General features: G+C 49.4%; 1 protein-coding gene across 1 annotated transcript; it reads left to right on the forward strand.

The window, feature by feature from the left end:
• The first annotated feature begins 17,217 nt into the window (after positions 1-17,217).
• LOC147736980 (uncharacterized) lies at positions 17,218-53,265 on the forward strand. Its single transcript, XM_086954870.1, has 4 exons — positions 17,218-17,413; positions 42,094-42,158; positions 43,176-43,229; positions 46,296-53,265. Exon 4 carries the CDS (start codon positions 47,493-47,495, stop codon positions 49,266-49,268), a length of 1,776 nt encoding a protein of 591 aa, XP_086810996.1. The 5' UTR covers positions 17,218-17,413; positions 42,094-42,158; positions 43,176-43,229; positions 46,296-47,492; the 3' UTR covers positions 49,269-53,265.
• The last annotated feature ends 18,103 nt before the right edge of the window (positions 53,266-71,368 follow it).

Here is a 71,368-nt window from a genome sequence, read left to right on the forward strand (position 1 = left end):
GAGGGGGGTCCGGGGAGCAGTGGGCCTTGGGAGGGGTGAAGTATTGTTAAACAGAAGGGGCGGTGAGATGCTGCTGCTCCAGAGTGTGATATGAGGGGGGTCCGGGGAGCAGTGGGCCTTGGGAGGGGTGAAGTATTGTTAAACAGAAGGGGAGGTGAGATGCTGCTGCTCAAGAGTGTGAGGTGAGGGGTTGGGGGGGGGTCCAGGGAGCCGTGGGCCGTGGGAGGGTGAAGTATTGTTAAACAGAAGGGGCGTTGAGATGCTGCTGCTCCAGAGTGTGAGGTGGGGGGGGGTCCGGGGAGCAGTGGGCCTTGGGAGGGGTGAAGTATTGTCAAACAGAAGGGGCGGTGAGATGCTGCTGCTCCAGAGTGTGGGGTGAGGGGGGGTCCGGGGAGCAGTGGGCCTTGGGAGGGGTGGAGTATTGTTAAACAGAAGGGGAGGTGAGATGCTGCTGCTCCAGAGTGTGAGGTGAGGGGGGTCTTGGGAGCAGTGGGCCTTGGGAGGGGTGAAGTATTGTTAAACAGAAGGGGCGGTGAGATGCTGCTGCTCCAGAGTGTGAGGTGAGGGGGGTCTTGGGAGCAGTGGGCCTTGGGAGGGGTGAAGTATTGTTAAACAGTAGGGGCGGTGAGATGCTGCTGCTCCAGAGTGTGACGTGAGGGGGGGTCCTGTGAGCAGTGGGCCTTGGGAGGGTGAAGTATTGTTAAACAGAAGGGGCAGTGAGATGCTGCTGCTCCAGAGTGTGAGGTGAGGGGGGTCCGGGGAGCAGTGGGCCTTGGGAGGGTGAAGTATTGTTAAACAGAAGGGGCGGTGAGATGCTGCTGCTCCAGAGTGTGAGGTGAGGAGGGTCCGGGGAGCAGTGGGCCTTGGGAGGGTGAAGTATTGTTAAACAGAAGGGGCGGTGAGATGCTGCTGCTCCAGAGTGTGAGGTGAGGAGGGTCCGGGGAGCAGTGGGCCTTGGGAGGGTGAAGTATTGTTAAACAGAAGGGGCGGTGAGATGCTGCTGCTCCAGAGTGTGAGGTGAGGGGGGTCCGGGGAGCCGTGGGCCATGGGAGGGTGAAGTATTGTTAAACAGAAGGGGAGGTGAGATGCTGCTGCTCAAGAGTGTGAGGTGAGGGGTTGGGGGGGGGGTCCAGGGAGCCGTGGGCCGTGGGAGGGTGAAGTATTGTTAAACAGAAGGGGCGGTGAGATGCTGCTGCTCCAGAGTGTGAGGTGAGGGGGGTCCGGGGAGCAGTGGGCCTTGGGAGGGGTGAAGTATTGTTAAACAGAAGGGGCGGTGAGATGCTGCTGCTCCAGAGTGTGACGTGAGGGGGGGTCCTGTGAGCAGTGGGCCTTGGGAGGGTGAAGTACCGTCAAACAGAAGGGGCGGTGAGATGCTGCTGCTCCAGAGTGTGAGGTGAGGGGGGTCCGGGGAGCAGTGGGCCTTGGGAGGGTTAAGTATTGTTAAACAGAAGGGGCGGTGAGATGCTGCTGCTCCAGAGTGTGAGGTGAGGAGGGGTCCGGGGAGCAGTGGGCCTTGGGAGGGTGAAGTATTGTTAAACAGAAGGGGCGGTGAGATGCTGCTGCTACAGAGTGTGAGGTGAGGGGGGGTCCTGTGAGCAGTGGGCCTTGGGAGGGTGAAGTACCGTCAAACAGAAGGGGCGGTGAGATGCTGCTGCTACAGAGTGTGAGGTGAGGGGGGGTCCGGGGAGCAGTGGGCCTTGGGAGGGTGAAGTATTGTTAAACAGAAGGGGCGGTGAGATGCTGCTGCTCCAGAGTGTGACGTGAGGGGGGGTCCTGTGAGCAGTGGGCCGTGGGAGGGTGAAGTATTGTTAAACAGAAGGGGCGGTGAGATGCTGCTGCTCCAGCGTGTGAGGTGAGGGGGGTCCGGGGAGCAGCGGGCCGTGGGAGGGTGAAGTATTGTTAAACAGAAGGGGCGGTGAGATGCTGCTGCTCCAGAGTGTGAGGTGAGGAGGGGTCCGGGGAGCAGTGGGCCTTGGGAGGGTGAAGTATTGTTAAACAGAAGGGGCGGTGAGATGCTGCTGCTCCAGAGTGTGAGGTTAGGGGGGGTCCGGGGAGCAGTGGGCCTCGGGAGGGTGAAGTATTGTTAAACAGAAGGGGCGGTGAGATGCTGCTGCTCCAGAGTGTGAGGTGAGGAGGGGTCCGGGGAGCAGTGGGCCTTGGGAGGGGTGAAGTATTGTTAAACAGAAGGGGCGGTGAGATGCTGCTGCTCCAGAGTGTGTCGTGAGGGGGGGTCCTGGGAGCAGGGGGCCTTGGGAGGGTGAAGTATTGTTAAACAGGAGGGGCGGTGAGATGCTGCTGCTCCAGAGTGTGAGGTGAGGGGAGGGTCCGGGGGCAGTGGGCCTTGGGAGGGGCGGTGAGACGCTGCTGCTCCAGAGTGTGAGGTGAGGGGGGTCCGGGGAGCAGTGGGCCTTGGGAGGGGAGGTGAGATGCTGCTGCTCCAGAGTGTGAGGTGAGGGGGGTCCGGGGAGCAGTGGGCCTTGGGAGGGGTGAAGTATTGTTAAACAGAAGGGGCGGTGAGATGCTGCTGATACAGAGTGTGAGGTGAGGGGGGGTCCGGGGAGCAGCGGGCCTTGGGAGGGTGAAGTATTGTTAAACAGAAGGGGCGGTGAGATGCTGTTGCTCCAGAGTGTGAGGTGAGGGGGGTACGGGGAGCAGTGGGCCTTGGGAGGGTGAAGTATTGTTAAACAGAAGGGGCGGTGAGATGCTGCTGCTCCAGAGTGTGACGTGAGGGGGGGTCCTGTGAGCAGTGGGCCTTGGGAGGGTGAAGTACCGTCAAACAGAAGGGGCGGTGAGATGCTGCTGCTCCAGAGTGTGAGGTGAGGGGGGTCCGGGGAGCAGTGGGCCTTGGGAGGGGTGAAGTATTGTTAAACAGAAGGGGCGGTGAGATGCTGCTGCTCCAGAGTGTGAGGTGAGGGGGGTCCGGGGAGCAGTGGGCCTTGGGAGGGTGAAGTATTGTTAAACAGAAGGGGAGGTGAGATGCTGCTGCTCCAGAGTGTGAGGTGAGGGGGGTCCGGGGAGCAGTGGGCCTTGGGAGGGTGAAGTATTGTCAAACAGAAGGGGAGGTGAGATGCTGCTGCTCCAGAGTGTGATATGAGGGGGGTCCGGGGAGCAGTGGGCCTTGGGAGGGTGAAGTATTGTTAAACAGAAGGGGAGGTGAGATGCTGCTGCTCAAGAGTGTGAGGTGAGGGGTTGGGGGGGGGGGTCCAGGGAGCCGTGGGCCGTGGGAGGGTGAAGTATTGTTAAACAGAAGGGGCGGTGAGATGCTGCTGCTCCAGAGTGTGGGGTGAGGGGGGTCCGGGGAGCAGTGGGCCTTGGGAGGGTTGGTGAGTGTTGGACTTGGCCCTTCTGGCAGGTTCACCCCTAAAACTTTTTGCTTTAAATGGTGAATTGGTGATGACGATTTTTGGGTTCAGCGCACTTTCACTATGTCGGAGTGAAAAGTGCGTGCGCACCCTGAGTGCGTGGAGTGAGGTTGGCCTGCCCTCCCATCGGAATGCATGGGGAATGCCTGTGTCCCTGGTAGTTCCTGATGCGTGAGGCGTGCATGCTCAAGTTTGGTATGTGCGAACTCGTGAGAGTGAATGCTGCGCAATGGTATGTGCGGTGTGTATGTGTCTAGTGGGGAAGTGCCACTTCTAGCCATGGCTGTACGTGTGGTGTGAGGGTGCTGGAGTATGACTGGCTGGAGCTGGCTGGGATGCCAGGCTCCAGGATGTCTGGATGGGTCTGCCCAGTGGTGAGTGCTGAGATTAGCATGCTGATGTGAGGGGAGGGTTGCACCTGGTTCCTGAATGAGGCTGGGTTTTCCCAACACAAAGCTGGCTCCGCCCCCTGTGGTGCGTCTAATGACCCTAGCCCTGCCAGTGAATGAAAGGGGTGGTTGAGCCATCAAGGGTGCTCCAAAACCAGCTGCAACTGGTTTCTCCCCTACCCTGCACCTACAGACAAAGGAATTTGAAGTATAAGAAGGGGCTGTGTCCCCTAACAAAATGTTCTCTTCCAGGATCCTGAGAGGGCAGCTGCTTTTGCTGGGCAGGAGGACCGCCACTTGGATTACCTTCCTGTCTGTAGGCCCAGTGAGATCGCTCTGGGCCCAGCCTTGCCCCCTGCCCACCTGAAGTACTGTGCTGGAACCTTGATGGGCTTATAGCGCCTGGGAGGGCAGTGCCTTCACCCCAGTGCTGGTAGCGCTTTACTTTCTCTTTTAGCGCTGCCCACGCTGATTTTAACATCCCCTGGCAGGTGCCCACCCTGCCAGGTACCTTGCGCTGTTTTTGGCCAGATCGAGTGCCCACCTCGATTTATTGTTTATTTTCATTAAAGCCGGTGCCCACCCGGCATTGCCCCGTGTTTTCACCACCGCCGGCCCGGAGAGAGATTAGGAGGCGCCGTCCCACCTCCCTAACCCAGGGCCACGCTGCGATTGGCCGCAGCCACGACCCAGAAGTCAGGCAGGCCGGGGGCGGGACATCGAGCCAACCGGAAGCGGACGGTAGCCCACCCCACGCTCCGGTGAGAGGAGAAGCCGGCGTCTTTTCTCTCCCCCCCCCGGGCCCCCAAAGAGAGGGAGAGCCCAGGAGAGAGAGGGGGAGGAGTGTGCAGAGAGAGCCCTGAGGAGCGGGAGCTCTTGTGAAGCCGACCGCAGACCGGAGCAGGGGCAGAGGAGCCCGGTACTGGCTGGTGAGTGCAGCTGAGTCCGGTACTGTACTTGCGAGCCCCCGAAGGCTCAGGGGGCATTTGTTTAGAGCCGGAGAGGCTCTACCTTGTCGGGGCACATTGCCGGTGCGCGCGCCCCCCCTCCAGTGTGCAGAGCCTGTTGAGGCTCGAGGGGCAATCTGTTTCTAAGCCCTGAGAGGGCTCCGGGGGTCATTGTCTGTTGAGTCCCCCGTGAGGGACTCCAACGTCGGGGGCAGTTCCGTTTTAGTCCAAGCGACCCCGGTTGACAGCGGGCCGTTCCCGCCTTGCCCCTGAGTTGTTTGTGAGCCCAGAGAAGCTCACAGAGCCCGAGTGTTCCTTGTTTTGCGAGCCCAGAGGGGCTGTAGGGGGCACTTATTTGTCTTGAGTCCAGGAGGGACTCCAACAAGGGGCACATCATTATTTGTACAGAGCCCAGAGAGGCTCAGCAGTGCCACAGTTGTGTTCAGAGCCTGCGAGGCTCCAGCATTGCCCCCATCTTTGTCATACAGCTGCCCAGCACTTCGTGGGCAGCTGCTACGTTTAGGCCTTGACACTGGGACACAGGGTGTCCTAGCCCTAGAGAGGCCAGTTGGCCTAGGGACCGTCACAGGTGGTGACTAATGTGTTTTATGCATCATGTGCCTTGTTCCTTACACCTCTGAATGTATGTTATGCATCATGTGTTATGTGCTTATACCCCTACAGGAATTGTGATACTTAGGTGGTTGTTCTTGCTAGTACAGGTGGTGCTAGTGAGGTCCTAGTTCCCTGCGTGACCTGTTCTAAGGTTGTTAGGATTGCTCAGGGGTTAGAGGCGGCAGACCCGGAAGCTGAGATCGGCCCTGGACCAGGGTTCAATTCCCCGCCTCGGCGGGTCTTGGGCTAAAAATTCCACGGACTCGATAATTCTCGCTCCGGTGCCTTCTCGACTCACGGGTTCACACTCTGCGACTCTGGGCAATAGCTTGCTTAATCTCCACAACGGCCCCTCGCGGCGGGATGCCTGGCTTTCACCTTGTGGATACCCTGCCGGGGTATCTTACAGGGGAATACCAGGACGGGTTCCCTAAGCAAGCGCCGGGACACCCACTGCGGGTAGCTGTGCGCTATATAAGCTCAAAAACAAACAAAAACAAACAACTTAACCTTTACTTTTTCCTATTAAGGAGGAGCTGCATCCCATGGACCTAAGACCGGTCACGTACACCGGACAGAAAATACCTATGTTGGGATACTGCCCTCTACTCTTCGAGTTCAGAGGACGCAAGGCGGAGTGCAAGCTGTACATTGCAGAGAAAGGACCATCAGTGCTCAGTTGGAAGGACCAAGGAGCGTTAGGAATACTACTGAACCCAGGTGGTGTGGAAAAGGTGATGCTGATGAACATGGATGGCGGAGAGGAGGTAGAGGCCTGGCGCAGGGTATACCCCAAAGTGTTCAACGGACTGATTGGTGAATTAACCAAGTACACACACTTAATCAAGCTAAAAGAGGGAGCTAAACCGGTCATCCACAAAGTAAGGAACATCCCCTTCCGATGCAGGGAGGCGGTGCAGGCGGAACTCGACAGACTGGAGAAAAGCGAGGTGATACAGGCCATCGAGAGTGCAGAATGGCTCTCACCGTTGGTGGTGGCCCAAAAGCCAAATGGGAAGGTGAGGCTGTGCGTCAACCTCAGAGAGCTAAACAAAAACATCCTGATCGACAAGTTTCCCCTTCCTCGCATCAATGAAATGTTGGCCAAGACCAAGGGCATAAAATGGTTCTCGACTGTGGACCTGTCGTCCGCCTACCACCAAATAAAACTCCACCCGTCGTGCAGCCACCTCACATCATTCATCACACCCTTCGGGTGCTAGAAGTTCATCAGGATGCCCTTCGGGCTGGCATCAGCAGCCGCTGTATTTCAAAAACTGATGCACAGACTCTTTCGCAAGGTAGAAGGCGTTCAGTTTTTCCAGGACGACATCCTGGTCATGGGTGCGTCCAAACAAGAAACACAACGAAAAGCTACACACAGTGCTACGCACGCTGCAGTAGAATGGGTTGACGGCAGAGTGGTCCAAGTGCAAATTTGGGGTACCGTCGGTTGCATATCTCGGCCATGAAGTCAGCGAAAGGGGCATAGAACCCAAGAAATCCAACATGCAAGCTATATTAGACGCACCAGCCCCAGAAAAAAAGGAGGACGTCAGGTCATTCCAGGGAATGGCCGAATACTACAGCAAATTCATACCCCACTTTGCCACCAAAACATACTGTTTACGCCAATTACTCAAAGAATAGAATGGTTTCAAATGGAACAAAGAGGAGCAGGAGGAATTTGTCAAATTGAAACAGGAAATGAGCGAAACGATACCCCTAAAAGGGTTTGACCCGGACGCTGAATCCATCCTTACTACAGATGCAAGTGATCGAGGCCTGGGGGCGGTGCTCATGCAGAGGTCAGGCCAGGGAGAAGAATCAACGATCAGCTTCGCCTCGAGATCTCTGGCACCCAATGAGGAAAAATTCAGCGTCATCGAAAAGGAGATGCTGGTGGTCGTGTGGGCGATGGAAAGGTTCAGACAGTATCTGTGGGGCGCCAAGTTTTTGGTCAAAACCGACCTCAAACCTCTGGTAAAGGTCTTAACACCAAATGGCCATGCCCATGCAACACCAAGGATAGCCAAGATGACACTTCGATTGCTCAATTTTGTATATGAAGTGGAACACATACCGGGCCCACAAAACAAGGTAGCAGACTTCCTGAGCCGAGCGGCAGCGAAGGAAGATGTGGATAGACAAGAATCCTCACAGTGGGACAGTTATGTGGTGGCCACAGGACAAGACATGGAGACGGTGATTGGAGCTCCAGAATGGGAGGAGGCCTACAAAACAGAGGAGGACCTGCAGGCGATAAGAGGGTACGTGGTCCACGGGTGGCCCGAGAAGAGACACCTTAAGGAGACATTAAGGAGATACTGGGAAGTGAGGGACAAGTTATCTCTGGGGACAAAGTGATTCCTCCCCATTGAGTCATCGAACATCTAATGACCTTGTTACATGAAGGACACCAGGGGATCACCAAGACTAAAGCGTTGGCTCGGCAAGCCTACTGGTGGCCTGCTATCGACGCACAAGTGGAACGTTTTGTGCGACAATGTGAGTCGTGTGCCAAGGCGGACAAATCCCAGTCCATGTTGAGACCTCCTTTAGGAAAGTTCCCGGTGCCCGAAGGACCATGGGAGATGGTATCGGTCGACATCATGGGACCGATTCTGAACGTCGAGGACATTCAAAAGTACGCCATGGTATTGATCGACAAATACTCCAAATGGCCCGAAGTGGTCATAAAGGAGGCAGTTGACACTGATACGGTGATAGCCTTCCTTAGGGACATATTCGTCAAGGAAGGAATTCCAAAAACGATCATATGTGACAACGGGCCGCAGTTCACATCAGGGAAATGGGAAGCCGTTGTAGCCAGAAACGGAATAGAGGTCAAACATACCCCCATATATCACCCAGCCGGCAACGGACAAGTAGAACGTTTCAACAGGGTGATCATGGGCACCATTCAAGCAGCCATAAATGAGGGATTAGACTGGGAGAGGGAAGTGCCTAAAATGTTGTGGGCATACCGAATCACACCAGGGAGCACAGGGTACAGCCCCTTCTAAGTACTTAGAGGGATAGAACCATTTACCAAAGTGTAGCATCCTCTCTGATTCACACTGTATGAGGTCATGTATTCTATTTGGTTACCATAGCTACTAGAATGTATCTTTACAAGCTGTGGGCTGTTTTACTTTGAGCTTGGATGAGATTTGGATGTGTCTCCTTTATCTCCAATAAAAACTGAGCTTCTTCTCAATCCAATCCTGTGTCAGCTGCATCTTTATCAACAACCAGGATCTTACATTGGCGTAGTCGGCAGCTGAAGAAAAGGGAGACTCAACTATCTCAACAAAGTTTTCATTATTCTTCAATTTCAAGGTACCATTTTTCTTCTTTTATTCTGTGCTTATGATTGCACCAGCGGCTGTTTTCAAGATTAATTAATTAACTTTATTACTGAACTTTATGTCTTTTGGCATTCTTCAATACTCAGCGGCTGTTGATATTAATAGTGCTTTGATTGCACCAGCGGCTGCACTCAAGATTAATTTAATAATTTTTTTAATTGAATTTTGTGTCCTTTAGACACCAACTTCTGCTTGGATTAGTTTTTAAATGGCTTTATTCTTATAAATATCAACCTTCATACTGACTTGGCCTTTCTATTAAACTGTCTTATTGCCAAGTAAATAGCTTAATTCCCACAAAATAACAATTAAGCCTGTCAATTTCAAGTGAAATGACCAGTATGAAGCTCCGTTTTTTTTTTAAGCCCAACGTTAATAGTAAAACGCTGTTGTGACTTGTTCTGACTCCAGTGCCAGCGTTAAGAGGCTAGCGTTAAAATAAACAATCTAAATTTTTGGTAATCCAAGCATTTTCCATCCTCGTTTATGTGAAACTGATGTCAAAAGTCAAACCCTGCATCAAAACTCGGCTGTTACACTTTCAAACATAATCATTCTTGCCAGGCCGCGCTGCACGATCATTATTCACTCGCGCCTCTGCACAGTTTTAAAGATAAACATTTCTCGTGAGGCCGCTTGTCATTGCGCTGCACAACTTCAAAGATAAACATACCTCGTGAGGCCGCTTGTCATCTTTGAGAATCTTCGGCATTCCCGACTCTTGAAGGTCTTCGCGTGTTTCTGCGCATCGTTGACTCTGACGAGCGACGCTCTCTCACGCAGCTTCTGACAGCGTCTGACATCATTTACAGCAAGGCAGCGTCTAACAGCGTCTGACATCATTTACAGCCATTTTACTCAAGTTTCCTCCGTATTTTGGGTTTCCCATTACAACTTGACTTCAACGATCTCCACGTTTATTTATATTGCATATTTTGTTTATTTTGTGCATTTTCTCTATATTACCACAGCGCATTTTCTTCAATTTGGCTACATTTGAAAACACCTTTTTGAAACGACTTTCAGAACTTTATTCATCTGAAGGATCCTGTTGAACTGCTTCCTGATTGCATCTCACCGCAAGTTATTATATACTGTACTACTCCACTTTATTTATTATTAATTTACATTTACAAATAGTGTTATTATCTCTTTAAGCTGTTCTTCCTTTTCAGGTGACTAGGGTGATTGTTTTTTTTTTATATACTGCTTAGACTACCATGCAAAATGTTACTGCCGCACCATTCTTTCTATCGTCTCCTGGGGATCCTCCTATTAAGTGGCAAAAATGGAAAAAGGTATTCGAACGTTATGCTAAAGTTTGTGGGGTTAGTCTGAGCGCTGAACGCAAGACTTCTCTCCTACTTCATTGTCTTGGGTCAGAGGGCCAAGATGTATTTGACCATTTAGCTGAACTTACTGCTGAGGAGGAAAGAAATCTGAACGAATTTGAAATTTGCATGAAGAAGTTAGATAATCACTACTTACCCAAGGTTAGTACAATCTTGGAAAGATATCAATTTGCTAAAAGGTTACAAAATGAAGGGGAAACTATTGAGGGGTATGTCACGCAGTTAAGAAAATTAGCTTCCTCTTGTAAATTTGACACTTCAATTGAGGAAAGAATTAGAGATCAGTTCATGGTTGGTTGTAATATTGAAAAGGTTCGAGATGAACTTTGGTTAAAAGATGAACCATCTTTAGATGAGGTTCTACAACTAGCCAAAAGAGTTGAACATTCTCTAAAGTGTGTTGACACCTTGAATAAAGACAAACAACCCTCTGTTCACGTTATTAAGAAAACTGTACCTGACTCACAAAAACCTTCTGGTTCTACCATCCCTTCAAATTCTAAAAAGAAACCTTTTGTACCCAAATGTTTCAGGTGCGACAAAATTGGTCATTATGCGAATGACACGAAATGTCCTGCTTTTAATGCTGTTTGTTCAAAATGCAAAAAGAAGGGTCATTTTTCAATGTTATGCAAAAGTAAAACCCCTTCCACTTCTGTAAAATTTGTTGAAGATGAATGTCTAGAAGAAGATTTTGTCTGTGGACAAGTTATTGTTCAAGTCACATCCACAGCTGATCAAAGAAACTGTCCTATTGACACCATTGAAATTGAGGGTGAGTCAACGGATGTTCTTTTTGACTCTGGTGCCAAAATAACTATTATTTCTAGAAGTTTTTATTTGGGTAAGTTATCCAAAAAGACTCAATTAGCTAGAGCTGACATTCGCCCGTTAGCTTATGGAGGTAAACTTATTCCTCTTATGGGATGCTTTACAGGACGTATTGAGTATAAAAGTCGTTATACTGTTGGCAAAATCTATGTTTCTCAGAAGGGTGATAGTATAATCAGTTGGTTCCACCAGGGTGATCTTCACATAATGTTGGATCCCAGTGGTCCCAATCCAATAATACTTAAAGAGCTTGTCAACTCTGTCCAAGTTGATTCTAATGTTGAGTTATTGTCACGCATCAAGATGCAATTTCCTAAAGTGTTTAGAGATGAATTAGGGTGCCTCAAAGACTTCAAGCTTGAAATTCCACTAAGGCCTGGGTCTCAACCTTATGCTTGCAAGCCTAGACCTGTTCCCATTTCCCTCAGAGATGAGATGATTAGTGAATTGGATAAATTAAAGTTGGGTGGGATCATTGAGGAAGTTACAGGGACTGATTGGATTGCGCCCGTGGTGGCCGCACGCAAACCCAATGGTTCTTTGCGTCTATGCATTGATTTGAGGCAATTGAATAAGTGTGTTATCAGTGACAGATACCCTCTTCCTAACATCTCTGATCTTTTGACTAAAGTGAACAATGCAAAAGTTTTTAGCACCTTAAATTTAGCCTCTGCTTACCACCAGATTGAGTTAGAAGAGTCTTCAAGGAATCTTACATCTTTTATCACTCCCTTTGGGACTTTTAGATTTGTCAGAATGCCCTTTGGCCTTGTTTCAGCAGCGTCTGTATTCCAGCGCATTATGGAGAAAGTTCTCAAAGGTTGTGATAAAGTATGTGTTTACCAGGATGACATTCTTGTATTTGGCAGGAATGATGTTGAGCATGAATCTGTCCTGTTTGATGTACTTAGTAGACTTGAAAGAGCCAACCTCACCATCAAGATTGAGAAGTGTCATTTTGGTGTCTCATCAATTCATTATTTAGGTCACACAATTTCAAAAGATGGTATTGCCCCTAAGGCCAACTTAGTGGATACAATTGTTAAGATGCCCCCCCCTTCCTCCAGAGAAGAATTGATGAAATTCTTTGGTATGGTAGAATATTACAATAAGTTTGTTAAAGATTTTGCCAGTCAGTGTGTAGGCCTGAGAAGTTTGTTAAAAAAGGGGTCTGAATTCATTTGGGATGACACTTGTGAGTCTGAATTTCAGACGTTAAAGAAGGGTCTTGAGAAAGCTCCTAACCTTCGAAGCTTTGACCCTCAAAAGATTTCTATTCTTACTACCGATGCCAGTCTCAAAGGACTTGGTTCTGTTCTTCAACAAGAGAATGACGGAGTCTTAGATACCATTATGTTTGCCTCACGTGGTCTTAAGGACCCTGAAACTCGTTATTCCGTTATTGAACGAGAGGCTCTGGCTGTATATTGGTCTGTCAAAAAATTCAAGAAATTTTTGTGGGGAAGTAAGTTCATAATCAAGACTGATCACAAGCCTCTATGCGAGATTTTCTCAAAAAAAGGCATTGATTTAGTGTCCAGTAGAATAACCAGATGGGTTATTGCACTTCAAGAATTTGATTTTACTATAAAATACATACCAGGTGTTCAGAATTGTGTGGCTGATACCTTGTCAAGGTTGGTTGACATTTCAAAGGACGTACCTTTAGATGATGACTGTGAGGAAGATAAATATCAAGTTTGCCCAGTATCTGTTGAAGTCATTGATGAATCTGAGTGGCGTTCTAAATTATCATCTGATCCTGTTCTCTCTGAGGTGATGTCTCTCTTAGAGAAGGGTTGGCATTCCAAGAGACAGGGATGTGCTGAGTGTGCAAAATTCTGGGGGGTGAAAGACGAATTGGCTGTTTGTAATGATTTGTTGGTTCGTGGGACTAGATTGGTTCCTCCCTCTGAATTACGCAAAAACATCATTGATCTGGCTCATGAGTCACACTCTGGCATGACAAAAACTAAGGAAAGAGTTCGCTCATCCTACTGGTGGCCAGGCATGGACTTGCACATTGAACGTATTATCAGGGATTGTGTGGTTTGTAACTTGAGTGATAAATCCAAAGTTGTAAGAGTACAACCCATGATTATTAGAGATCTCCCGTGTGGGCCGTGGAAAGAGGTCTCATTTGATATCCTTGGCCCCATTTACACTGATGGGCAGCAAACTTTCATTTTTGTATTAATGGATTTATTTTCCAGATGGCCTGAAATACATCTCACTTCAAACATTGAGACTAGCAGTGTTATAAGATTCTTAGAATCTCTCTTTGCCAGGGAAGGATTCCCACATTCGTTACTCACTGATAATGGGGTTCAATTAGTTTCCAGGGAAATGGAGTCTTTCTTACTCAGATGTGGTATAGTCCATAAAAAATGTGCTCTTTACCACCCAGAAACAAATGGTGTTGTGGAGAGATTTAACAAAGTACTCAAAGAAACCATCTCCTGGGCTAAAGGGGTGGGCCTCAATTGGAAAGAACAAGTTCTTAAAAGGGTTGAAAATTATAGATTCACTCCTCACTCTTCAACTGGCAAATCGCCCTTTGTTCTTTTTAGGGGTAGGTCCCCTTGCACTTTGTTAGAACCAACATGGGTAAGAGATTTGAGTGATGAAATTGCTAGTTGTCCAAAAAATGGTGATTCAAGTAATGAACTTAATTGGCGAGAGAAAGAGATTTTGAAATCCTCCAACAGAAAGCTTTATTTCGATTCCAGGCATGCTGTTAAAGCAACGCCTGTGAAGGTTGGTGACATGGTAGTTGTTAAACTTCCTGGTAAAAAAATCAAATTCTCTGAACCAATAAAAGTTATAAAAGTCTTTAAGAATGCAGTGAGGACTTTAGACCATAGAATATGGAACTTAAATAGAATTTGTGTCTTATCTGGCAATCACGGGTCTTCTGCTCCTGAGCTTAAAATGGACAGAGGCGGTTCCTCCATGTGGGCGTTTGGGCGCCGCCCCCCTGCTTTCTCGCCGTGGGAGAAGGCAGAAATAAATGGTAGTTATTGCAGTAATAACTACCATTTGTTTCTACCTTCTCGCACGGCGAGAAAGCAGAACTTCCGGCTTTAGAGTGGGCGAGATCAGAGGGGAGTGGCTTGGGGGAGTGGCTTGCCCACTGTTGTTAATACGGACTGTTTGGGCAGCCTAAGGCCGTCCAAACAGACAGTATTAACAACTGTGGGCAAGCCACTCCCCCAAGCCACTCCCCCCTGCCCTCGAGTAACTATCCCTGTTCGAGAGAAAATGACGTATGGGAGGCAGCCGGCCGCACCAATCAAGAATGCTGATGACATGTTGCTGCAGCCTTGAACCAGGACGGCGGGTTTGGAGGCAAAATGAATATGGTTTTCACTCGAGCACATGATGAAAAGAAGCTTGGATTTCCAGTTTTCCACAGTATCGCTCTATTAGGGAAGGTAAGGTGCAAGAAATGATGTCCTAAGTGAAGTCATTGGTAAAAAAACGCTGTGAATGTGTTTTGCCGGAATTGCCGCTCAAAGCAATGCCTGTGCCTGTTACCGATACCTCTGCTGTAAACAATGAATTTCGCTGCTTGTGCCGCATGTCCATAGCTATGTTTTAAAACTCGTGCCTTAAAGTCTGGGAACCTCTGGTTTCGCTTCAGGTCTCACTGCCTTCCACTGAGAATGTGTGGCTTGGTGGCTTGGTTGCCATGGAGACATCTTATTGATCCGCGGACAGGCGTACATGGGCAGGCAAGTCAAGTGTGAGGAATAATGGGGGCTGGTCAGCCCTATGAAATGAACAGGGGGTCACAGGTCGGAAATAAGCTCATAGACAACACTGAGGCAAAGAGAAAGAAACAGTCCGTTTCATTTTGTTTCTTTCTGGATTTCGCTTTTTTGCACTCTGTGTCATTGTCGTCTTTCTCTGCAGGCTGAAAGAAACTTGTTGGTCACTTCGGTGCTTGTCCTGACGCAGCTGTCAGCCACCCTGCTCTCAGCAATCCAGGGACACACAACAAAGAGCCGGGCACATTAATTATTTATCACTTCTTGTGTAGTGTGGATGAAGGGAAATTAGCGGCGTGTAAACCTTGGTGCAGGTTAAAGATGAAGCCACAGATTAGTTTTTGGGAACTAAGAGGATTTTTTATATTACATTGGCAACCGATGGAAGTCTGTACTGAAACGTCCTGATGGAAGTGTGTACAGTGTACTGAAAAAAGTAAATTTTCATGAATAAAATAATTAGTTTGCAAGGGTGACCTGGATCGGGCAGTAGTTCATGTCACATTCATAAAATGACAGCATTACATAACTACACTTTCATAATCGGTTTATTAACATTCTTAATCTCTAAAATGTAGTTGAAAATGCTCCATTTGCTCCCTCTTTTTTCAAAATGTTATCAAGGGGGGAACCCACGAACCGCACTTATGATGGTCTGGCTTGCTCTCTATGCTTGCCCGCCACTGGACATTGATCCAGACCAGACCTTTTACGCCCTCCCACTTTCAAATGTCACCAGCCGCCACTGAAAATGGATGCTGATGGCTCCCGTCCTGACACCAATCATGAAGTTCCTAAGGTGTGTCGACATTCCTCCAGGACCACCAAGAGACCTTCTCATTTAAAAGACTATGTTTCTTGATGTAAGCTTGATTGTTTACCTTATGTTTTACAATTTTAGGTGTTCATTCCTTTTATTAGCTATTTTTTTTTTTTTAAGGGGGGAAGATGTGTAGCATCCTCTCTGATTCACACTGTATGAGGTCATGTATTCTATTTGGTTACCATAGCTACTAGAATGTATCTTTACAAGCTGTGGGCTGTTTTACTTTGAGCTTGGATGAGATTTGGATGTGTCTCCTTTATCTCCAATAAAACCTGAGCTTCTTCTCAATCCAATCCTGTGTCAGCTGCATCTTTATCAACAACCAGGATCTTACACAAAGACAATACAGCATGGAGGAAGATGGTTGTGCAAAGTAAATGGTCACCAGCAGTGGTCAGGAGAAATCTAGAGAGAGCACAGGAGGCGTACATTGAACAATTCAATAAGAGGAGAAACGTACAAGGAGTGTGGTTGGAGAAAGGAGATTGGGTAAGAGTGAAGGTGGCGACCCTGAAGAAAAAAGGGGAAAGTAAATTCACACCACCCCTACAAGTCCTAGAGCCGTATGCCAGATCGGCGCTACTCAGCGATGGTAAAGTATGGTCACAGGACAGAATGGCGAAGTGCAGCAAAATCTTGGAATGGGGAGCTGAACCAGAAGAAGGGAAAGAGAATGTCGAGAGAGGCAAGGAAGAAAGTAGCGGAAGGAGCACGGAGCAAGTAGATGAAGGCATGCAGCAAGTAGAGGAGAGTGAAGTCGGAGAGGACGGGGAAGTCAGAGAAACCAATGGAGCTAAGGACAGGAGCAAGAATGAATCCGTGAGAGAAAAGGGGGGAAGTACCCAGGAAGGAACAGAGACAGGTGGACAAGGGTCTGATGAGCAGAGAAGAGAAGGAGCGATAAAGACGAGGGCTGGAAGAGCTGTAAGAACCCCAGAGAATGTCAAAGACTTTGAAATCGGCTACAAGTAATATTGTTCTAGTTTAAAAACAAAATAATGTCTGTTATGCATAAAGGGGGGAGATATGTGATATCGGTCTAGTGTTTTGGTTGACCGGAACCGGAAGGGGTGTAGCGGAAGTGAAAGGCGGCCATTTTATTCTGGCGCCAACTGCATAGAGTGAAGACGTGGTCCTGGCGCTCCGGCGAATAAACCTCCTGTCTTTCCTGGTGCACCGGTATCATTACAACTTTGCTATCTAGCACGTTGTGGATTTGAAAAACTGCAAATCAATTATTTAAAAGAATAAATAAGCTGCCCAGTTTAATTGCAAAACTGACCGAAATACTCATATATTCATTAAAATAACGTTATATTCATTGAAATTCAGATATGTTCTTTGAAATACAGACTGCCACTTCCAATTGTTACCTTTCTGTAAACACTCTCAAGTCCTTTACGTCAGTGTTTTGAAGATGCTCATCTGAAGTGAAGCTATAAATACTTTTTTACAGAAGCAACCAAGTGTGAGGCCCTATACTTGAACTGTATGACCCTTAAAAACATTCACGTCTGTGACATCTGAAATCCCAGGTCTTTCCAGGTATAAATGCTTGTTGGTGTGAAATGTATTCACTGATGGAGCCTGGAGGCGGCGGTTCCGTCAGCGGCCACCAGAGGGCGCTCCTCACCTGATGATGGATCCCGCTGAGCTGCACATGGGATGGAAGGAGAAGGATTTCCTCTTCCGGGTCAGCGGCAGCAGAGACAGCATCAGCAGCGACGGTGACATCACTTCCGGCCTCTCCTTGTGTGTGCGGCTTGGAGCAGAGGAGGAAGGAGCCATTGCCTGTGTGTGCAGTTACCTTCATCTTCAGACCCCCACAGATCATCCCCTGCTCCCCATCAGACCCCAGATCTGCCCCTGCCCCCCTCAGACTCCAGATCTACCCCCCCCTCCCATCATCACTCCAGGAGGTGGAGAGAGCCCGGACAGGTTTCTGCTCAGGTAGGAGAACTGCCAACCCCCACCCCCCATTCATAAGAGCTCGGCTCTCTTCCTGCTGCTGAGACTGATTAGGGAGCGGAGGAGAGGCCTGTCCAGAGGTACAGAGGAGGTGAGGCCTCTCCAGAGGAGGAGAGGAGGTGAGGCCTGTCCAGGGGCAGAGGAGGTGAGGCCTCTCCAGGGGTGCTGAGGAGGAGAGGCCTGTCCAGAGGAGGAGCAGAGGAGGAGAGGCCTGTCCAGAGGAGGAGAGGCCGGTCCAGGGACAGAGGAGGAGAGGCCTGCCCAGAGGAGGAGAGGAGGAGAGGCCTGTCCAGAGGAGGGGCAGAGGAGGAGAGGACTGTCCAGAGGAGGAGAGGCCTGACCAGGGGTGCAGAGGAGGTGAGGCCTGTCCAGAGGAGGGGCAGAGGAGGAGAGGCCTGTCCAGAAGAGGGGCAGAGGAGGAGAGGCCTGTCCAGAGGAGGGGCAGAGGAGGAGAGGACTGTCCAGAGGAGGAGAGGAGGAGAGGACTGTCCAGGGGCGGAGAGGAGGAGAGGCCTGTCCAGAGGAGGGGCAGAGGAGGAGAGGCCTGTCCAGAGGAGGAGAGGAGGAGAGGACTGTCCAGGGGAGGGGCAGAGGAGGAGAGGCCTGTCCAGAGGAGGGGCGGAGGAGGAGAGGACTGTCCAGAGGAGGAGAGGAGGAGAGGACTGTCCAGGGGCGGAGAGGAGGAGAGGCCTGTCCAGGGGAGGGGCAGAGGAGGAGAGGCCTGTCCAGGGGTTCAGAGGAGGAGATGCCTGTCCAGAGGAGGAGAGGAGGAGAGGCCTGTCCAGGGGTGCAGAGGAGGAGAGGCCTGTCCAGAGGAGGGGCGGAGGAGGAGAGGCCTGTCCAGGGGAGGAGAGGAGGAGAGGCCTGTCCAGGGGTTCAGAGGAGGAGATGCCTGTCCAGAGGAGGAGAGGAGGAGAGGACTGTCCAGAGGAGGAGAGGAGGAGAGGCCTGTCCAGGGGGAGGAGAGGAGGAGAGGCCTGTCCAGGGGCGGAGAGGAGGAGAGGCCTGTCCAGGGGAGGGGCAGAGGAGGAGAGGCCTGTCCAGGGGAGGGGCGGAGGAGGAGAGGACTGTCCAGAGGAGAAGAGGAGGAGAGGACTGTCCAGGGGCGGAGAGGAGGAGAGGCCTGTCCAGGGGAGGGGCAGAGGAGGAGAGGCCTGTCCAGAGGAGGGGCGGAGGAGGAGAGGACTGTCCAGAGGAGGAGAGGAGGAGAGGACTGTCCAGGGGCGGAGAGGAGGAGAGGCCTGTCCAGAGGAGGGGCAGAGGAGGAGAGGCCTGTCCAGAGGAGGAGAGGAGGAGAGGACTGTCCAGGGGAGGGGCAGAGGAGGAGAGGCCTGTCCAGAGGAGGGGCGGAGGAGGAGAGGACTGTCCAGAGGAGGAGAGGAGGAGAGGACTGTCCAGGGGCGGAGAGGAGGAGAGGCCTGTCCAGAGGAGGAGAGGAGGAGAGGACTGTCCAGGGGCGGAGAGGAGGAGAGGCCTGTCCAGGGGAGGGGCAGAGGAGGAGAGGCCTGTCCAGGGGTTCAGAGGAGGAGATGCCTGTCCAGAGGAGGAGAGGAGGAGAGGCCTGTCCAGGGGTGCAGAGGAGGAGAGGCCTGTCCAGAGGAGGGGCGGAGGAGGAGAGGCCTGTCCAGGGGAGGAGAGGAGGAGAGGCCTGTCCAGGGGTTCAGAGGAGGAGATGCCTGTCCAGAGGAGGAGAGGAGGAGAGGACTGTCCAGAGGAGGAGAGGAGGAGAGGCCTGTCCAGGGGGAGGAGAGGAGGAGAGGCCTGTCCAGGGGCGGAGAGGAGGAGAGGCCTGTCCAGGGGAGGGGCAGAGGAGGAGAGGCCTGTCCAGGGGAGGGGCGGAGGAGGAGAGGACTGTCCAGAGGAGAAGAGGAGGAGAGGACTGTCCAGGGGCGGAGAGGAGGAGAGGCCTGTCCAGGGGAGGGGCAGAGGAGGAGAGGCCTGTCCAGAGGAGGGGCGGAGGAGGAGAGGACTGTCCAGAGGAGGAGAGGAGGAGAGGACTGTCCAGGGGCGGAGAGGAGGAGAGGCCTGTCCAGAGGAGGAGAGGAGGAGAGGACTGTCCAGGGGCGGAGAGGAGGAGAGGCCTGTCCAGAGGAGGGGCAGAGGAGGAGAGGCCTGTCCAGAGGAGGGGCGGAGGAGGAGAGGACTGTCCAGAGGAGGAGAGGAGGAGAGGACTGTCCAGGGGCGGAGAGGAGGAGAGGCCTGTCCAGAGGAGGAGAGGAGGAGAGGACTGTCCAGGGGCGGAGAGGAGGAGAGGCCTGTCCAGGGGAGGGGCAGAGGAGGAGAGGCCTGTCCAGGGGTTCAGAGGAGGAGATGCCTGTCCAGAGGAGGAGAGGAGGAGAGGCCTGTCCAGGGGTGCAGAGGAGGAGAGGCCTGTCCAGAGGAGGGGCGGAGGAGGAGAGGCCTGTCCAGGGGAGGAGAGGAGGAGAGGCCTGTCCAGGGGTTCAGAGGAGGAGATGCCTGTCCAGAGGAGGAGAGGAGGAGAGGACTGTCCAGAGGAGGAGAGGAGGAGAGGCCTGTCCAGGGGGAGGAGAGGAGGAGAGGCCTGTCCAGGGGCGGAGAGGAGGAGAGGCCTGTCCAGGGGAGGGGCAGAGGAGGAGAGGCCTGTCCAGGGGAGGGGCGGAGGAGGAGAGGACTGTCCAGAGGAGAAGAGGAGGAGAGGACTGTCCAGGGGCGGAGAGGAGGAGAGGCCTGTCCAGGGGAGGGGCAGAGGAGGAGAGGCCTGTCCAGAGGAGGGGCGGAGGAGGAGAGGACTGTCCAGAGGAGGAGAGGAGGAGAGGACTGTCCAGGGGCGGAGAGGAGGAGAGGCCTGTCCAGGGGAGGGGCAGAGGAGGAGAGGCCTGTCCAGGGGTTCAGAGGAGGAGATGCCTGTCCAGAGGAGGAGAGGAGGAGAGGCCTGTCCAGGGGTGCAGAGGAGGAGAGGCCTGTCCAGAGGAGGGGCGGAGGAGGAGAGGCCTGTCCAGGGGAGGAGAGGAGGAGAGGCCTGTCCAGGGGTTCAGAGGAGGAGATGCCTGTCCAGAGGAGGAGAGGAGGAGAGGACTGTCCAGAGGAGGGGAGGAGGAGAGGCCTGTCCAGGGGAGGAGAGGAGGAGAGGCCTGTCCAGGGGAGGGGCAGAGGAGGAGAGGCCTGTCCAGGGAGGAGAGGAGGAGAGGACTGTCCAGAGGAGGAGAGGAGGAGAGGACTGTCCAGAGGAGGGGCAGAGGAGGAGAGGCCTGTCCAGGGGAGGAGAGGAGGAGAGGCCTGTCCAGGGGAGGAGAGGAGGAGAGGCCTGTCCAGGGGAGGGGCAGAGGAGGAGAGGCCTGTCCAGGGAGGAGAGGAGGAGAGGACTGTCCAGAGGAGGAGAGGAGGAGAGGACTGTCCAGAGGAGGAGAGGAGGAGAGGCCTGTCCAGGGGAGGAGAGGAGGAGAGGCCTGTCCAGGGGAGGGGCAGAGGAGGAGAGGCCTGTCCAGGGAGGAGAGGATGAGAGGACTGTCCAGAGGAGGAGAGGCCGGTCCAGGGACAGAGGAGGAGAGGAGGTGAGGCCTGTCCAGAGGAGGAGAGGAGGAGAGGCCTGTCCAGGGGAGGGGCAGAGGAGGAGAGGCCTGTCCAGGGAGGAGAGGCCTGTCCAGGGGTCAGAGGAGGAGAGGAGGAGAGGCCTGTCCAGGGGAGGGGCAGAGGAGGAGAGGACTGTCCAGAGGAGGAGAGGCCTGTCCAGGGGTCAGAGGAGGAGAGGAGGTGAGGCCTGTCCAGAGGAGGAGAGGAGGAGAGGCCTGTCCAGGGGAGGGGCAGAGGAGGAGAGGCCTGTCCAGGGAGGAGAGGACGAGAGGCCTGTCCAGGGGTGCAGAGGAGGAGAGGCCTGTCCAGGGGTGCAGAGGAGGTGAGGCCTGTCCAGGGGTCAGAGGAGGAGAGGCCTGTCCAGGGGTCAGAGGAGGAGAGGAGGAGAGGCGTGTCCAGAGGAGGAGAGGAGGAGAGGCCTGTCCAGGGGAGGGGCAGAGGAGGAGAGGCCTGTCCAGGGAGGAGAGGAGGAGAGGACTGTCCAGAGGAGGAGAGGCCGGTCCAGGGACAGAGGAGGAGAGGCCTGTCCAGAGGAGGGGCAGAGGAGGTGAGGCCTGTCCTGGGGAGGAGAGGAGGAGAGGACTGTCCAGGGGAGGAGAGGAGGAGAGGACTGTCCAGAGGAGGAGCAGAGGAGGAGAGGCCTGTCCAGGGACAGAGGAGGAGAGGCCTGTCCAGGGGTGCAGAGGAGGAGAGGCCTGTCCAGGGGTGCAGAGGAGGTGAGGCCTGTCCAGGGGTCAGAGGAGGAGAGGCCTGTCCAGGGGTCAGAGGAGGAGAGGAGGTGAGGCCTGTCCAGTGGTGCAGAGGAGGTGAGGCCTGTCCAGGGGTGCAGAGGAGGAGAGGCCTGTCCAGGGGCAGAGGAGGAGAGGCCTCTCCAGGGGTGCAGAGGAGGAGAGGCCTGTCCAGAGGAGGAGCGGAGGAGGAGAGGTCTGTCCAGAGGAGGAGCAGAGGAGGAGAGGCCTGTCCAAGGGTGCAGAGGAGGAGAGGCCTGTCCAGGGGTGCAGAGGAGGAGAGAGGCCTGTCCAGGGTTGCAGAGGAGGAGAGGCCTGTCCAGGGGAGGGGCAAAGGAGGTGAGCCCTGTCCAGGGACAGCAGAGGAGAGGCCTGTCCAGGGGTGCAGAGTAGGAGAGGCCTGTCCAGGAGAGCAGAGGATGAGAGGCCTGTCCAGGGGTGCAGAGGAGGTGAGCCCAGCCAGGGGAGAGTCGGAGGAGGAGAGGCCTGTCCAGCGGAGGGGCAGGGGGAGGTGAGGCCTGTCCAGAGGAGGGGCAGAGGAGGTGAGGCCTGTCCAGGGGTGCAGAGGAGGACAGGCCTGTCCGGGGGTGCAGAGGAGGAGAGGCCTGTCCAGGGGAGGGGCAGAGGAGGAGAGGCCTGTCCAGGGGTGCAGAGGACGAGAGGCCTGTCCAGAGGAGGAGAGGAGTAGAGGCCTGTCCACGGGTGCAGAGTAGGTGAGGCCTGTCCAGGGGTTGCAAAGGAGGTGAGGCCGGTCCAGGGTTGCAGAGGAGGAGAGGCCTGTTCAGGGGGCAGAGTAGGTGAGGCCTGTCCAGAGGGTGCAGGGGAGGTGAGGCCTGTCCTATGCTTGGGGTTGCAGCCTGGGTTAAGCCTGCCCAGCTAGGAATGAAGAGAAGGTGAGGCATGTCTGGATAGATGTGCAGAGGATAGATATATTACTTTATTATTTGATTAATAAAAATCATTACAATATTGACGCCCAGATACTAAAGTATATATCAATTAGCTGTTAAGATGTTTACACACAATGAAAATAATAAAAAGGAGGTTCACTCATTTCTGAATTCATGCTACATAGTTTCCTCACAATTTATAAAATCCAAATGCGGCCCTTGGGCCATTAGAGGTGTCATGTGTGAGAGCAGTTGGTGGAAACTTATGATATTCAACAATAATAATTGCATTAAACCCAGTCAGCACCTGTTTAAATCTTTTGGGCTCTTAAGGTCATTCTACTTCAAGTGGGCTGCGTCACCAGGTGAGTTCTGAACCAAAGACCGTTTCAATTACGTTACAGCCAAAAGTCACTAATAATTTGTTAAATTTTAACTTCGTATTAAAAGAAGGGAGCTAGGCTCTCGTCTTTACTAAAAACCGACTAACAATCCTGTTAGACGGACCGGGAGGGTCGGCCGAGATTACGGGGAGAGGTCTCCAGGGAGAGCCGTCTCCAACGACTGTACAGATAAGTAACTTCCCCCCCCACAGACGGACACCACACAAGATTGAAGGTTAACGAGACTTTATAGGCAATTCTTAGGTTACGTTGATATGATACAAGGAGGTCTGGACTCAGGGGTCCCCTCGGTTCTGATCTCTGGTTGAGGAAAAAGGGGTAGCGGGACAGTCTTAGTTGCCAATGAGTTAAATAGCTCTCAATCCTCGAGCTCGGTGTGTTTGCTGATCGGGCCGTGGAGGAGCCAAGCCGGTCCCGAGATGGACGAAGGATGATCGACGGGCCGTGGAGAAGCCAAGCAGGTCCCGGGATGGATGACGGATGGTCGACGGGCCGTGGAGAAGCCAAGCAGGTCCCGATGCAGATGACGGTTACAACGGTCCGCGGCCTCGCCAGCAGATCCGGACGACGATGAAGGATGAAGGTTACGACGGCTGTGGCAGCGCCAACAGGCAGGACGATGGTGCACAGGACAGAGCTACGGCAGCGCCAGTAGTCCGTCCAGGGTGAGTTCCTCTTTACGTCTCTCGACTCCAAGATACAACTGCCTTCCTGCTCTGGAGCTGCCCCAGTTATAGGGCTGGCGGGCTTTGATGTCCGGACCCTCGCACTTGGAGGTCGGGAGGTCCGGGATGAGGGAGTCCAGACACCCAGCGGGGGGGTGGAGCCAGCGCCCGGGGAGGCGATGGGCGAGCGGCACTGGCCGGGGGAGAGCCATCGACACCTCTTTCTCCCATTGACCTGCCAAGTAGCTCGCTCACCTCCTGGGTGGAGGGTGGTGCCGGAATGTCTGAGGCCGGGCTAGGCCCAGGGTTGAGGTCGATCGGGGGCCAGGCGGCCTCGTGATGAAGTGTCCAAGATGGCGGCCCAGGCTGAGCGCATGGGTCGGCAGTGGATCGGGCCCATGAGGTGATCATGTTCGAGGGCAGGTGTCCCTGAGGGGACGTAGGACGTACAATGGTGGTGTGTGGTGCTTGTATGACTGGGCTCGGGCCTGGTCGAGCCGGGGGAGAGCGGCCCGTCATGTGGCCTGTCCAACATGCGTCCCCCCCAGCTGAAGGCGGGGAGAGTTACCCATCCTCTTGGGGACTCTCTTCGTCGAGGCGGAAAAACCGGGACAGGCCATCCGCGTTGGCGTGGTCGGACCCAGGCCGGTGTTCAACCGTGAAGTCCATACCTTGCAAGGAGATGGACCAGCGTAGCAGTTTTGGGTTTTCCCCCCGCATATGCATCAACCACTGCAGGGGTCGGTGGTCAGTCTGTACCCGAAAGTGGGTGCCAAAAAGGTAGGGCCGGAGCTTCTTGAGGGCCCATACCACAGCGAAGGCTTCCCTTTCTATGGTGCTCCAGCGTTGTTCCCGGGGTAGGAGTCTCCGGCTGATGAAGGCCACCGGTTGATCAAGGCCTTCGGTGTTCACTTGGGACAGGACTGCCCCAATGCCCTGGTCGGAGGCGTCCGTCTGGACGATGAACTCCCGGCTGTAGTCTGGGGCCTGGAGCACAGGAGCGGAACACATGGCGGCCTTTAACTGTTCGAATGCCGCTTGACACTCTGGGGTCCAGTTCACTTTCTTGGGCTGATTTTTTGATGTGAGTTCGGTGAGAGGCCCCACGATGGTACCATAGTCTTTCACGAACCTTCGGTAGTAGCCCGTGAGGCCCAGGAAGGCTCGCACCTCAGTTTGAGTGATAGGGGGTTGCCAGTTCTGGATGGCGGCAATCTTCAGCTGTAGAGGGGCCACTAGGCCGCTTCCCACCTGGTGTCCGAGGTAGGTCACCGACCCTTGTCCAATTTGACATTTGCTGGCCTTGATCGTGAGGCCAGCTCGCTGAAGGGCTTGTAGTACTGCTTGGAGGTGGTGGAGGTGCTCGGTCCAATGGTGGCTGTACACAGCGATGTCGTCCAGGTAGGCGGCGCTGAACTCTTCGAGCCCCGCCAGGACCTGGTTGACGAGCCGTTGGAAAGTCGCTGGGGCATTTTTCATGCCGAAGGGCATGACCTTAAAATGATAGTGGCCATCGGGGGTGGAGAAGGCAGAACGTTCTTGTGCTCGGGATGTGAGGCCGATCTGCCAATAACCTGCCGTCAGGTCGAAGATGCTGAGGTAGCGGGCAGCGCCCATTCGGTCGACCAGTTCATCTGCCCGGGGGATGGGGTGTGCGTCCGTTCTGGTGACGTCATTCAGGCCCCGGTAGTCGACACAGAACCGGAGTTCTGGTGTGGTTCCGGGGGCGGCCGCTTTGGGGACCAGTACGACCGGGCTGGCCCATGGACTGTCTGAGGGCTCGATGACCCCGAGCGTGAGCATCTTAGCTACTTCCGCCTGGATGCAGGCCCGTACCCGATCAGGTACGCGGTAGGCCCGGTGGCGGATAGGAGGGTTGTCTCCGGTGTCCACATCGTGCACACACCAGGAAGTGACACCTGGGGTGAGGGAGAACAGACTGGCAAATCGTGATAGGAGGGCTTGGCACTCGTGGCGTTGTTCTCTGGTGAGGGACTCCGAGAGTCGGACCCCATCCACGGAGCCGTCTTGCTCCTGGGTCCGCAAGAGGTCAGGGAGAGGTTCGGAGTCGTCTTCAACCCCATTGTCTGTGGCCATCAAGAGACTGAGTTCTGTTCGCGCAAAGTGGGGTTTCAGTCTGTTGGTGTGGAGGACTCGGAGCGGATTCCGGGCGGACTCCATATCGATCAGATAGGTGGCAGGACCCTTGCGCTCGATTACCTTGAAGGGTCCCGTCCATTTGTCTTGGAGAGCGCACGGTTCTGTGGGGGACATTACCCAGACCTGTTGCCCCGGCTCGAATTCAATAGATGAGGCGTTCTGGTCATACCATTTCCTCATGTCCTCTTGACTTGTCTCTAGGTTGGCTTTTGCTAGGTCTCTGAACCTTCGGGACTGGTTGCGGAGGGTGAGGAGGTACCGGAAGACATCGGGCGGACTCTTGGCCGGAGGCATCTCCCAGCCTTCTTTGATCAGGCTGAGTGGCCCCCGTACTGGGTGCCCATAGAGCAGCTCGAATGGGCTGAAGCCTAGGGACTTCTGTGGGACCTCCCGGTAGGCGAAGAGGAGGCACGGCAGCAGCACATCCCACTGGCGACGGAGGGGCTCTTCCAATCCCCCGATCATCCCTTTTAGCGTGCGATTGAACCGCTCAACAAGTCCGTTTCCTTGGGGGTGATAGGGGGTCGTGAAGCGGTAGGTGACCCCACACTGTTGCCAGAGGGACTTCATATATTTGGAAATAAAGTTTGTGCCTCTGTCACTGACGACTTCTCGGGGGAACCCCACACGGGAGAAGATCCCCATCAGGGCCCGGCCGACCACTGGGGCTGTCACGGTCCGGAGAGGAATAGCCTCAGGGTAGCGGGTGGCGTGGTCCACTAGTACCAGGATGAAGCGATGGCCTTGTCTTGTACGCGGGTCTAGGGGTCCCACAATGTCTATTCCGACCCTCTCAAATGGGGTCGTGACTACTGGAAAGGGTTGCAGGGGGGCCTTTAATTTGCGGCCGCTCTTCCCACTGGCTTGGCACGTGGGGCAAGATCGGCAATGCTGGTGCACATCGTTTCTCATTTTTGGCCAGAAGAAGTGGGTCACTAGGCGGCTGTAGGTTTTATCTTGTCCCAGGTGCCCTGCCAGGGGGACATCGTGGGCCAGATTTAGCAGGAAGTCTCTAAAGCGGAGGGGCACCACTAGTACTCGGTTGGCCCCTAGCTCGGCGATTCGTTGCTCGCTGTACAATAGGTCATTGTCCCAGTAGACCCAATGAGTTCCGGAGGTATCCCCTGCGCTTTGGGCGAGCGCTTGTTGTCGGAGTCCCTCAAGGGAGGGACAAGTCTCCTGCTCCTGACGAAATTGTTCTTGTGTGGGTCCCCCTTCTTGAGCCCACTGGTCAAGATTAGCAAGGTCGGAAGGTTGGGCAAGTTCGAGGGGGATACCATGGTCGGGGGTCTCGGCGGGGGCGACCGGGGGCGGTGGCGCCGGCCATTCTGGTTCTTCGGGGTGAGGGTTGGCACGGGCGGCCATGGACCGGGTGGTGACGCACGCCCAGTCTGGGACGCCCAACATCCCCAAGTGTTCTTTTCGCTCCACGGCTGCCCACGGGGAGCTTTCCAGGTCATTTCCGAGGAGGCAGTCCACGGGGGCGTCGTTTCGGACCGTTACCTTCAGCATGCCGGAGACCCCTCCCCACTCAAAGGGGACGCAGGCCATCCGACACAGACTCTCTGAGTTGTCGGCGGATCGTACAGGGCAGAGAATGTTCGGTAGATATTGTTCTGGGGTCACCAGATGACAGCGGACGGCTGTCACACTGGCCCCGGTGTCTCGAAGGGCTTCGGCCCGTTGTCCATTGATGCTCACCCATTGGCTGTACTTCTGGGTGTTAGCGGGTAGGGGGACCCGCGGGACCATGTCTCTTCCCCCTAAGCACGCGAGAGTCATGGCTGCTGGCTCCCACTCTTGATACTCTTGCTCGTCTGTTTCTTGTTCCTCGGAGATCTGTTCTTCCCCTAGTGCCGCGGCGGCCACCTGGCGGGGTCTTGGACTCTGATACTGCGGGCAGCTTGGGTCGTTTGCATAGTGGCCGACTCGTTGGCATCGGTGACATGTAACATTGGCTCTGTATCCCGGTCGCGCCGGGGTGCTGCCCCGGTTGGCCGGGGGGGTGGTGCTGGTAGTGGGGGCGGCCGGAGTGTTGTCTCTTCCTCGTCCTTGGCCCCCTCCTCCTCCTCTGGGTCGGGGGTGACCATTGTTGTTCCTGTTCTGCTCGTAGGACCCATTCCGGCCCACTCTGGTGATCTCCCACCGGTCAGCTTCGGCTGCGAGCTGCCGGGGATCGGTTAACTTGCTGTCGAGGAGGTGTTGGCGTAGTTCAATGAAGCAATTGTTGGACAGATGCTCCCATACCATCAGATTGAACAGCTGCTCGTAGGTCGTGACGTTGTTCCCTCTGATCCAGCCTTCGAAGGCTCTGCTAAAGTACGTTACATAGTCCACCCAAGTTGTACCTGGAATGCGTGTGCAGTCTCGGAACCGCTGACGGTACATCTCGGGCGTGAGGCCATAGCGGGTGAGGAGGGCCGCTTTCATATGGTCGTAGGAGGTCATCTGGTGGTCTGGGAGCTGTAACAGAGTATCGCGGCCCTCATTAAGGAATTTGCCCCATAGGCCGGCTCCCCAGTCGGCTCTATCGATCCGGTGCGCAGTCATCGCGATTTCATAGGCCTTAAACCATTGCTGGATGTCGTCTTCTCGAAAATATTCTCGGACCACATCCTTGGGGATGTGCACTTTTTTCTCCGTGGTCCCTGGGGTGGACGGTCGGTCAGGCACCCCTAACTCTTTATTCTGTTTGCGCAGGTTGATCTCGGCTAGGTTCCGCTCGTGCTCGTACGTTAGTCTTTTTTCCTCGAGCTCCCTTTGCCTCTGTTTCTCCTCTCTTTCTTCTCGGAGGCGAAGGTGCTCTAAGTTTATTTTTTGCTCGGCCAATTTGAGTTCTATGTCCATCTTGAGTCGGGCCATTTCGAGTTCGTGTAGTCGGGCTTTTTCTCTTTCTTGGATCTCGTCTTGCGAGAGACTGGTTCTTTGCCCCTCAGGGCCCGTGCTGGTATTTTTCGCGGTGCTTTGCTCAGGGGCTTCGACATCCCCGGTCTCTGCCCAAGATTCTAGGGCATGCTTGAAATCGTCCTTGGTACTTAGTCCGGTGGTAGCGATACCTAGTTCGATGCAGAACTGCTTTAGTTCACGATGGCTGTATTCCTCGAGTTTTTCCATTTGGAACTTCTCAGTTGATCCGCTCTCTTTAGTTGACATTGTTGTTCGTTGTGGGGTGAGCTACTCTCTGTACGTTATGCGGTGATTCGGATCGCGCCGCTGGCCACCAATGTTAGACGGACCGGGAGGGTCGGCCGAGATTACGGGGAGAGGTCTCCAGGGAGAGCCGTCTCCAACGACTGTACAGATAAGTAACTTCCCCCCCCACAGACGGACACCACACAAGATTGAAGGTTAACGAGACTTTATAGGCAATTCTTAGGTTACGTTGATATGATACAAGGAGGTCTGGACTCAGGGGTCCCCTCGGTTCTGATCTCTGGTTGAGGAAAAAGGGGTAGCGGGACAGTCTTAGTTGCCAATGAGTTAAATAGCTCTCAATCCTCGAGCTCGGTGTGTTTGCTGATCGGGCCGTGGAGGAGCCAAGCCGGTCCCGAGATGGACGAAGGATGATCGACGGGCCGTGGAGAAGCCAAGCAGGTCCCGGGATGGATGACGGATGGTCGACGGGCCGTGGAGAAGCCAAGCAGGTCCCGATGCAGATGACGGTTACAACGGTCCGCGGCCTCGCCAGCAGATCCGGACGACGATGAAGGATGAAGGTTACGACGGCTGTGGCAGCGCCAACAGGCAGGACGATGGTGCACAGGACAGAGCTACGGCAGCGCCAGTAGTCCGTCCAGGGTGAGTTCCTCTTTACGTCTCTCGACTCCAAGATACAACTGCCTTCCTGCTCTGGAGCTGCCCCAGTTATAGGGCTGGCGGGCTTTGATGTCCGGACCCTCGCACTTGGAGGTCGGGAGGTCCGGGATGAGGGAGTCCAGACACCCAGCGGGGGGGTGGAGCCAGCGCCCGGGGAGGCGATGGGCGAGCGGCACTGGCCGGGGGAGAGCCATCGACACCTCTTTCTCCCATTGACCTGCCAAGTAGCTCGCTCACCTCCTGGGTGGAGGGTGGTGCCGGAATGTCTGAGGCCGGGCTAGGCCCAGGGTTGAGGTCGATCGGGGGCCAGGCGGCCTCGTGATGAAGTGTCCAAGATGGCGGCCCAGGCTGAGCGCATGGGTCGGCAGTGGATCGGGCCCATGAGGTGATCATGTTCGAGGGCAGGTGTCCCTGAGGGGACGTAGGACGTACAATGGTGGTGTGTGGTGCTTGTATGACTGGGCTCGGGCCTGGTCGAGCCGGGGGAGAGCGGCCCGTCATGTGGCCTGTCCAACAAATCCCACTTATTTAGTACAGATCAACTTTGAAGGGATTTGGAAATTGTGCAAATTAGCATTTTTATGGTGTTGGAGCAGCCCAGTGCTAGTTGATTATTGTTGGCTCATCGGCTCTCACATTCAGTAAGCCTTTTTGCTTGTAACAAACCTGATGAGCCGATGTTAAGCATCTGGTTCTCTGGGTTCATGGATGTAAGGCTGGCTTGACGGCAGGAGCAAACACCAAGCTTGTTCCATTCGCCCCGTAACAAAATTTTTCGGTCATTAAGAAATACAGGGCAAAGACATACCCCGTGCTCCATGGGTTCCTTACTACTCCCGCTCCCCTACACATGGTGTTATCATTTGTATGGTGCCAAACGTATTTATTTCCAGTACTCTGAATAGGCATATGACGGATATGGGGCCTCAACCCCTGCCTTAAACCCTGATAAAACCGTCCAAGTATGTTTACGATATGCCAGTTTCGCTCTGTCTGAGTGAAAAGACCTGGAACGAATGGTCGGTTTAATCAACATTTTGAGGCTTGTTGAGAAGGATTAGTGTCCCAGATTTCTTTTGCCTACAGAAGTTGTAAAGAATCATCTAAGTAGTATTGATATGATGGTCCCTGTTGACCAAGTGATATTTCCTGCCACATCATGGCCTCCAGGCTCGATTTTCTGGCCGAGCGTAGCTTGTTGCACAGCTTGATAAATGCTCCAGCTCCAACTGCTCGAGGATTTGGAGGCCAAACTCGAGTCGAATCAATGCCGGGGATCAGGATTTTGGTAGGCTCAACACTTGCTTAAAGATCCTCGTTGTTATTTTATTCACCAGACTGTTGTCCTTCCCTAACATAATCTCCTGACTGTAAGTAAGATAATTGGAGATTTTGGCCTTCAAAACAGGTATTAGAGAGTTTTGAGAAGGTGCACCTCCTATCCATGTGGACCCCTAAATATTTGTCTGAGGCGGCCTTTTCGATGCTTTTTCCATACTGCTATCCACCTTATTGCTATTTCCTTCACCCGTAGGTAATCACCCTTGTCTTTGATATAGATTTAATTCCAGGTCATTTGAGGTGGTGTCGGAGAACAACTGAGCAGGCAGCCTCTGCAGCCCGACCCTGGTGTGACTAATCAGGATAAAGTCATCTGCGTACAAAAGGTTGCTGACCCTGGTTCCCCCGAGTTTTGGAGGGAGGGTGTTGACATCTTCACGTGACTGTGATAGATCCGAGATCTAGAGGTTGAAAAGGAGAGACGACAACACACAACAATGCTGAGTTACTTAGGTGCTTTAATTTCCTAATTTCAGCAGATGTTGTGGCTGAGTTGCCTCTTTTGTTTTTTTGTGAGCCGTTGGCTAGAAAAGATCTCCCATGATGTAGAGAGCGGGGTGTCATCAAGGATCCTTGTGGCTAACCGGGCTCGGCATGCTGTCATTATTGTTGCTATCAACGGATTTGACCATTTTAACTTTTTAAGGTTCTCTGTAAAAATTCCTTTTGATGTCAGACGTGTCATGGCGAGCTACACTAAGTGACAAGGTGATTACTTGGGGTCGATGGTCACTATCACCTCGTGCAGCGATGGTGTAATTTATGTTTGATCAGTGGGAGCATCACCTTATTGCATATAGTGTAGTTTAAAAAAGAATAAGTGCAGACATTTGTTCTTGACCAGTTTGGAGGGTTGTCCATGGAGAAAAGACCATTCATAGTTATATAGCCCAGATGTTGAACTGTGGTACCACCTATTCACCAGGTTTACTGTATTTGTTGCTGGTAGGCTTTGTTTGTTCCATGATGGGAGGGCTTCTTGCGTTGTGCTAGTCTGGAGAGTCTTGAAAGAGGTTTGTGTTGTAATCTCCAGTTGTCAGACATTCATACTCACTTAATAGGTTACACATGATCCGGAGCAGGTGATCAACCTTGAGCCTCTTCTCCCTGGCGCTTGGTGAAATATCTACGTTGATCAAGAGCATTTGTTTGGTAGATTTGGAGCTTCTGATTCTAAAACCAATAATCCAATCTTTTTCGAATTGTAGCTGCCCGATGTTCACGTATAACTTGCCAGTGCCAGGTGCTGAGGAGGTGAGGCCTGTCCAAGGGATGCAGAGGAGGTGAGGCTTGTCTAGGAAAGGTGAAGGGGAGGTGAGACCTGTCCAGAGGGGCAGAGTAGCTACGGCCTGTCCTGTGCTGGGGACAAAGAGGAGGTGAAGTCTGTCCTGGGCTTGAGGGGTGCAGAGGAGATTAGGTCTGTACAGGAGCGGTGCAGAAGAGATGAGGCTTGTCCGGAAGTGGTACGGAAAAGGTGAGGCCTGTCCAAGGGGGTGCAGAGGAGGAGAGTCCTGTCTTGTGTTGGGGGAGGTGTGTAGAGGAGGTGAGGCCTCTCTAGGGGGTGCTGAAGAGGCGAGGCCTGTCCAGGGGGGTGAGGAGGCGGTGAAGCCTGTCCAGGGAATGCAGACGAGGTGAGGACTGTCCAGAGGGGATGCCCAGGAGGCGAGACCAATACAGAGGGGGTGCAGAGGAAGGGAGTTCTGTCCACGGTGTACAGAGGAGGTGAGGCCTGTCCAGATGGTACAGAGCAGAGGTGAGGCCTGTCCTCTGGTGGGGTGAGGCCTGTCCTGACTCTGCATGATTTACGAATACATGAATACTTCTTAGAAATGTTGCTCATTTTGCCCCGCCTTCAGTCCATATTAAACCAGTGTACACTCCCCCACCCCACCCTCTTGATCCCTCCAGATAATGCAGGCTCACCTGTTGAAAGAACTACAGACAGAATAGAACCTTTCCACCTGGTGGACACTGGACACTTCCTGTTAGTCTCTCCATCGAATGCAGTCCCATTGGTGCTGCGGCTGCACAGAAGCAAAGCATTCAGGTACATTCCCTGACCTCACCTGTCAGAATGTCAGCAGCGCCCCAATATCTTATCCCACATGACTGACCTCGAGTGCTCTAATCGGCCCCAAATCAGGGAGATCTCCCTCCAAACAAACTTCTCTCCATCAAAAATATGTTTAATTTCAAAAGATTTCACCAGGTTCATCTAAAGGATGAGAGGTGAGCAGTGCACATTCAAGCAGCCTCCTCGCATCCGTCAGGACGCACCAAAGCTGCTCGATTTATGAAAGAGTTGAAGATGCATCTCGTTAAAGAACCCTACATCACTAGTGCATTAACCGTGAACAAACTGCCTCCTCTTCTATCACTTTATGTTATGTTATACGCACTTGTAGAGAACATGGCTGCCCCAACAACAGGGCGTCCCAGCGCTAAATCTGACAGAGCAGATGGCAAGGAAGCTAGTGGTTGGAGAAAAGCCACTACTTGATCATTTTCCTGAAAGCCCAATGGTCTTGCGTGCTACGGGCAGCAAGAAGAATGGGCTGGTGCCAGTGCTCTGAACGAGCGCCCCCTTGCTCTTGTCCTGTGCCATTGTGGGACACGGGCCAAATGCAGGTCCGTAGAGTGCAAGGCTCGAGCCGGGACATACAGAAAGCACAGCTCGCCCAAAATTTGTGGACCCAGGATCTTGTGTGTCATACACAGATTCTTAAAGTAGACTCTCTGTTCTTCAGATAGCCAGTGGAGCAGGCGGAAAAGGTCTGAAACACGGCAGTACTTAGGTAGTGCAAAGAGTGTGCGGGCAGCCACGTTCTGGGCCCATTAAAGTCTTTTGGTCACAGCACAATTAACACCAAGTAGCAACCCATTACAGTAGTCTAGTCGTGACAGCACGGTGGATAGGACAATCACCTATCGAGCAGGTGCGTCAAGAAGTCCCAAAATGGGTTTCAGGCCATGTAAGACACCAAAGCAAGTGCCAGCCACTGTCTTAGCGTGCCCCTCAAATGAGAGAGCACATCCATATAAACTCCAGGTTTTTTGACCATGGATTTCGGATGTGGGTTTCCAAGGGCCACAGGCCACCATTGATTGCCACATCGATGGGCATCTCAGCCCACCAGGAGCACTTCTGACTTGGTGGACTTCAGTTGAAAGTAGTTAACTATCATCCATTCAGAGATGACCGCGAGGTCGCCTTGGATTTTCGCCTGACTTTATGCTTGTCTTTGGCCATATACAGCACTCCATTGCCTTTTTCGCTGGGTTCATGCCATAGTAATACCACAAAGCAAACGCAAGGAGATGATGGACGGAGCGCTGAGACTTTTCAGACACTCACCCCCAGTCACAGATCTGGGTTGAGTCCATCATCGTTCTTTAGCTCACTTCGCCACCCCCAGTTCAGACACATCTATATGAAAATTAGTCTTGACCCTGTGGCTCATGGGAACAGTCCAGCCCTAACAGCCAAGCCATGTCTTCACTGGACCGGAAACAAGCATCCTGGGACTGGTTTTGGGCTAACAGCCCTCATCAGCCAGGCTATCTTGAATCCAGTGGCAAAGTGAGCAAGGGCCCCACGTCAGGACATACCCTGCCAACTTAGGGTGAACAAAGCAAACACAAGGAGATGATGGATGGAGCGCTGAAACTTTTCAGACACTCACCCCCAGTCACAGATCGGGGTTGAATATATCATGTTTTTTTAGCTCACTACGCCACCCCAGTTCAGACACAGCTATATGCAAATCAATCTTGACCCTGTGCCTCATGGGAACAGTCCAGCCCTAAATGCCAAGCCATGTCTTCACTGGACCGGAAACAAGCATCCTGGGACTGGTTTTGGGCTAACAGCCCTCATCAGCCAGGCTAGCTTGAATCCAGTGGCAAAGTGAGCAAGGGACCCACTTCTGGGCAAACCCTGCCAACTTAGGGCAAACAAAGCAAACACAAGTAATGATGGATGGAGCGCTGAAACTTTTCAGACATTCACCCCCAGTCACAGATCGGGGTTGAATATATCATGTTTTTTTAGCTCACTACGCCACCCCAGTTCAGACACAGCTATATGCAAATCAATCTTGACCCTGTGCCTCATGGGAACAGTCCAGCCCTAACTGCCAAGCCATGTCTTCACTGGACCGGAAACAAGCATCCTGGGACTGGTTTTGGGCTAACAGCCCTCATCAGCCAGGCTAGCTTGAATCCAGTGGCAAAGTGAGCAAGGGACCCACTTCTGGGCAAACCCTGCCAACTTAGGGCAAACAAAGCAAACACAAGGAATGATGGACGGAGCGCTGAAACTTTTCAGACACTCACCCCCAGTCACAGATCTGGGTTGAATCCATCATCGTTCTATAGCTGACTTCGCTACCCTAGTTCAGACATAGCTATCTGCAAATCAGTCTTGACCCTCTGCCTCATGGGAAGAGTCCAGTCCGAACTGCCAAGCCATGTCTTCCCTGGACTGGAAACAAGCATCCTGGGACAGGTTTCAGGCTAACAGCCCTCATCAGCCAGGCTTTTAGTTCGGGCTGGGCAGTTCCCATGAGGCAAAGCGTCAAGACTGGCTCAAGACTGATTTGCATATGGCCAGGTCTAAACCGGGGTGGCATGGTGAGCAGAAGAATGATGGATTTAACCCAGATCTCTTGACTGGGGGTGAATGTTTTGATTTGTTCTGCATTTTGTCCATCAATTATGTGTCTTTGCTTCCTCGCCCTAAGTGTACCAGGTATGCCCAGACGTGGGTCCCGGGCTCACTGTGCCACTGGATTCAAGCCATCCTGGCAGAAGAGGTGTGAAACCCTGAAACCGGTCCCAGGATGCTTGTTTCCGGTCCAGGGAGGACCTGGCTTAGCAGTTCGGGCTGGACTGTTCCCATGAGGCACAGGGTCAAGACTGAGTTGCAAATGGCCAGGTCTAAACTTGGGGTGGCATGGTGAGCAAAAGAATGATGGATTTAACCCAGATCTCTTGACAGGGGGTGAATGTTTTGATTTGTTCTGCATTGCGTCCATCAATTGTGTGTCTTTTGATAGTAAAACCACATACATATATAGATTCATCCATATTGGCATGACCAGTGGGCCCTTGTATAGCTTCCCTGTTTGCTCATATACTTGCCTCACCCTGTGGTGGGAAGCCGTGCTGCCCTCCATTCACTATTGCCAGCCATGGAATGGGTGACCATCCATCGTTTAAGGCACTGCTTCACCCCTTGCCTTTCCAGGGCAGAGGTCACTAATTGCACATCATCATCCAATCTGTGTCTTTTTCACGTGATCATGGGCTTCCTGGTTCCCATCACAACGGAGGGCCTGCAGGTCCTGCCATCTCGAATGTCCCTCATTTGACTCCAACATTGCCCATCAGCCATTTGGCTCACATGTTGTTCCTTCAGGTGGGTCGCCTTGCTTCCACTTCTGGTTCACCTTAAGAGCAGGGATTGGATGCATTGATGCCTTGTTGCTGCCATTTCTCAGCATTCGATCGGACACTGCATCAGCTTAAAGTTGCTCAGAGAGCATGGTTTCTGTAAATCTGAGTGTTGACGGATTTATGGAGGGTGGGCAGAAATATGTACAAAGACTTAAACATGCTTTTTGTCAACCAGATTTCAAGGGCTCTAAATAGAAAAATTGGGTTATGAAGAAGTAGGCTTAGCTGTTTGGATATGCTCTCTGAGACTGTGAGTGCGCTGTATGTTGTCTCAGACCTTGTTCAGCCTGTGGGTGTGCTGTATGTTGACTCGGACCTTGTTCAGCCTAAGGGTGTCCTATACCTTGGCTCAGACCTTGTTCAGCCTGTGGGTGTGCTGTAAGTTGACTCAGACCTTGTTCAGTCTATGGGTGTCCTGTATGTTGACTCTAACCTTGTTCAGCCTGTGAGTGTGCTGTATGTTGTCTCAGACCTTGTTCAGCCTGTGGGTGTGCTGTATGTTGACTCAGACCTTGTTCAGCCTAAGGGTGTGCTGTATGTTGACTCAGACCTTGTTCAGCCTGTGGTCGCGCTGTATGTTGACTCAGACCTTGTTCAGCCTGTGAGTGTGCTGTATCTTGACACGGACATTGTTCAGCCTGTCAGTGTGCTGTATGTTGACTCAGACCTTGTTCAGCCTGTGGGTGTGCTGTAAGTTGACACGGACATTGTTCAGCCTGTGGGTGTGCTGTAAGTTGACTCAAACCTTGTTCAGCCTGTGAGTGTGCTGTATGTTGTCTCAGACCTTGTTCAGCCTGTGGGTGCGCTGTATCTTGACACGGACCTTGTTCAGCCTGTGGGTGCGCTGTATGTTGACTCAGACCTTGTTCAGCCTAAGGGTGTGCTGTATGTTGACTCAGACCTTGTTCAGCCTGTGAGTGTGCTGTATGTTGACTCAGACCTTGTTCAGCCTATGGGTGTGCTGTATGTTGACTCAGACCTTGTTCAGCCTATGGGTGTGCTGTATGTTGACTCAACCTTGTTCAGCCTGTGAGTGTGCTGTATCTTGACACGGACATTGTTCAGCCTGTCAATGTGCTGTATGTTGACTCGAACATTGTTCAGCCTGTGGGTGTGCTGTAAGTTGACTAAGACATTGTTCAGCCTGTGAGTGTGCTGTATGTTGTCTCAGACCTTGTTCAGCCTGTGGTCGCGCTGTATGTTGTCTCAGACCTTGTTCAGCCTGTGAGTGTGCTGTATGTTGTCTCAGACCTTGTTCAGCCTATGGGTGTGCTGTATGTTGACTCAGACCTTGTTCAGCCTAAGGGTGTGCTGTATGTTGACACGGACATTGTTCAGCCTGTCGGTGTGCTGTATGTTGACTCAGACCTTGTTCAGCCTGTCGGTGTGCTGTATGCTGACTCAGACCTTGTTCAGCCTGTGGTCGCACTGTATGTTGACTCAGACCTTGTTCAGCCTGTGGTCGTGCTGTAAGTTGACTCAAACCTTGTCCAGCCTGTGAGTGTGCTGTATGTTGTCTCAGACCTTGTTCAGCCTGTGGGTGTGCTGTACGTTTACTCAGACCTTGTTCAGCCTAAGGGTGTCCTGTACGTTGACTCAGACCTTGTTCAGCCTGTGGGTGTGCTGTAAGTTGACTCAAACCTTGTTCAGCCTGTGAGTGTGCTGTATGTTGACTCGAACATTGTTCAACCTGTGGGTTTGCTGTAAGTTGACTCAGACCTTGTTCAGCCTGTGAGTGTGCTGTATGTTGTCTTAGACCTTGTTCAGCCTGTGGGTGTGCTGTAAGTTGACTCAGACCTTGTTCAGCCTGTGGGTGCACTGTTTGTTGACTCAGACTTTGCTCAGCCTGTGGGTGCGCTGTATTTTGACTCAGACCTTGTTCAGCCTGTCAATGTGCTGTATGTTGACTCAGACCTTGTTCAGCCTGTGGGTGCGCTGTATTTTGATGCAGACCTTTTTCAGCCTGTGGGTGCGCTGTATGTTAACTCAGACCTTGTTCAGCCTGTGGGTGGTCTGTATGTTGACTCAGACCTTGTTCAGCCTGTGGTCGCGCTGTATGTTGACTCAGACCTTGTTCAGCCTGTCGGTGTGCTGTATGTTGACTCAGACCTTGTTCAACCTGTGGGTGGGCTGTATGTTGACTCAGACCTTGTTCAGCCTGTGGTCGCGCTGTATGTTGACTCAGACCTTGTTCAGCCTGTCGGTGTGCTGTATGTTGACTCAGACCTTGTTCAGCCTGTGGTCGCGCTGTATGTTGTCTCAGACCTTGTTCAGCCTGTGGTCGCGCTGTATGTTGTCTCAGACCTTGTTCAGCCTGTGAGTGTGCTGTATGTTGTCTCAGACCTTGTTCAGCCTATGGGTGTGCTGTATGTTGACTCAGACCTTGTTCAGCCTAAGGGTGTGCTGTATGTTGACACGGACATTGTTCAGCCTGTCGGTGTGCTGTATGTTGACTCAGACCTTGTTCAGCCTGTCGGTGTGCTGTATGCTGACTCAGACCTTGTTCAGCCTGTGGTCGCACTGTATGTTGACTCAGACCTTGTTCAGCCTGTGGTCGTGCTGTAAGTTGACTCAAACCTTGTCCAGCCTGTGAGTGTGCTGTATGTTGTCTCAGACCTTGTTCAGCCTGTGGGTGTGCTGTACGTTTACTCAGACCTTGTTCAGCCTAAGGGTGTCCTGTACGTTGACTCAGACCTTGTTCAGCCTGTGGGTGTGCTGTAAGTTGACTCAAACCTTGTTCAGCCTGTGAGTGTGCTGTATGTTGACTCGAACATTGTTCAACCTGTGGGTTTGCTGTAAGTTGACTCAGACCTTGTTCAGCCTGTGAGTGTGCTGTATGTTGTCTTAGACCTTGTTCAGCCTGTGGGTGTGCTGTAAGTTGACTCAGACCTTGTTCAGCCTGTGGGTGCACTGTTTGTTGACTCAGACCTTGCTCAGCCTGTGGGTGCGCTGTATTTTGACTCAGACCTTGTTCAGCCTGTCGATGTGCTGTATGTTGACTCAGACCTTGTTCAGCCTGTGGGTGCGCTGTATTTTGATGCAGACCTTTTTCAGCCTGTGGGTGCGCTGTATGTTAACTCAGACCTTGTTCAGCCTGTGGGTGGTCTGTATGTTGACTCAGACCTTGTTCAGCCTGTGGTCGCGCTGTATGTTGACTCAGACCTTGTTCAGCCTGTCGGTGTGCTGTATGTTGACTCAGACCTTGTTCAACCTGTGGGTGGGCTGTATGTTGACTCAGACCTTGTTCAGCCTGTGGTCGCGCTGTATGTTGACTCAGACCTTGTTCAGCCTGTCGGTGTGCTGTATGTTGACTCAGACCTTGTTCAGCCTGTGGTCGCGCTGTATGTTGACTCAGACCTTGTTCAGCCTGTGGTCGCGCTGTATGTTGACTCAGACCTTGTTCAGCCTGTGGGTGCGCTGTATTTTGACTCAGACCTTTTTCAAACTGTGGGTGCACTGTGTGTTGACTCAGACCTTGTTCAGCCTGTGGGTGAGCTGTCTGTTCACTCAGAATCTCCTATACCTGTGGGTGCGCTGAATGTGCACTTAGACTTTGTTAAGCCTGTTGGTGCGTTGTCTCTTCATCCGAACATTGTCCAGCTTGTGGGTGCGCTGTATGAGCACTCAGACCTTGTTCAGCCTGTGGTCGCGCTGTATGTTGACTCAGACCTTGTTCAGCCTGTCGATGTGCTGTATGTTGACTCAGACCTTGTTCAGCCTGTGGGTGAGCTGTCTGTTCACTCAGAATCTCATATACCTGTGGGTGCGCTGTATGTGCACTCAGACCTTGTTCAGCCTGTTGGTGCGTTGTCTCTTCATCCGAACATTGTCCAGCTTGTGGGTGCGCTGTATGAGCACTCAGACCTTGTTCAGCCTGTGGGTGCGCTGTATTTTGACTCAGACCTTGTTCAGCCTGTGGTCGTGCTGTAAGTTGACTCAAACCTTGTCCAGCCTGTGAGTGTGCTGTATGTTGTCTCAGACCTTGTTCAGCCTGTGGGTGTGCTGTATGTTTACTCAGACCTTGTTCAGCCTAAGGGTGTCCTGTACGTTGACTCAGACCTTGTTCAGCCTGTGGGTGTGCTGTAAGTTGACTCAAACCTTGTTCAGCCTGTGAGTGTGCTGTATGTTGACTCGAACATTGTTCAACCTGTGGGTTTGCTGTAAGTTGACTCAGACCTTGTTCAGCCTGTGAGTGTGCTGTATGTTGTCTTAGACCTTGTTCAGCCTGTGGGTGTGCTGTAAGTTGACTCAGACCTTGTTCAGCCTGTGGGTGCACTGTTTGTTGACTCAGACCTTGTTCAGCCTGTGGGTGCGCTGTATTTTGACTCAGACCTTGTTCAGCCTGTCGATGTGCTGTATGTTGACTCAGACCTTGTTCAGCCTGTGGGTGCGCTGTATTTTGATGCAGACCTTTTTCAGCCTGTGGGTGCGCTGTATGTTAACTCAGACCTTGTTCAGCCTGTGGGTGGTCTGTATGTTGACTCAGACCTTGTTCAGCCTGTGGTCGCGCTGTATGTTGACTCAGACCTTGTTCAGCCTGTCGGTGTGCTGTATGTTGACTCAGACCTTGTTCAACCTGTGGGTGGGCTGTATGTTGACTCAGACCTTGTTCAGCCTGTGGTCGCGCTGTATGTTGACTCAGACCTTGTTCAGCCTGTCGGTGTGCTGTATGTTGACTCAGACCTTGTTCAGCCTGTGGTCGCGCTGTATGTTGACTCAGACCTTGTTCAGCCTGTGGTCGCGCTGTATGTTGACTCAGACCTTGTTCAGCCTGTCGATGTGCTGTATGTTGACTCAGACCTTGTTCAGCCTATGGGTGCGCTGTATTTTGACTCAGACCTTGTTCAGCCTGTGGTCGCGCTGTATGTTGACTCAGACCTTGTTCAGCCTGTCGATGTGCTGTATGTTGACTCAGACCTTGTTCAGCCTGTGGGTGCGCTGTATTTTGACTCAGACCTTGTTCAAACTGTGGGTGCACTGTATGTTGACTCAGACCTTGTTCAGCCTGTGGGTGAGCTGTCTGTTCACTCAGAATCTCATATACCCGTGGGTGCGCTGTATGTGCACTCAGACCTTGTTCAGCCTGTTGGTGCGTTGTCTCTTCAACCGAACATTGTCCAGCTTGTGGGTGCGCTGTATGAGCACTCAGACCTTGTTCAGCCTGTGGGTGCGCTGTATTTTGACTCAGACCTTGTTCAGCCTGTGGGCGCGCTGTATGTTGACTCAGACCTTGTCCAGCCTGTGGGTGTATTGAATGTGCACTTAGACTTTGTTAAACCTGTTGGTGCGTTGTCTCTTCATTCGAACATTGTCCAGCTTGTGGGTGCGCTGTATGAGCACTCAGACCTTGTTTAGCTTGTTGGTTGGCTGTGTGTTCACTCGGACCATGTTCAGCAAGTGATCATGGTTCATTGCCTGTCCATTGCAGTGCAAGGTTTGGATTTGGAGGATGTTGTGTGTTGTGGGTTGGTCGTAGATACCAGAAGAATAAAAAGGTTACAAAAAAATTCTATTTAATCATAGACCAAGAGTGCTTTACAATGGTTTTGCAGAGAACAAGAGTTTTCCTTTGTAAGTTAAGGACAGTTGTTTTGGAAGATGAGATGAAGTGTGATCCATATTTGATGCAAATAAGCTCTTGGTTGATGCAAATCTATACTTCCTTTCAAGGTATTCTGGGACGGGCCAGGTGGTGCGGCTTCCTCCCTTGGAGGAATAAACAAGATAACTGTCAGGTAACGTTTCCTAGTGCCTTCTGTTTCCTTTTCTTCTATTTATTCTCAAGTCTCTCTCTGTGTCTCTCTCTCTGTTTTTTATCTCTCTTCAGCTTCAAGAATTTGACTCCCACTCCAGACCATTCTCTAGCTAGATAGCATATGATCTTAAAAAAATAAAAAAAATAAAAAAAATACGTGGCTTTAATGTAGTCCTCTTCCTTATTTGTTTTTATGCTAGCTGTTTTAAGCGTGTTTCTGTACAAATGTTGGTATACTCCAGGGTCAGGCTATTTTATCTTCGGGTTCCTAAATTGTGTGATGTTTTTGTTATAGTTAACCTACTTGGTACAACCCTCCTTTCCCCCTTTGTCCTTCCACATTTGGAATGCTCTATCATCTGTTGGCCTGAAGGTATGGAAGCTAATAAGGAACTGTTGAACTCTTTCAGTGTATTCTCTTCATACCAGTTTTATTCTTTCTGCCTCTTACTTTAGGGCTTTTATAAATACTAAGGTTTATCTGGCAAAGTGTGCCGCCACACATGGTCGTTGTAGCAGTGGCCAGCCTCCCCATGTTCCCGCAAATCTCCCCCATCAATTTTTGAGTTTCCACTAACCCTGGCACCCACCTGATGCAACCACATTCTCAAGGAATATGAATGTGGTGGGGCCCTAGCGCAGGTCTGGGCCCTTCTCGGGTCGGGAGGCACTGGGCTATCAGCACGCTTGCCTCCCATGTTCCCAAGCAGTCCCTTGACTGTCGACACATTTGTCTCCTCTACACCCCATGATTCTATCCTCTCCTTGGTCTATACCTTCCCCATCCTTTCTCTCTAGATCCGACTTCCAGCTCTTTGCGTCCTCCCAGCCTGCCCTTTCCTGTCCTGTTTGTCACCCTCAGGGCCACACTGGGTCTCTTTGAGGAAGAGTGGAAGAGAGCCTCTTTTTTTATTATTCTTCTGTTTCTGTAGTATTCGTCTTTTCTTATCCCATTTTACTTTCCTTTCCCGTTATGCTGTTTTTTTTCTTTTTCTAGGTGTTGGAGTGTCTGGGTCCTGTCAAAGGAGTGTGACAAGTTCCAGTCCACCAGGTAAGTCCTTATCCTCAACATAATTTGAAATGGTGAATTCCACTGAGCCAACTGGACACAGCCTCAGTCTACGGTGATGATCCAGGGGAAGAGGTGTAAAATTTGTGAGCTCAGATATAGGATACCCACCACATCGTAAACTCAGTCCTCAGTAACACAATTCACAATAACACAGAGTTTGCCCATAGAAACTCTACAATTTAATCACAATCATAAGGTCCTCCGTATGAGCTAATAGGGACTCAGATAACTAGAGACGGAAAGCCACTTCTTTATGAGGACCTGTAATAATGAAGTGCCTAGGTAATAATATTCACACAATATTAATAAAATCAACAATAAGTAAGGACAAACACATGGAATAGTTATCAAGTTATCTTTATCTAAACTTCAAGATTGAATGGTCAAAGCACAAACATACACTAGAATCGTTTAATAACGGTTATTCTTTTGTATACAGGTAAATCACAGCACATCACAGCTCAGACCAAATTCATCGTCAAATAACACCTACTGTGGAAGGAAGAAAGAAAAAGAGAGAAAACATATTGCAAAATAGAACACGCAAATCGGAATCATACCAACTAAGAATTGGTTGTAGACTTATCAGGACACAAGGTGGACCCAGTAGAACGCTAGAGCACAGCGTGCAATAGCGGGAGTCATAAATTCTAAGGGTAGACGAAGTTGGCAGAGTACCACTACGCAGAATTCTGCGGAGTTGAACAAAAACTCGGTGAAACTCCACTCCGTAACTCCGTCCCGTCTCATCCCAATTAATGAAACAGAAACCTCACATACCTTTGGTAAAACAACAAGTAACTCTATCATTACAGGCTAAAATGCATATAGTTGTCTCACAAAAGTGAAAATGAAAATGTAGCAAGCATGGGAGAGTTGATGATTTTGGGGTCCTCCCTAACCAAAGGAGAGAACTAAGCAGAAGCCTTAGACACAAAGAGCATATCAGGCTGAACGATTCGAGGATGGTCCCATCCTCCTAGGACCAGCCCAAGCACAGTCAGTTATGGGCAAAATTACAATCCCAACCAAAGGCCCTGCAAAGCATTATGGGACGAGATTTTAGAGTGCAGTGAATATTATAGTATGCAATATCAAAATATTCCTCAATCTGCATCTCTCCCGGCTGAGCTGAGAGCTAATAGTATAATACTCACTGCACTCTAGAATGTCGCCCCATAATGCTTTGCTGGGCCTTTGGTTAGCATTGTATTTTTGCCCATAACTTTGCTTGGGGTGGTCCTTGGAGGATGGGACCCCCACTGAACCGTTCAGCATGATATGCTCTCTGTGTTCAAGGCATCTGCTTGGCCCTTCCCTAGGTTGGGGGTACCCCAAAATCATCACCTCATTGCCTGATATTTTTCGAAGCTATATATTGTGAAACGGTTATATGCTTTTTAGCATGTAAAGGTAACGTTGTTTTATCAAAGGTTGTGGGTGTAGTTGCTAAGTCCCTACGTGGCAGAGTCAGAGTTTTTGCATGGACTCCGTGTTTTCAATGTAATGCGTAACCTCCACTGGCGGACCTGAGTTCATTGCCCGCGGTTAATATATTCTTCCGCTGAAAGATTTGGCTTGCTCAACTTCACCCGCCGGTAAAGTGCGGCGGTAATCAGGAGATTTCAGTTCAGGGAAAAATCAGAGTTCAGACCGACAGCAGGTCAGGCCCAGGATTTGTAAGGGAAAATAGCAGCGTGCCGACCATTTCCCAATGGGCAATTATGCCTCCAAACGATTTCAGTTCCTGCCCACAAAATAACTTCTAGGTAGTTTGCATGATTTCCATTGGTCAAAATCCTTAGTGTAACTGTGGTGTGATCGTTCTCTAACCCAAATCGTCTGGAACCCATATGTAATACCTTTGTTCAGTGGTCATTGTTTTTTTTTACCCAGTGGTCATTGTTCTTTAAGAATGTGCAATATCACTTCCCTTCAGAAATAGTAAATACATTTGCAACTCAACGTGTCCACTCCACTCGCTCTCTTCTGAGCTTGCAACAAAGTCAATACAGTTTTGTTCTAACAGAAAGGATGTCCATTTTTCAAACTGTAGGACAAAAACTTCAGGGATAATACTCATTGCTACTGTGCAATCAGGTCAACATTTTTAGTCTATTTGAAGGAAATAATGAAAGGAAAAATACATTTTTGAGGCCTACAGGGAAAACCACTAAATCACTATTTTCTAAAGAAAAAACATGCTAATGTTGAAAACATTAAAGAACTAGAGATGCATAAGAAATAATATAAAAACACCATGTCATTATACTGTGAAGCATAGCCTAATTACGTTTCATTAAGAAACATGCAAGCAATTTCTCTCGGATTTACATCTCAAAGAAAACATAAGCAGGACTAATTTTACTTGAGCATTCTCATAATCATATTTTGTTTTAAAACTACAGACTGCATTACTACCTTTCATATTATTTTCATAGCACATTAGTAGGTTTCTCTCTCTGTCATGAATGACTTAATCTCAAACCAGTTTGTGACCATTCTGCATGCTTTTACGATGCAGTTTTAAACTCTCACGTGTTTCACGAGGCACACTGTTAGTCATGTTTCTTAAGTTCGTATTATGTATTAGTATCACACCCAATGGTAAGGAATTGATCGACCAAAACACTCTTAATAAAATAATCACGCTCCACCAGTGGCATTTAAAGCAGTGATTACAACAAGACAGATTCCTTTGTTCAATGAAATGTCCCTTCATGGATGCCTGAAATAAGGAATAGAAGAGTCCTTTAAATGGGCAGGGGAGTACACAACATCTGATAATTAATTAAAGGAGGTACAAATACCTTAGTGTGATGCCAGTCGTCATCACAGAAAGAGTAAATTGTTGGTGTTGGATGCTTCTGAGAATCTGTGTCATGATGCATGTGTAACTTATGTTTCTTTCTAAAGTATTCACTACTTTTGCTCTCACGACATTGAGTTTCAGTATTCCCAAGTTCCCTGTCTATGCAGTATTCATGAACTGTTTTACCCCCTTGGATTGCAACTCATTTATAATTTCTAACTCTATTTTTACAGGTCACTGAAGCAACAAAAAGAAAAAGAAATGTTGCAATGTTGGACACATTTCTAAAAAGGGTTATTTTGAGGAAAGTAGAAACATTCTAGATCTCTAAAAGAGAAAACAGTTCTATGCACCAGGAATGGTGAGGAATTTGGTGTGGAAGAAACCGCTGAATGTGAAAGTCTTTTATCGACATTCTTACAATCATTATTTGTTGTCGAACCCTTGAAGTACAATAACCAGGAACATTTGCCAAGATGTCAGTGTTTGGGATTGAATAACCTTTGAAATAATAACTGTACCCGCAAGTAAATTGAAAATCTACTGCAACTACTAATTATAAGAATATTTTAACTTAAAGAAAACATTTCACGATTGGTCAAGCAAAGAACATTGGCAACAACTGATCCTCACAGAGAGCACTTGGGAATAATCAGTGTTGCAAATTCTGTCTGATGATTTCTGAGAAATGCCATAGAGACCTAAGCCTCTCCCACCAAATCAGTATCCGTAGACGTGATGTGATGTGACAGAACTGTCAGGAAGGCTAATAACCTCAGTTTACACGAGCACGCTTATGTCTCCGTCTCCTGTATTTCAAAAATAACTGAAAATGTTCTTCTCAGATGTCATTACAGCAAAGACACTAGACTAACATCTACAACATAGAAAGTTTTTTCCCACCAACTCTGTCTCTTGGGTTGATCTATGTTGTTTCCAAGTGTGCCAGACCTCCAACGTTAATGGTGGGCCTCACCGGAATAGAAAGCTTAAAAAGGGCCAGTGTTACACTATTGATAATTCGTAAACTACCCCAGCATCTTTTAATCCCAGTTCATTACTTGTATAAAAATTTACCTCACTTGTAAGTACTAATCCTCAAAGACCCTGTCAGTGCTTTTAAAACTAAATTAAATGTGATAAACTGCAGTCAGAATGAGCTTAATTCTACTTGAGAGAATCCTTGTGGGCATAACTTGTAGTAAATGAATCCATGAGGGGCAACTTAATAAAAATAAGGGGCCCCTCAGTGAAAGCTTATAAGACAAGTTAGATAGGCTGGCTTCAAAGGTAAGAACATTGATCTCCAAATAAAAACTATAATTAGTTAAATGCAAATGCGAAGAAGAGCTTCGGCAGCGTAGTTTAGAAGTTAATGTTGAGTTTTAACATAAACAAGTACATACTCCGGAATCAGATTCAGTCTTAAGATGGCTTGTATCCAGGAACAACCCCAACTTGTAGATACAAACAAATCGAATAAGAGCAATGAATGTGAGAACAGCTTTAGTTATGAATCCCACCTCACTAAACACAAGAGAACTCACACTGGACAAAAACTGTATCAGTGTCCTGAATGCCAAAGAAGCTTTCATTTTTTAAGCAGTCTCACTCGACACAAGAGAATCCACACTGGGCGCAAACCTTATCAGTGCACTAAGTGCCCGAAGTGCTTTCGTCAGAAAGTCCATCTCATTCAACATGAAATATCTCATACTGGGCTCAAACCGTATCAGTGCTCTGAATGCTGTAAAAGCTTCAGTCAGAAATCTGGTCTCACTCAACATGAGAAAACTCACACTGGACTAAAACCGTTCCAGTGCTCTGAATGCTGCAAAAGCTTCAGTTGGAAATCTGGTCTCATTCAACATGAGAAAACTCACACTGGACAAAAACCTTATCAGTGCTCTGAATGCTGGAAAAGCTTCAGTCAGATATCTGGTCTCACTCAACATGAGAAAACTCACACTGGACTAAAACCGTTTCAGTGCTCTGAATGCTGCAAAAGCTTCAGTCGGAAATCTGGTCTCATTCAACATGAGAAAACTCACACTGGACTAAATCCCTTTCAGTGCTCTGAATGCTACAAAAGCTTCAGTCGGAAATCTGGTCTCGCTCTTCATGAAAGAACTCACACTGGACAAAAACCTTATCAGTGCTCTGAATGCTGGAAAAGCTTCAGTCAGAAATCTGGTCTCATTCAACATGAGAAAACTCACACTGGACTAAAACCGTTTCAGTGCTCTGAATGCTGCAAAAGCTTCAGTCAGAAATCTGGTCTCGCTCTTCATGAAAGAACTCACACTGGACAAAAACCTTATCAGTGCTCTGAATGCTGGAAAAGCTTCAGTCAGAAATCTAGTCTCGCTCTTCATGAGAAAACTCACACTGGACTAAAACCATATAAGTGCTCAGAGTGCCAACAAAGCTTCAGTTGTGAGGCCAATCTCATTAAACATGAGCGCATACACACTGGGCAAAAACCTTATCAGTGCTCTGAATGCTGGAAAAGCTTCAGGCACAAATATGGTCTCACTCAACATGAAAGAACTCACACTGGACTAAAACCGTATCAGTGCTCTGAATGCCAGAAAAGCTTCAGACAGAAAATAGCTCTCACTTTCCATGAGAGAACCCACACGGGGTACACACCTTATCAGTGCTCTGAATGCTTGAAAAGCTACAGTCAGAAATCTGGTCTCACTCACCATGAGCAAACTCACACTGGACTAAAACCGTATAAGTGCTCAGAATGCCAACAAAGCTTCAGTTGTAAGGTCAATCTCATTCAACATGAGCGCATACACACTGGGCAAAAACCTTATCAGTGCTCTGAATGCTGGAAAAGCTTCAGTCACAAATATGGTCTCACTCAACATGAAAGAACTCACACTGGACTAAAACCGTATCAGTGCTCTGAATGCTGGAAAAGCTTCAGTCACAAATATGGTCTCACTCAACATGAAAGAACTCACACTGGACTAAAACCGTATCAGTGCTCTGAATGCCAGAAAAGCTTCAGACAGAAAATATCTCTCACTCTCCATGGGAGAACCCACACAGGGCACACACGTTATCAGTGCTCTGAATGCTGCAAAAGCTTCAGTCAGAAATCTGGTCTCACTAAACATGAGAAAACTCACACTGGGCAAAACCTTGTTATTGGTCTAAATGCCAGGGAAGCATCTGCTGGAGACTCAGTTTGATTCAACATGAGAAAATCCACACGGAGAAAAAAACCAATCAGTGCTCTCAGTGTGACAAAAACTTCAGTTATAAAAGCAACCTCTCTACATGACAGAGACAATGTGGGAAAGTAAAAGGTGCTCTGAGGAGGAGCTTTCAGCATTGCAAAACCTTCACATTAAGCAGCCACAAAGACATCAATCAATTTATCGTCCAACAAACTGTTTACTGAGAAAAGCGCTCAGTGAGGGATAGAAATTTGTGAATTAACCTCGTTCCTTAGTAACTATTTGTGGCCTCATCCCATTCAGTGTATTTTGCTCCCTGAGTGTTTATAAGCAATGACTGACCCACCAAGTCCATTTGATCCTGAACTTTGAGGCCACGCCCCCAAGGATCTGGAATTCAAGTAACCTCAAACTATATCCAGCCTTAATGAGCCTCAGCAGGTGCCTGCGGCAGGAGTCCCTTTGTTGTAGGAATCTATGGGACCAACGTCTGTTCATGCCTATGCAATTTGTGACTGATTATTGAAAAAAACTAAAAGTGATGGAAGGACAGGTCATTAATCTCAGCAACATCCCACCACATCATTCTCCAGTCTCTGTGCCACTAAAGACAAGACCAACGATATGCAAACCATTCCTGCCACCACCCTAAATAGTCCTAATGACTTCAGTTCCAAGGGGACAGGGCCTCGTATTACAAAGATTCGCTTTAGCGGCCTCTTTCCATGTCCTTTTTTGTTACGAATGGAACCTGCTTCCCATCTGCTGAGGACAGTTTACCAAGCTTTAGAATCACATCAGACATACCCAAGAGAGTCTCACAGATAATCTGAGTTGTACATCGTTAGTACTACTAAAGAACTACAAAATGCTATTCACAAACTACGTGAGGTTGTTCTGCCTCCCCTATCTTTTTCTGTGTGAAGTTGTCTGCCCCGACTTCATAGTTTCCGCACATGTTAGTCTAGTTTTTAGAAGTAAATGTGGAAGGGACAGAGGGAGTGGCTGTAAAATGGGAAATACTTATGAATACAGGGGAGGGGTTAAGGTAGGAGTAAGGAGGCGTATAGGGAGGGGTTTAGGGAAAAACAGGCACTCACCCACTAAAGAGTAAGCCCATTGCTGTTTACAAACCACAACTCTAAAGTCACTAAGCCATAATGTCCCTAAAACAATCGTAAATGTACTTGTGCTCAGAGCGGGAGTAAGTCCAACATCACACATGTCCATCCACTCGAACTGCAGTACACACCCATAAATAATAATGGCGGTAGGGAAATAAAATAAAACCCCATAGGAAATAATGATAAATTAAATATTTAAAACTAGTTTAAAGAAATCTAAATAAATGTCATTTAATGATAAAAATATCTAAAAGAAAACAGTTCATTGTTTTAATAACTTTTTAAAATTTAAACACTAATATAACATTTCTTATTAGTAAAGTCTAATTACATGTGTTAAAATTAATTCTCTACAGCACATTTAATACTTATTAATACATAATCAAAATTTTACTTTAGGTGGGAAACCTTTAACTTAATCTTAAAAAAAAATATAATCTTTAATATGTTCAACTAGGTTGGAGCTTTCCCTGTATAAAAATATATGGACTATTTTGAAAGTTTTTTAAACTTAAAAAAGAAATCTTTTTAAGTTAAATATTATTGTAAATTAATTGTATAAACTTTACCTGTAGAAAAAAATGCTTCAACACTATTAACTTGTATTTTAATTAAATATTTAATTGATTTTAAATGTGTTAAAACTTTTTTTTAAAGATTTGTTAAAAAAATCCCACCAAATGTAAAATCACTGTATTTTCTTATTATGTACTAAATTGCCTTACGTACCTCTGTTCAGATGGGACACAGACTTCCAAAAAGTTTTGTATAGAATTAATTGTTTTTTTTTTTAAAGACAAAATACATTATAGTAATTTATCTTTATTTCATATGAGGTTCTATTTTTGGGTCTCAGGTAGACAGTGCTTGCGCTGTCTCAAAGAGACATGTTTATCTCTGTTATGGGCTTCAGCCCACCCACAGACTTACCATTTGCTGGCTCCACCATTGATCTGGTATTATTTATCCCCATTTGTCCAAGGCATGCATTCGTTTATCTCTACCTGCGTTTAGCCCTCCCTGAGAGCATGGCCCAATTACTACTATCCATCCCCAGCTGCCATTTTAGCATTTGTTATCAGTGCTACTTTTTCCTTTCATTTTGAGCACTTGAGACGAGCGCTCGTGGTTTATGGAACACCACTGCAAACAGGGATGAAAATCTTGTTCTTATCTCATAACATTTGCTGTCCATTCAAACATCGAGATCAAATGTCAGATGCTGTCTTATCTGTTAACTGCTCTCATATACAATGGCTCCGCCCTGTGTTCTGCCGCTGTCCCTCTTAATAATAATACTGAAGTTTGTATAGCGGAAACTGCTACCTCACAAGGAGGTGTCCCGGCGCTATTTTAAGCATCAAGATAAACTGAGTGGTAAAAAAAGCAACAAAAAAAAGATTACTTGTTAAAAAGCCATGCCTTTAGCTGTGTCCTAAAGACGGGCTCTGAATTTGCATTGCGAATAGAAAGTGGTAGGGCATTCCACAGTTTTGCAGTTCTTGCCGAAAAGGCTCTACCCCTGAGGCGAGACTTTGCGAATCAGGGGACAGAGAGCAGGTTCAGAGTATTCGAGTGCAGTGACGGTACCTGCCTATAGCAGGGAAATCTTAATTTAAGATAATTATGTCCCTTACACCGTTTTCTGCGCCCCACCCCCACGCAATACAGTGCATTTGCGCCTCACAATGTGCATGAAAACTGAAGACCGAGATCAAATGTCAGACGCTGTCGCATCTGCTGACTGCTCTCATACACAATGGCTCCGCCCTGTGTTCCCGCCCATCTGTTTTGCAGCTTTCACGTTACCTGTGCCACCCCACTGCCATACAGCGCCATTGTGCCCCACAATGTGCATGAAAACTGAAGCCTGAAATCAAATGCCAGACGCTGTCTCATCTGCCGACTGCTCTCATATACAATGGCTCCACCCTGTAGTCTGCCTCTGTCTCTCTCGTCCCTTACACCATTTTATGTGCCACCCCACCCCCACGCCATCAGTGCATTTGCTCCTCACAATGCACATAATAACTGAAGACTGAGATCAATAGTCCGATGCTGTCTCATCTGCTGACTACTTTACCTTAAACGAAGTGCAGCACGAGGAAAACAAAGGAACAAAACTTGTGCAGCTGTCCCCAGCACAGCGAGGGAAACCCTGCTACCATATTTACTACTTTCTCAGAAAATCGCCCCATAATGCCTTTTCAGGCCTTGCTGTTTAAACACTTTTTGGCCCATCTCTACTTGTGGTGGTCCCAGGATGACGGGACCACCACCAAAAAGTCAACACGATGCAGCCTTTCTTTTAAAGGTACTGTCAGAGTCCTCACCCTAAGTTAGCGGGACTCCAAAATGATCACCTTCCCGGGATTTTCGTTTCTTTTTGAGCTCTCTCACAGCTGTAGCTTTTACTCTACAGCCGGTAGTGTTTCAACCTCTAGGGACCACATGTATGGTAATTTAATGGCATTTAATCAGACCTGGAAATCCACAAATGTGATGTTGATCTTATACCCTTTAGGGGCTGACTATATGGTTGCAATGCAATGCTTTTTCAACGTGATGCCCTCAATGGGTTGTTTTTATATCAAACCCATGAAAGAATACACAAACACAAGATTAATTACTGATACATTCTTAATGGGGTTACCATTATGATTGCAAATGTTTTATTGCTTATCACAGTAATGTTAAAGATTTTTGCAAAAGGTATGTGTTTATTACAAAACAAATGATTGAATAAATGTGAGATGTTTGGGTGACCCTCTAAGGGGTCCCCAGTGATTACGCATTGGCATCTATGGTATGTTCCATTTGCCAATGTACATATTTGTAAACTATTGTGTAGTATTTAGTAGTGTGTGTAATAAATATACTTCTCCTTATTCTACAGAAAATGTACTGACTGGACAATCAGTTATTGGGTGTTATCATTGCGTGCCAGTGATTGGTGATTACTAGCCCACACCACCTCCCTTGAGTAGGCCTTGGACTGCTCCGCCAGCTAACCTGTGAGAGTCAAGGGCTACAATGGGGTGTTTGGTTCCCAGTGAAGATAGTTGTGGACAAATCTTTAGATAAGCCTGACTGCTCTGTCCCAAGTTACCGGAGGGTGGGCACATGTTATCTTTTAGTGTGTATCTAGCTTACCCTGTAGAGAGCAGTGGTTCCTGCCTGGTCTGGGTGCATACCTCAGCCAAATAGGAATCCCATTTTTAACATTCTATCAACCACCTTAAATCAGCTATTTAGGGTCAACGAGCCTCTTACAGAACATTTCATATAAGATGAATATCAACATTTCAGAGCAGGTTGAAGCCACACCAGCAGATCTTTGAGCACAGCAACATCATAGCAAGTGAACATTACATGATCTTTGAATCAGTGACCTCACATAACCTTTGACCAAGTGACATCGCAGAGAGTGACATCACATGGTGTTTCTTATACATTTCAGTCCCTTACTGCATGTGGTCTGTAATTGGTGAGCTATTTATAGCACCAAATAAAATACAATTCTACTGAGTCTGAATTTGTAAAGTGTGATAAATACCATTCAGTGTACAGATTTTTTCATACCATGTTTGTTACACACATTTTCAAATCAGGAGAAGGTGAAAAATCCTTAGCTAAAAGACACTCACATTGAAACGCCTGTAGCTGTCGAATTGCCGAGACCTATTGGATTTGTCAATGCTTGTTAGGTCTCTGCCTCCATTATTTTCTAAGGGAGGGCGTTGCATTACCAGTGGTTGGCAGTGCGTTGTGCTGCATTTTCTATTGCTCCACTTTGGATGCAGTAAGTTACATTTGTAAATATGACTCCACCTCCTTTTAAGCGTGTGCAGGCGTGCAAGTCCACACTTTTGAATAGGGGAGGCCGAATCACGACGCCCTGAACCCTGCTGCTGGCCCCTGTCCCATAACGCACTCTGCACTTTATTGAGAGTCCATGGAGGGGCTTTAAAAGCATTGTGGCAGTCCTACAGCGTGGGAGACCGAATCACGACACCCTGAACCCTGTTGCTGACCCCTGGCCCATAACGCATTCCGCACTTTATTGAGAGTCCCTGGACAGGCTTTAAAAGCATCATGGCGTTCCCGCAGCATCAAAGCGCGTGGAGCGTGCCCGGGTCAAGAGCGGGCCAAGATGGGCCCTTTCTTCGCCCGTCATAGACCATCAGAGGCCGGTTGGACTGCTATTTTCTTTCATCGGATTGTGTTTGGGGATCTTGATTTTCCTTTCTGTTTGCTAGGACACAGTAAAATAATGGGTAAAAGGAAGACAGGCTTCATACCCACTATCGCCCCAAGAATGGGAGGACAAAAATCCTTGATGACCTATTTGACTGGAGCAATGGGGGCCATTGAGGAACAAATAAATACAGTTCAAGAGACTCTTACCCCAGGCAGGTTGGGTACGCTAACTGCAAGTAATACATGTGTTAGTTCCCTATATAAATCTCTTACTGGAGTATGTGATCGGCCAGCTGCCCAGGGCGTTGAGGATGGGTGCATACAGGAGACATCAGATTATATATATGTGAGTGACCCAGAGGATGATCCCCAACCATCCTCGAAACGTAGTAAGAACCCTGATGTATCTGTGGGGATGCAATCAGAAAACCATGCTGGGATGTGTCCTGTGAGCCTAAGTAAAATGACGTTATCTAAGAGAAGGAGAAATACTGGTAAACAATTAAAAACGGCCGAACCTAGAAGGTCTGTTAGCTCAGGGAGACCCACCGTGAACATGCTAACTGAGGGTCAAACGCTTGAAATTGATGAAATTACGAGGAAAATTGATGATTTATATAATTATGTGGTTGGTGCTTTGGGGGAATTAATAGAGAGAGTGGCTGTTATAGAGGGATGATTAAGCAGAGACAATAGGGTTACCGCTGGGGGTTTGAATACACAATGTAATGCTAACCATCCCCGTAGCTCACTCTTAATCCCACATGTAGGGAACCATTCCCTCAGTATTGTACCCGTAGAAACCTCGAGCACAGATCCCATGTGTGGTACAACAAGATTGGCCACACACAGATCAACACCTCCTTGTAATAATTTGCAAGTTAATAATGATCATAAAAAGCCAATAATACAGAAGAAAGGAGTTAATAATAGAACAGGGGCACACCCAATAAGGACGAGGGAATCCCCAGAGAACCTAGGATATAATCATCTTGATTTACCACCGGCTGCCACACCACACATAGTAATCCTAGCCAATGTTCCTTCACTGCATATCAGTGTATGAAACGTGGGAGGGTCTTCAAAATAAATCTCTTTATTGGCTTGGTAAAAAAACGGTCTTACTGATGCATTATTTGAAAAATTCAAAATGGTTAGACGGGTTACACGGGTGGGAAATGGCCGTCATTTTTTCAGGGCGATTGTATTGTTTTGACTTTTAGCGACCCTATGTTAGTGCATGCAGCTCTCACAAGGCCAGGGAATGTACGTTTTAATTATACAGAAATTAACGTCTTACCCCTAGGCGCTTTCTATTAGGCCCCAGTTGTGAAGCATTTTAAAAGCCATGTAAGGGATCCCTATGTTGACACATCGAGCTCATGCAATGTCCCGCTGTATAATCGTTTTGATTTGTTAACCAGACTTGAAGATCTAGATTGACCAAGGGTACAGCATATGAGAGGGGATGGCCAAACTAGGCTGGAATATCTACCCTTCCCTGGTGATACCTCACAAGAGCAGCTCCCTGGTCAAGGGTACAGCATATGAGAGGGGATGGCTAAACTAGGCTGGAATATCTACCATCCCCTGGTGACACCTCACAGGAGCAGCTCCTTGGTCAAGGGTACAGCATATGAGAGGGGATGGCCAAACTAGGCTGGAATATCTACCATCCCCTGGTGACACCTCACAGGAGCAGCTCCTTGGTCAAGGGTACAGCATATGAGAGGGGATGGCCAAACTAGGCTGGAATATCTACCATCCCCTGGTGATACCTCACAGGAGCAGCTCCTTGGTCAAGGGTACAGCATATGAGAGGGGATGGCCAAACTAGGCTGGAATATCTACCATCCCCTGGTGATACCTCACAGGAGCAGCTCCCTGGTCAAGGGTACAGCATATGAGAGGGGATGGCCAAACTAGGCTGGAATATCTACCATCCCCTGGTGATACCTTACAGGAGCAGCTCCCTGGTCAAGGGTACAGCATATGAGAGGGGATGGCCAAACTAGGCTGGAATATCTACCATCCCCTGGTGACACCTCACAGGAGCAGCTCCCTGGTCAAGGGTACAGCATATGAGAGGGGATGGCCAAACTAGGCTGGAATATCTACCATCCCTGGTGATACCTCACAGGAGCAGCTCCCTGGTCAAGGGTACAGCATATGAGAGGGGATGGCCAAACTAGGCTGGAATATCTACCATCCCATGGTGACACCTCACAGGAGCAGCTCCCTGGTCAAGGGTACAGCATATGAGAGGGGATGGCCAAACTAGGCTTGAATATCTACCATCCCCTGGTGACACCTCACAGGAGCAGCTCCCTGGTCAAGGGTACAGCATATGAGAGGGGATGGACAAACTAGGCTGAAATATCTACCATCCCCTGGAGACACCTCACAGGAGCAGCTCCCTGGTCCAGGGTACAGCATATGAGAGGGGATGGCCAAACTAGGCTGGAATATCTACCATCCCCTGGTGATACCTCACAGGAGCAGCTCCCTGGTCAAGGGTACAGCATATGAGAGGGGATGGTCAAACTAGGCTGGAATATCTACCATCCCCTGGTGATACCTCACAGGAGCAGCTCATTGGTCAAGGGTACAGCATATGAGAGGGGATGGCCAAACTAGGCTGGAATATCTACCATCTCCTTGAGATACCTCACAGGAGCAGCTCCCTGGTCAAGGGTACAGCATATGAGAGGGGATGGCCAAACTAGGCTGGAATATCTACCATCCCCTGATGACACCTCACAGGAGCAGCTCCCTGGTCAAGGGTACAGCATATGAGGGGGACGGCCAAACTAGGCTGGAATATCTACCATCCCCTGGAGACACCTCACAGGAGCAGCTCCCTGGTCAAGGGTACAGCATATGAGAGGGGATGGCCAAACTAGGCTGGAATATCTACCATCCCCTGGTGAAACCTCACTGGAGCAGCTCCCTGGTCAAGGGTACAGCATATGAGAGGGGATGGTCAAACTAGGCTGGAATATCTACCATCCCCTGGAGATACCTCACAGGAGCAGCTCCCTGGTCAAGGGTACAGCATATGAGAGGGGATGGCCAAACTAGGCTAGAATATCTACCATCCCCTGGTGATACCTCACAGGAGCAGCTCCCTGGTCAAGGGTACAGCATATGAGAGGGGACGGCCAAACTAGGGTGGAATATCTACCATCCCCTGGTGATACCTCACAGGAGCAGCTCCCTGGTCAAGGGTACAGCATATGAGAGGGGATGGCCAAACTAGGCTGGAATATCTACCATCCCCTGGTGATACCTCACAGGAGCAGCTCCCTGGTCAAGGGTACAGCATATGAGAGGGGATGGCCAAACTAGGCTGGAATATCTACCATCCCCTGGTGATACCTCACAGGAGCAGCTCCCTGGTCAAGGGTACAGCATATGAGAGGGGATGGCCAAACTAGGCTGGAATATCTACTTTTCGGTAGAATTACTGACTTGCAAAGGGCGACGACTTTGGCCGCCATTGCAACAGAAATAACGCGGTCAGCGCTCTAGCGGTCGGGCGAATCACAGCCCGGGCGTTACTTATGAAGTCTGTTTTCCTTCCGCGCAGCGGGCGGGCGCAGCGGGCGCGCCGATGGCGCGCCAGAGGCGCGCCAGAGGCAAGCCCGTCTGGGCCTGTCCGGGCCAGACCGGGCCTAGGGCCAGCCACTATGCCCGTGTTCCCCCTTGGACCCACAAGGTTTTCTAGGGAGGAACTACTTTCACTTCGACTCACGGGCAACCCTGGATGCCCGCACTGGGTTGGTTCTAGCCTTCCTTTCTGCCGATGCCCTGCTTGTCCGGCCCCCTGCAGTGGGGAGTCGGTTGGTAAGAAGGTGGGTAGAACCTTGCAGATGGCTCTCTTGAACTGCAGATCGCTGCCGAAGCATGCGATCGAGATCCACTTGCTGTTAGAAGATAGCAAGTTCGACCTGCTCTTCCTGACGGAGACATGGTTATCTCCTCACTCAGACTTCGATATTGTCTCGGCGCTCCCCAGTGGCTTCAATATCCAATGTCTGAACAGAGATAAAGGTATGGGGGGGGACTCGCCATAATCCATCGGGAGTCTCTGACCTGCAGATTGAAGGAGGGTGGAATTTTTGACGCAGAAAGTACTAGCTTTAACATTCAGCTCTCACCCACCCACTCCCTGTCAGGTCTTCTCATCTACAGACCCCCGGGGAGTCTAAAACACTTCCCTGACTCCCTCTTAGAAATCTCCTTATCAGCTGCCTCTCAGGCCCCGAACTTTTTGATCCTGGGCGACTTGAATATACACTTCGACGACCCCAAGGATAACTCTGGGGCTGAACTGATCACCAATCCTAGCTCCTTTGACCTGGAACTGGCAAATAAGGAAGCTACCCACAATAAAGGTCATTTGTTGGATCCGATCTTTTCCAACATCCCCCAGCTCGCAGCCAAACCCCCTCTGCCCCTATTATGGTCAGACCACTTCCTAGTTCCTTTTTCATGGGAATTTTACCATGGAGGAACCAAGGTCCCCTGTTCCCGTACGCTTCAAAGGCCATGGCCAAGGCTGTCAGTAGAGAATTTGTCAACTGCTCTCGAACAATCTACACCCCCTACAGAATCTGATGTTCTACAGGCAGATATAAACTTTCGAGACTGGCTCACTAAATCCCTGGATTCGGTTCTGCCTCTTAAGCTTTGCACTAAAAAGAGCAATTCTTTCAAATCCCCCTGGTTCTCGCCTGGACTAAGAGAACTCAGGAAAGATTGCAAAAGAGCAGAGCGCGCTTGGCGCAAAGACTGGGCACCTATTCACAAAACTGCATATAAAGCAGCCCTAAAACTTTACAAACTAGGACGGCAAAAATCCAAAGCCGCCTATTTTGAAGAAAAAATTCGTCTCTATTCTAATTCTTCCAGAGAAACATTTAAAATTGTGAACCTGCTTCTTAAAGTCCCAGCTCCCTCCCTGGTCCAGAATGACCCAGTACTGAGATGCAATCAGTTAGCAGAATTTTTCGATACCAAAATTCGGAAAATTCTAGATAGCCTTCCTCAATCCTCTGCCACTGAACTCACCGAGACCCCCTCTCCTGACCCTACTCGTCCTCAACTTGAGGCTTTCAGTCTTATATCCACAGAAGACTTTTGTAATATCTTTTCCACTATTAAAAGTGGCTCTCCCTCAGACCCAGTCCCGATGCACATTCTAAAGCAAACTTTAAACATCATTGCCCCCGTAGCCACTGAGCTACTTAACTCGTCACTATCCTCGGGCATAGTGCCCCCGAGTTGGAAACAGGCCAGAGTTAAAACGCTTTTAAAGAAACCAGGATTAGACATCTCCGATCTGGCCAACTTTCGCCCGATCTCGCTCCTACCTGGACTGAGCAAAGTGGCCGAAAAAGTGGTGAACAGGCAGATCTCAGAGTACCTAGAGGCTAACCATCTCCTCAGTGACTCTCAGACTGGTTTTCGCCCGGGTCAGGGCACAGACACCGCCCTTTTGGCGGTGACTGAAGAGGTAAGATGCATCTTGGATTCAGGGGGATCAGTAGCTCTGATCCTCCTGGATCTGAGTGCTGCATTCGATACTGTGGATCATGCAGTCTTGGCCCAACGCCTGGCCCTGCTGGGCATTACAGGATCAGCCCTTAAATGGTTGCAGTCCTACCTGGAGGAGAGATCCTTCAGGATCTGGGAAAATGGGTCCATGTCGGAGGCCTTCCCTCTTCAGTGTGGGGTGCCGCAGGGCTCCTCCCTCAGCCCCACACTGTTTAATGTCTACATGGCCCCGTTGGAGAAGGTGATAGCCCCATTCGGGGTTAAATCCATAAGCTATGCTGACGACACCCAGCTTGTCGTCTCGCTGTCACAACATGGGGGCAGCCCGGTCGATCTCCCAGACTGTCTTACAGCCATTTCCTCCTGGATGTCCAGTTCGAAACTTAAACTAAATGGATCTAAGACGGAGATCATGCTCTTAGGCAATCAATTCACCTCTCTGCCCCCTGAGATGTGGCCTGCCTGTATGGGAGATCTCCCACCCCCCAAGCAGCAAATTAAAAGCCTAGGGATTTGGTTCGAACCCCAACTGACCTTCAAGACCCATGCGCAGAAAGTGGTTGGAGGCTGCTTCGGCCTGCTTCGGGCAGCCCGGAAGGTCCTCCCTCTCCTTCCGGCTCAATCTAGAAAGCTGCTAATCCAGGGTTTGATCCTGTCCAAACTGGATTATGATAACTCCCTTTTCCTCGCAGCCCCTCATGCTACTATCAATACTCTTCAGCGAGCTCAGAATGCCGCAGCCAGGCTGCTGATGGGGGCGCCGAAACGGGCCTCAGCCAAACCATTGCTGAAAGCCCTGCACTGGCTCCCCATCCAAGAGCGGATCTCTTTTAAGTCTCTCTGCATCGCACATAAGACTCTGCAGGGTAAAGGCCCTCCGGCCTTGAGAGGACTGATCCGACCTTACAAGTCGACCAGGGCCCTTCGCTCAGATGGAGAAAATCTGGCCATTGTTCCACGAGTGAGGAAAGCACGAACAGGAGGCCGACGGTTCTCACTGAATGTGTCAAACAAATGGAATGCCCTTCCCAGAGAACTTCGAATGGAACCGGATCACCTGAAATTTAGAAGAGCACTCAAAACCTTTTTGTTCCCTACCATCCCCTAAACCTTGCTTCTCGCTTGAGTTCACCAGGTTCAGATTAGGATTAGCGCTGGGACGCTCCAGGGCAGCCATGCGCTCTACAAGTCCAAATCAAATCAAATCAAATCAAATCAAATATCTACCATCCCCTGGTGACACCTCACAGGAGCAGCTCCCTGGTCAAGGGTACAGCATATGAGAGGGGATGGCCAAACTAGGCTGGAATATCTACCATCCCCTGGTGATACCTCACAGGAGCAGCTCCCTGGTCAAGGGTACAGCATATGAGAGGGGATGGACAAACTAGGCTGGAATATCTACCATCCCTGGTGATACCTCACAGGAGCAGCTCCCTGGTCCAGGGTACAGCATATGAGAGGGGATGGCCAAACTAGGCTGGAATATCTACCATCCCCTGGTGACACCTCACAGGAGCAGCTCCTTGGTCAAGGGTACAGCATATGAGAGGGGATGGCCAAACTAGGCTGGAATATCTACCATCCCCTGGTGATACCTCACAGGAGCAGCTCCCTGGTCAAGGGTACAGCATATGAGAGGGGACGGCCAAACTAGGGTGGAATATCTACCATCCCCTGGTGACACCTCACAGGAGCAGCTCCCTGGTCAAGGGTACAGCATATGAGAGGGGATGGCCAAACTAGGCTGGAATATCTACCATCCCCTGGTGACACCTCACAGGAGCAGCTCCCTGGTCAAGGGTACAGCATATGAGAGGGGATGGCCAAACTAGGCTGGAATATCTACCATCCCCTGGTGACACCTCACAGGAGCAGCTCCCTGGTCAAGGGTACAGCATATGAGAGGGGATGGCCAAACTAGGCTAGAATATCTACCATCCCCTGGTGACACCTCACAGGAGCAGCTCCCTGGTCAAGGGTACAGCATATGAGAGGGGATGGCCAAACTAGGCTAGAATATCTACCATCCCCTGGTGATACCTCACAGGAGCAGCTCCTTGGTCCAGGGTACAGCATATGAGAGGGGATGGCCAAACTAGGCTGGAATATCTACCATCCCCTGGTGACACCTCACAGGAGCAGCTCCCTGGTCAAGGGTACAGCATATGAGAGGGGATGGCCAAACTAGGCTGGAATATCTACCATCCCCTGGTGACACCTCACAGGAGCAGCTCCCTGCTCAAGGGTACAGCATATGAGAGGGGACGGCCAAACTAGGCTGGAATATCTACCATCCCCTGGTGACACCTCACAGGAGCAGCTCCCTGGTCAAGGGTACAGCAGATGCGAGGGGATGGCCAAACTAGGGTGGAATATCTACCATCCCCTGGTGATACCTCACAGGAGCAGCTCCCTGGTCAAGGGTACAGCATATGAGAGGGGATGGCCAAACTAGGCTGGAATATCTACCATCCCCTGGTGACACCTCACAGGAGCAGCTCCCTGGTCAAGGGATTGCATTTGTTACTGGGATAGATTGCAATTTGAAAATAGATCAAATAAACGAGGGTGTGGACACTGACGTAAACATAATTGATTCTGAAGTAAATACTGAAATTAGTCCTAAACATATAGTACCATCAATAATGGGTGGGGACAACCCCAACGGAGAAGTAAACATTAAGATCCCAGGAGGGGGACAGGAAAAGAAAGACACAGTTAAGGCATGCAAAATAGTTTGTTGGAATATTGCTGGGCTATCCACAAAAGTGAGAGACCCTCCGTGGTTAACCTTTGTAGAAGAATATTCTATCATCTGTCTACAAGAAACCTGGATAGTTAAGGAAAAACATATCCATGGGGGCTATCGAACTTTTCATACACCAGCAGTCATCAGTGAGTAGGGGCGTAAAAAAGGTGGATTATGTACTTATGTCTCTAACACTGTTGGGGTGACCAACTTGAAACTTACAATTGAGACTGATTATTACCAGATCCTAGTAATGAATATGGTAGGAGGACACTGTTCAGTGTTACTCAACTTCTATAATAATATCCCCAAAATTCAGACAATGAGCGTGCTAATGAATTTACGTCAAGCATTGAGTAATTTGGAAGACAAGATGTCTGGTGATATGTGTATTATATGAGGGGGGTGATTATGACTGATTCTTGTGCCAACATAGTCAAAGGGGTATGTGTGGCCTAGGAAAAGACAAACAAGATACACTGGCCCATTTCTCACATATAACACTGGAGGATTTGTTAAATAGAATTGTTTGTCAGTTGGACTTGGGATATGCCAACGAGTTGTGTACTCCCTTAGTACCTTTTGAGCCTGCCTTTCATTCTAGAGGTTGTAATTCAATTATTGACATTGTTCTAGTGTCAAATAGGTACTCAAGAAATGTCCGTACTTTTGAAACGCATGGTATTAGAATGAGTGATCATTATCCAATCAGTAATGTTTTCAACCTAGAGAGTTATGATAGAACTATGAAGAATAAGGGTTTACACTATAATTTTAATATCAATCTTCCCAGCACAAAAGGGTATTCTTTAAATTGGTCAAAAGTGGATCCCATGGTTTTTATCAAGAAACTTGTATAAAGATCCAGAGAAAATCATGAAGCTTGTCTCTCCGAGGAGAGGGATGACGAAGATGTTCTAAATGCCTTCCTTAAAATTACCGGAGAGGTACAGAAATGATTAATTAGGGAGCAGAAACGGGGAACGCACACGACACAGGGCTGGTTTGATAGGGAATATAGTAAGGCGCACATTCATTTGAAGAAAGTATTGCACAGGGAAATTAGAAATAGGGAGGAAATAAGACAGTCTAGAATTACATATTGGCAGGCGATAAAAAAGCGAAAGGTACAATTAAGATTGGAGGCGATGCAGACGCTACACCAGGCATGTTAAAGGAAGATAATAATACCTTTTGGAAAGCGGTTAATGCCATATTTTTTGCTAACATGGATACTGACATTGTAGATATTGCCATTACTGAGGATAAATGGGTCCAGTATTTTACTGGTATTTATAATGATGAGATCAACAGACATGATGCGGCATCCTCAGTAGTTACGGTGACTGATGATAGTGTACAGCCTACAGTATTTCCCATAGATATTTGTTTTTCTTTAGAGGAAGTAACTAGGGTCATAAATGAGAGCGCATCTGGTAAAGCACCGGGGCCGGAATGCGTTCCTGTATATAAAACTAATATTGAGCTGTGGACCCCGCTTTTAACTAATGTTTTAGTTAGATGTAGTCGACACGTTTCATTCCCACATGGTCGGACGCAATAGTGAACCCCATTTTTAAAAAAGGGATATAGAAACGAACCAAGGTGCTATTGTCCAATTTCCCTGTTAGATTCCCTCTTGAAAGTAGTAGGGAGGTTCATTCTAAATAAACTACAATTATGGCCCAATGAGACAGGACTGTTATCTAATCTGCCATATGGGTTCCGAGCGGGGCTTGGCACGATAGAGCAAGGACTCAATTTAGCCCTGATTATAAGTAAATATACATTAGCAAAGGAGGGGACACTATTTGTGTCATTCGTTGACCTTAGTTCAGCGTTTGACTGTGTAAAACATGAAAAGTTATGGGGTGTTCTTAAAGGGATGGAAGTTGATCCACCTTTGCTTTTATTTATAAAGGAATTGTACAGGGAGGCAGGGGCAAGGGTTCGGTTTGGGAGGCAGGGGGAGTGTTCAGCTAAGTTTCAAATGGGAAAGGGAGTGAGACAAGGCTGTGTACTTGCCCCCTTTCTTTTCTCATTATATATTAATAGTCTTGGCCAATATTTGATTGTACACCGGCAGGACTGTCCGATCATTAAAAATACACTGACCCATTGTACTTTGTGCGGACGACGCAGTTATAATGGCGCGGATGCAAATAGGGTTGTGGAGAACTGTCACTAATTTTGTTAATTTTATGCAAGATAGGGGTCTAAATGTGAATATCAGTAAGACTTACACAATGAATTGTGGAATAAAATGAAAAAAAAATTAGAAATTTGTATTAATAATAATAAAATTGAAAGCACTGACAAATTCTCCTACCTTGGGATTAACTTTGATCGGACAGGGTCTTGGACTGCCGCTTTTCAGGCAAGAAACTAATTTTTTTTCAGAGAAATAGGGGCAGTGATTATTTTTTCTAGGAAATTAGGCTGCAGACCTGTCTCTGAGTTACTAGCTATTTACAAGTCCAAATGTCTATCAACAGCTATGCGCGGGGCAGGTATATGGGGATTTGCTACTATACATTGGCCTGGTTATATTAAAAAAATGGGGAACGAAATCGGCCGTCCTGAATTCTTTGAAACACCGGAGACCATGGTAACAATCCCTAGAAAAACCGTAAAAGCAGATTGTTTGACCTACCTAGAGAATAAGCGTTGGCTTCAAGAAAGAGATTTAAAAAAACGTCATGGATAACCATTTGATGACAATTCGCCCAGGTATACAACTCTATTTGGAACAGGTACAGGGAAGCTTTGTCCGCATGCTTTTTTCGCTTTCGTTTTTGGACTTTCCATAGATTGATTACCTTTCCAGAAATGAATGACTGGTTGAGAAACCTACTCCCATGTCCATGTGATGACATTTCAACCCAAACCACGATGCATAGTATTTTATTTCTATTCTAAATGTATACATTTCCTAGGAAAAGGTTTTTAATACCAATTTTGAAGTGTATGGGTTTAAGACAATGCAGAATAGCTTACCTGAAGTTACAATCTTTAGAAAATCAATTGATTATAATGGCTATTTCCATCTACCCGCTAATCACATGTTGACTGTCTTTGTTTAGGACCATGTGCAGAGCTCTGATGCCTTCCAGTGATAGTCATGGTATGTTAATAAGACATATATATGTATATATACGGTGAAACGTGTTCACACTTGAGTAGCTCTCATCCCTCTTACATTGTGATGTGAGGAGCTATGTTCAGTATACTGGTTTCCATTTGTGATTCAATGTTGTGACCTGATAAGTCAGACACATGATCTCCTAAAAGGTCTTCCGGTTACTCGGTGTGGAGCTTGTAACCAGCTGGAGCTGTGGCTGGAAGGGTCTATGGTATTTATGGATCGGTACATAGAGTATTGAAAGAGGACAGAGATGACACCAGACTCCACATGACCTGGTTCGGATGTCAGCAGGAGTATGGTTGGCAATGGGGCGCCGAGAACGTTCTGTAAAACATAATGTATCATGGCGGTTGGACTGAATATCCACCAGGCTGAAGATTGCCAGACCCTGGCTTTCTTTCTTCACCTAGCTCCTCTCCCTGTTTAAAAGCTTCTATGCGTCGTCTGTAACCAGGCACGACCAAGCTTGCATGTCCCACATATGTAAAGGAGCACTAGGCTCCTATCCTCCTCCCGGTGTAAGCACGCAAGTCTGCCGTCTCCAACCAGGAGCCACCAGTGTTGTATGTAAATGAGCCTGTGTGCCATCTGTAGCCCAGCTCACTTGTGCATATGTACACAAGCTCCAGGCACCAGGCTAATGTGACTCCCCACCGTGTAAACAAGATTGTGTGCTGTCTGCAACCAGAATCATTGTACTTTTAGTAACCAAGCTGAGGCGTGGCGCCCTTTATAATCGAGAACAGCCTCTCCTATTTCTCATATCTATGTAAAGAACATTGTGGCACTCTCTGACCAGGAATAACCCGGCTCCTATCCTCATTATGTAAATCGCCCGGTTACCACAGAGGCTAATTCTGTGATACATAAATGCTACGGCGTTAGTGCACAGCGAATGTTGATTGTCTCCGATAGCACCCAGTGATGAATATCTAAAGCAGACAGGCTACACAAGTGGTAAAGTACCCTCTGTCATACATTACACAGATATTGCAAGTCACTAAGTGGTTCTGTGACCATGTAGAATAACGAGGCTGACGACAAAGCTCCTTGTTAGGGTCATGCAACTCAGAGATGGTTTAAAATATCCTTTTAAATAACCTCCGCTCAGTTTGCGGAGTTTTCTGCACTCCACCGAGCACGCAGAATTTCACGGAGCACAGTTTTTTCCTTGCTTGTGCTCGTCAACGTCAAGTTGGTGAGTGTGAGTGACAAAAATCCACCTCCCCGCGAGATTTTTTCCTTGCTCGCCAAGGTCTAGTTGGTGAGCGCGAGCAAGGAAAATCAATCTCCTCTCAAGATTTCTGAACACGGGTGGTCGAATTTGTCAATGCAAGTGGTCACGGCAGGTCGCGACCACTCACATTGAGAAACCTTCCGTTCGTCTTGAGAAAGCTGTAACTGGAGTAGAAAATCTACATGTGCCCTCTTTCCCTGCGTATGGTGCTGTTCGCAATGATTTTACAGTACTGGTCAAACACCCGGCACTCAAAATCACCACGAATGACATGACCCTCACGCACTCCGCCACTCACAGTACTCTGAGTCGCGCAGCAGTTTTTTTGTCACTTGGCTGAGTTTCCATGAACTCTGCCCAGGCTTACTTTTAATGCCCATCAGGCGGAATTTTCTAACTCATAACTCATCGGCTAGACAGATCAATGCGCCTTTTATTGTGGGTGGGAAAGCATAGTCAAGTGATGCTTGCAAAGTTCAAACTTTCAAGGATGAAAGTGTCACAATCTTGCCCTCACCTTATGACCGGCAAGGGTTGGATTTCAAACCCCCATGTGAAAGAAAACCACTTTGAACTGCGACCCATACACCACCCACTGAGCAGTACTGTGCAGGAAGTGTTTTCGGGTTATCAGTCCCACAAGGTGAGGCCAGTGACAAAATGGGACTCCAAAACCTCTTTCATAAGTGAATAACACGCTCAAAATTGCAATAAGCTGAGACGAACTGCGCAATGCTGTTTTTGTTGTATATACTAATTTTGCCGAAATCACGATTGGAAGTATGCATTGTCACATTTATCCATCAAAATGTATCCTCCTGGCTAATGCCCGATATATATCATGTAACTCAATAAAATATATTGTTAAAAAAAAATTGCAATAAGAAACATGGGATATGCTTACGAATGTTTACTTCTAAAACCCAAGCTTAGTGTATTTAATATGAACAGTAACTAAACAAAATGTGAAAATAAATGCAGTAGTGCATGACATGCTCAGTTAAAACAAAATGAACATTTCTAACATGATTTGCAGGTTCTATCATCCCGCTACCCTAACTCTGTTTCCAAGCTCTATGCTAAAACTTAGTTCAAGCAGTAACTAGAAAGCTGGAAATCAAGTTTCTTAAGATCGATCGCACAGCATACCTTCTCTCAGTGTTTAGCTATTCTCTATCACAGCTTTGCCCCTGTATGATAACAGTTTCTTAAGATCGATCGCACTTCATAACTTCTCTCTGTTTAGCTATTCTATATCACAGCTTTACTCTGGTATGCTAACAGTTTTTTGTGATGGATCGCCCACCGTACCTTCTCTCGATGTTTAGCTATTCCCTATCACAGCTTTGCTAACAGTTTCTTGCGATGGATTGCACAGCGTACCTTCTCTCTGTGTGAAGCTATTCTCTATCACAGCTTTCCCCAGTATGACAACAGTTTCCTAAGATGGATCACACAACGTACCTTTTCTCTCTGTTTGGCTATTCTCTATCACTGCTTTGCCCCAGTATGATAACAGTTTCTTAATATGGATCGCACAGCGTACCTTCTTGATCTGTTTAGCTATTCTCTATCACAGCTTAGCCCCAGTATGATAACAGTTTCTTAAGATGGATCGCACAGCTTACCTTCTCTCGGTGTTTAGCTATTCTCTATCACAGCTTTGCCCCAGTATGATAACAGTTTCTTTAGATCCATCGCACAGCGTACCTTCTCTCTCTGTTTAGCTATTCTCTATCACAGCTTTGCCCCAGTATGATAACAGTTGCTTAAGATCGATCACACAGCGTACCTTCTCTCGGTGTTTAGCTATTCTTTATCACAGCTTTGCCCCAGTATGATAACAGTTTCTTAAGATGGATCGCACAGCGTACCTTCTCTCGGTGTTTAGCTATTCTCTATCACAGCTTTGCCCCAGTATGATAACAGTTTCTTTAGATCCATCGCACAGCGTACCTTCTCTCTCTGTTTAGCTATTCTCTATCACAGCTTTGCCCCAGTATGATAACATTTTCTTAAGATGGATCGCACAGCATACTTCTCTTGGTGTTTAGCTATTATGTATCACTGCTTTGCCCAGGTATGATAAGCAGGGCAAGGCTGAAGGCCACTCCCAGAGCCCGTCTCCCACAAACTGAGGTGACTTCTAATACAATAGTTCCATTGAGAAGCCTGTCTAGTATTGGGGGTTCATGGTGTGTCTAGTCTGAGCCTCATTACGTACAGGAGCAAATGGCACAACAAGTGTATTGCCAAATTGAGGGGGTGCAAGTTGTATCTAGTCTGAACCTTCCCCATACAGAGCTGAAGGGAACAATAATTGGCATTGTCACCTTAAAGGCACTAATGACGTGTCTTGTCTTATCCTCACACCGAACCGAAACTACGGCCACAAGAAGTATAGTGCACCATCAGTAAGGGAATCTGGGATAAATGTAGCCTCGCAGAACCAACTGAGCATTCCTGCAGGTATGGTACTTGATGTCAAAAGTTTATTGTCAGCAGTTTATGCCATAGCAATAAAAACATTGATAATTACAGCACATACATGAATGGTGCATAAGCACAGTTCATATAAAAACTACTATAAAAACTACTACACTTTGCAAATCATCCATGATCTGACGTAAAATGCAAGTGCAAACGAATGACATACATCCCTATTAAAACCAATCAATTAGATAGAACATCATTAGATCGTATAAAGCGTACCAGCTAACAAGATGCAGATACCGGCGTCTATGTCTGCTCGTTGCCTACTCAGAGCAAGTAAACCTGCTAGTAAGCCTGACAGCAGTCTTATAAACAACAGAAATAAAGGAAGAGCACAAGCCTGTCCAGGGGTGCAGAGGACTTGAGGCCTGTCCAGGGGTGCAGAGGAGGTGAGGCCTGTCCAGGGGAGGCAAGGAGGAGAGGCCTGCCCAGAGGTGCAGAGGAGGAGAGGCCCGTGCAAGGGTGGAGAGGAGGTGAGGCCTGTCCAGGGGTGCAGAGGAGGAGAGGCCTGTCCAGGGGGAGCAGAGGAGGTGAGGTCTCTCCAGGAGGTGCAGAGGAGGTGAGGCCTGTCCAGGAGTACAGAGGAGGAGAGGCCTGTCCAAGGTGGTGCAGAGGACTTGAGGCCTGTCCAGGGGTGCAGAGGCGGTGAGGCCTGTCCAGAGGGTGCAAAGGAGGTGTGGCCTGTCCAGGGGTGCAGAGGAGGTGAGGCCTGTCCAGGGTCAGAGGAGGAGAGGCCTGTCCAGGGGTGCAGAGGAGGTGAGGCCTGTCCAGGGTCAGAGGAGGAGAGGCCTGTCCAGGGTGGTGCAAAGGACTTGAGGCCTGTCCAGGGGTGCAGAGGAGGAGAGGCCTGTCCAGGGTGGTGCAAAGGACTTGAGGCCTGTCCAGGGGTGCAGAGGAGGTGAGGCCTGTCCAGAGGGTGCAAAGGAGGTGAGGCCTGTCCAGGGTGGTGCAAAGGACTTGAGGCCTGTCCAGGGGTGCAGAGGAGGTGAGGCCTGTCCAGAGGGTGCAAAGGAGGTGTGGCCTGTCCAGGGTGGTGTAGAGAACGTGAGGCCTGTCCAGGGGTTGCAGAGGAGGTGAGGCCTATCCAGAATGGTGCAGTGGAGGTTAGGCCTGTCTGAGGGGTGCAGATGAGGTGAGTCCAGTCTAGGGGATGCAGAGGAGGTGAGGCCTGTCCAGAGGGTGCAAGGAGGTGTGGCCTGTCCAGAGGTGCAGAGGAGTTGAGGCCTGTCCAGAGGGTGCAAGGAGGTGTGGCCTGTCCAGAGGTGCAGAGGAGTTGAGGCCTGTCCAGGGGTTGCAGAGGAGGTGAGGCCTGTCCCGGGGTGCAGAGGAGGTGAGGCCTGTCCAGGGGTGCAGAGGAGGTGAGGCCTGTCCAGGGGTGCAGAGGAGGTGAGGCCTGTCCCGGGGTGCAGAGGAGGTGAGGCCTGTCCCGGGGTGCAGAGGACGTGAGGCCTGTCCAGAGGGTGCAAAGGAGGTGTGGCCTATCCAGAATGGTGCAGTGGAGGTTAGGCCTGTCTGAGGGGTGCAGATGAGGTGAGTCCAGTCTAGGGGATGCAGAGGAGGTGAATCAGTCCAGGGGGTGCAGAGGAGGTAAGTCCAGTCTAG

This window comes from Lissotriton vulgaris, chromosome 1_1, assembly GCF_964263255.1.
Source record: "Lissotriton vulgaris chromosome 1_1, aLisVul1.2, whole genome shotgun sequence".
NCBI lineage: Eukaryota > Metazoa > Chordata > Amphibia > Caudata > Salamandridae > Lissotriton > Lissotriton vulgaris.

What these genes read in the sequence shown, in the direction of transcription:
- LOC147736980 (XM_086954870.1), top strand. Translation starts at nt 47,493, where the DNA reads ATGGCTTGTATCCAGGAACAACCCCAACTTGTAGATACAAACAAATCG.